The 72,089-nt window shown below is 39.7% G+C and overlaps 1 protein-coding gene across 2 annotated transcripts; it reads right to left on the reverse strand.

Moving 5' to 3' along the window:
• Window positions 1–26,749: 26,749 nt before the first annotated feature.
• Window positions 26,750–35,490, reverse strand: SPANXN3 (SPANX family member N3). Of its 2 annotated transcripts, none has more exons than NM_001009609.4 (2): window positions 35,329–35,490; window positions 26,750–27,177 (listed from the first exon to the last, which is right to left on the reverse strand). In NM_001009609.4, the coding sequence occupies exons 1-2, from the start codon at window positions 35,404–35,406 to the stop codon at window positions 26,830–26,832; spliced, it is 426 nt and encodes a 141-aa protein (NP_001009609.2). In that variant the 5' UTR covers window positions 35,407–35,490; the 3' UTR covers window positions 26,750–26,829. The 2 variants fall into 2 exon arrangements, with proteins under 2 accessions (NP_001009609.2, XP_016884753.1); XM_017029264.2 differs by lacking the exon at window positions 35,329–35,490 and adding an exon at window positions 34,630–34,909.
• Between the last annotated feature and the right edge of the window lie 36,599 nt (window positions 35,491–72,089).

The raw sequence follows: 72,089 nt of genomic DNA on the forward strand, positions 1-72,089 counted from the left end.
AGAAGAACGTATATCCTGTTGTTTTGGGGTGGAGAATTTTGTTGATGTCTGCCAGATCCATGTGATCCAGTGCTGAGTTGAGATCCTGAATATCTTAATTAATATTCTGTCTCAGTGATCTGTCTGATGTTGTTGGTGAGGAGTTTAACGCTCCCACTATTATTGTGTGGGAGTCTAAGTTTCTTTGAAGATCCCCAAGAACTTGATTTATAAATCTGGGTGCTCCTCTGTTGGGTACATGTATATTTAGAACAGGTTGGTCTTGTTGAATTGAACCCTTTACCATAATGTAATGCCTTTTTTGTCCTTTTTGATCTTTGCTCAGTTAAAGCCTGTTTTGTCTGGAACTAGGCTTGTGACCCTCGCTATTTTCTGTTTTCCATTTGCTTGGTAGATTTTTGTCCATCCCTTTAATTTGAGCCTATGTGTGTCATTGCATGTGAGATGGGTCTCTCGAAGAAAGCATGCCAATGTGTCTTGGTTCTTTATGCAGCTTGCCACTCTGTGTCTTTTAATTGTGACGTTTAGCTCATTTACATTTAAGGTTAGTATTAACATGTGTGGATTTGATTCTGTCATCTGTTAGCTGGTTATTTTGCAGGCTTGTTTATGTGGTTGCTTTTTATTGTCACTGGTCTGTGTACTTCAGCGTGTTTTTGCAGTGGCTAGTAATGGCCTTTCTTTCCATATTTAGTGCTTCCTTTAGGTGCTCTTGTAAGGTATGTCTGGTGGTAATGAATTTCTTTAGCATTTGCTGGTCTGAAAAAAATCCTACTTCTCCTTCACTTATTAAGCTTAGTTTGGCCAAATATGAAATTCTGGGTTGGAATTTTTTTAGGAATATTGAATATTGGTCCCCAGTCTCTTCTGGCTTGTAAGGTTTATGCTCAGAAGTTTGCTGTTAGTCTAATGGCTTCCCTTTGTAGGTGACCTGCCTTTCTCTCTAGCTGCCTTTAACATTTATTCTTTCAGTTCAGCCTTGGAAAATCTGACGATGATGTGTCTTGAGGATGACATTCTTGTGAAGTATCTTACTGGGGTTCTCTGCATTTCCCGAGTTTAAATGTTGGCCTCTCTATCTAGGTTGGGAATGTTCTCATGAATGACATCCTAAAATATCCTTTCCAAGTTGGTTCCATTCTCCCTATCTCTTTCAGGGACACTAATGAGTCACAGATTTGTTATCTTTACATAATCCCATATTTCTCAGAGGTTTTGCTCATTCCTTTTTATTTTTTTTCTCTATTCTTGTCTGAGTGTCTTATTTCAGAAAGCCAGTATTCATTGTCTGAGGTTCTTTCCTTCAGTTGGTCTACTCTGCTATTTATACTCGTGATTGCATTATGAAGCTTTTGTAGTGTGCTTTTGAGCACACTACAAAAACATTTGTTAAAATTTATTAAACTACATTGATACTATTACAATCACAAAAGTCCATAGTTTACATTAGGGTTCACTCTTAGTGTTGCACATTCTATGGACTTAGACATATGTATGAAATGTCTCCACAGTTATAAAATCATACAGAGGAGTTTCACTGCCCTAGACATTATCTATGCACTGCCTATTTATTTCTTCCTCCCTCTAACCCCTGGCAACTACTGATATTTATTACTGTTTACATAGTTTTTTCTTTTACAAAATGATATAGAATCAGAATTGTAAAATAAATATATCCTTTTCAGATTGGCTTCTTTCATTTAGCAATATACATTTAAGGTTCCTCCAGATCTTTAGACGGCTTGACAGTTCACTTCCTTTTAGCACTTAATAATAATTCATTGTTGGAGTGTGCCAGAGTTTATTTATCCATTAACCCACAGAAGGATATCTTGGTTGCTTGAAAGATTTTGGCAATTATAAATAAAACTGCTTGACAGAACAGACCATGTCTATTGTCAGTACTGAGTTGGAGGTCACTGCAGCACTCTCACCAGGGTGTATGGGAGATAATAAGGAAACCCTGGGAACTCATCATCATGTTGTTCCCCAAGTCCTAAAGTCCCTATGAAGTCTGGCATCTTCTTTTCACTTCTCAGAGTCTTCCTATGCTTATTTGTTGTGTTATATGTAAACTTTTTTAGTTATAGAATAGTAAGGCTATTCTATCTTTGTAGAATCAAAAGTAGTCCCTCAGAGTCTAATTTTATGCATATAAATAATATATTTTGCCTAAATTGGCTCAATCTTAAACTTATTTATTTAAATAAGAATTAGAAAATTCTTTAAAAAATTTTAGAAGAATATTTAAACAAAACATAAAGTCATAGTTGGTTTGCATGTTTGTTTGATTTTTTATTTGTAAAATAAGAAACTAGAACTGGTTGTCCTCTAATATCTTTCTATCTCTGGCAATCTAGGATCCTAAATACAGTCTAGAAATAGAATAAATGATGGTTCCAACCCACTTAGTATAAAACTTCAGTCTTCATCATTGTAATAAATCTTCAGAGATGTATCTTGACCTTTTAACTTCAGGATCTAATATTTTCTATTTGACAGATAATTCATTCAGCCTATACAAGAGGTTAATTTTGTTTCTCCATGCAAATCTCTGGACTCAGTACAAATAGAATGTTTGTGGTTGACTAATTGCAGTGTCAATATCATAATTATTAAAAGAATGTATGAAAATAGAAAACATATGTTCACATCAAAGCTTCAAGTTTGTGTGGTCTTTCAAACAGTAGGGATCATCTTGGTTAAGGCAGCATGAGCTCTGGTGTACACAGACCTCCAGCTATGTTCACATTAGAGTGAATCCCAACTTCCTCACTTCTTACCTGTGTGAATTGGAAAAGTCACTTAACCTCAGATACTTCATCTCTAAAATAAGAACACTTATCTATCTCATGAATTTGTTACAAGGATTGCACAAAAATAATGTCTGGAAAAAATAAGCCCTCAATAATAACAGCTAATGATAAAATCTTCATCATGAAAATACATATCATCAAAATCATCATCTCTATGCTTAATCTATATAGTAGAAAATGGTGACTGTTGTTAAAATTAAATAAGCTAAATGGGTATAAAATGCTTAGATTCATGCTTAGCATATATTTTACACTCAATAAATATTCAAACTTATTGCTTATATCTATAAATTTATTACAGTTTCTTACCAACTAATACTGGAATATCAAGTCAGTACAGTGAAGACTGAAAAAACCTTGATTTGTAACTGAACTGACTAGCTGTTTGCACATCAGGCAGTCATGCTCTCACTTTGTCAGCTATGTAAATACTTTAAATGGCCTAAATTACTCTAGCGAATTCAAGACATCTGCTTTAAAATGGAAAACACTTAAAACAATCATAAGGCCTGATTTTCCTAAGTTTCCTAATCATTTTTAAGTACCTAAGATGTGGAGGCCTTGATTTGAATTTGCCAATTTCTGTAAGCTTGCAGAGTTGAGTCTTAGTCATAGGCCTTTCCATCAACCACAACCTCAATGCGTTGTGGAAGATGTAAAATTTTCATCTAGTTTTATAATATAATAGTAAAGTCCCAAACTTTTCTGAGAATATCTAAATGAAGCCTCAAAATTACTCCAAGCCATGTCTTCTTGTGAAAGCAATACACAACCAACTGCATTTAAAACGTAATGATCATATTCAAAAATGATGTCAAAAGTACATTCAGACAGTGTAAAGTTATGGTACAATCTTTAAAAATATAATCTGCAGTTTTTGCAAGCACCATGAAATATCTTTTATTAAGTGAAATTTTACTGACCACATTGCTTTTCTGCCACTCTGCTCTGGGCACACACACCTTCTGAAAACCAAATTTATTTAGAATTGGCTTATGTATAACAGGAAATGATTATCTTTGCTCACTAATAGAGAAATAGTTAAGCAATTGATCCGTTCATGGAATTATGATAAAATAATTAAAAATATTATCTTGGAGACTTTAGCAGCATGAAAAAATAATTGTGTTGCAATGTTCGATGATAAAAACACTATGCAAAGATGTATCTGGGAAATGTTTTAACAATGTAAAATATGCACACATATTGTCAACAGCAGTAATGGACACGGAAAAAATGGAAACAACTGATGGGGTAATGGGAATGTAGATACACTTATTCCCATTGATTCTCATTAACAGTTGCTGGGACAATGAAATAATGAAGTGGAACCCAATCCTGCAAGGAATTTGAATTTATCAGCTTTTTATTTTTCTAATCACATTTCTGCGTCCTATCTCTAAAGCTTCATTGCCACTGCTGGGCTTTAGAGATGCTGAATAAGCTTGAAAGACCTGGCTCCTTTGTCCGTCCCCTAGCCAAACTCTCCACACGTTGTGGCTGCACGCTGACGCATGGTTTCGATTCCCTTCTACAGACCACTGGTTAACGTCTACACAGCTTCACTCACCAGGCATAAGATAACTTCATCCGTATTGGAGCATACTGGACCATTCCAGAACATTATTTCTTTGCCTCTTAGTATCTCTGCACACATCTCAGCCCTACTTTAATCCCCTGAAAAATGGAGTAATACAGTCTCCATGCTAAGGTATCCATTTCCCTCAGCTTTTTCTCTCCCCAAAGTCTGGTCTGCAAAAAACCTAACCTCTGCTCAGCCATTCATTCACAATCCCTTTGCCCTTCAAAAATTCCCAGGCCTCTGTTTCCTGTGACTCCCTTCACATCTCCTTGTAAGTTCTTATGCCTCTGGAATAAATTCTAAGACAAGTTTTGCCAACGATGTGATACAACTTGCATAGCAATTTCATTGCTTTAGCAGTGCCAACCAGATTATAAGCCTTGGTTATCCTAAAAAACTCAGTGTATCATTAGTACGCATGTCAGCTGCTCTGGAAGTTTGATAAGACGTACAATTACAAATTTTCATGTCATTATTATTTTGGAAAGACAATGTACTTGCTTACCTTGCTACTGAAAAAAAGCATGCACTTTATATAAAAGCCATCAGATATTTTTTCAATTAATTCAGTTTCCTTGAAACTATGTCAGAAGAGTAACAAAAATACCCAAAGAAGAGAAAAGCTATGATATAGTCATGTCTCATATAATTAAGATAAATTTCAAAATGATATGGCACTGCCATTTCACCCCATCAAAAGCTCCTCACAAAATAAAGAGAAACTTTGTGGCCATTATATAAGTTCAAAACCAAAGTATATTCCTTATTCCATCTATAGTATTTGTACTAGACCAATCTTGCATTACTATAAAGAAATACCTGAAACTGGGTAATTTTAAAAAGAAGTTTAATTGGCTCACATTTATACTTGGAGGAAGACAAAGTGGGATCAGGCATCTCATGCAGCAGAGCGGAAGCAAGAGGGGAATGGGAGTTACCACACACTTTCAAATGACCAGATCTCAAGAGAACTCATTCATTATTGCAAGAACAGCACCAAGCCATGAGGGAATCTGCCCTCATGACCCAAACACCTACCACCAGGACCCACTTCCACCACTAGGGATTACATGTCAACATGAGATTTGGGTGGGGACAAATATCCAAACCATATCAATATGGCGGTAAAAAAGTAAAAGCTCTGGATTCCACCCGGGTTCAAACAGCTTCACCAGGACAAGCTTCTTCCCTTTTCTCAACTTCACCTTTCTTACCTGTGAAATGGAAAGAGTGATATGACAGACTTCATAAGGTTGTAGTGAAGATTAAATGAGATAATATGAAGTGCTTAGAATGGTGCCTAGACTACAGTAGGTTCCCAATAAATGCTAGTATTAACACTTCACACCATTGCTGAAATACATCAAAGCAACTACAGTTATCAAGACTGATACTGCCACTTAATCCTAAATGGATTGAATTTATCTTTCAAGAGTCAACATACTGAAAATAAGACAGTTAATAATTAAAATGTAGAAAAAAAAAAGAAGTTAAACTTGTGGTAGAAAAAAGAATTGATGACACCAGGCATGTGAAATAAAATAGTTACAACAAATTAAACAGATGTTAGTTTTAGTTTTATAGGTAAGGAAGGTATAAATAATTTTGCATTGTTTTTTACAGTCTATACAGTCAGATTAAACAACACATATAGTCTTACCCTTCAGAAGCTAAATTTTACAGAAATAATGAAGAATGTATGATATTGAGTCATACTTTAAAAACATCTTCAATGTGGTACTTGCGATAAACACGTATATCCTGTTCAAATAGGCAAGTATTGTATCTAGGCCATCTGGATTGGAAAACCTATAATGCAGTAAATCCATTTTAGGCACTCTTTTTTCTGTTTATCTTTCTAACTACTGAGAAAGCATTAAGAGGAATATTCCAACTTTTTGTTTGGTCTTACTTTGGTTCAGTGATTTTGAAACTCATAATAAATATAAAGGGGAAGTAATTTTTTCATCAGCATGTAGAATATTCATTTATAGAGCAGCTGTAAAAAATGAAAGACATATGATTAAATAGTCATCAGAACTATCATAAGTATCTTACCTTCCTATTATCCCAGAAGCTGCACTCTGAAATTATATTTATCTGGAAATGAATATTTGACCAAATGTCTTCGTCTTTGAAAATTGAAAGAAAGAGCTTATAGGAAAAAGAAAGAGTGGCAGATTGTATTTTCCAAAGACAGCAACACCAATATACGTATTTCATACTGCATGCCCTTTTTACAGTGTGAATGATACTCCCCCTTTTCCTTGTATTTGAGTGGGAGCTTGTGACTGCCCCCCAAAATAGACTATGGCAGGAATGATGCTATAATTTCTAACACTAGGTATAATATGCATGAAGCTTCTACTTGGCTTTTTCTCTGGAAGCATGTACCCTTGGAACACAGCCAGAACATTGTAAGGAATCCTGGGCTACATGAAGAAATCAAATGTAAGAATTGTGGTAACAACCCTGCTAAGGTGTAAGCCTACATACAGCATCAATTGTCCAAACATATGAGCGAGCAAGCTTTCAGATGATTCCACTTTTGAGCTGTTTGAACCTTCCAGCTGAGGCCCCAAAAGTCATTCAGCAGAGACAAGCTGTACCCACTGTGCTCTGCCTGAATACCTGAAGCAGATAATGTTAACATCATAAACAACTGTTTTTCCACTACTCTGTTTTGCAGTAATTTGTTATACATACATAGTAAATAAAACAGAAATTTAAAGTAGCTTGTAGTGAAGAACTCTTCAATTCCTTGATTGTCCTCTTTTAGGTATAAGCTGCCTTTTGGGAGATGTTTTTTTAAATCAATAACACACAAGCTGGCTGTAGATTGGCTGAGGATACTGACAATTGGCCTTCTAGACTCACGGGAAGACGACTTTCCAGTGGGGCAAATCTGTGAAATTAACAGGCAAACAAAGCCCCACAAATATAAAATTAAGTTCAGATTCTCCTCCAAATAATGATCTGAAGGCCCATTACCATGATCATTCCCAAAGTGGTATTATACAGATTTTTTTCTATTAAGGACAAAATAGTTGAAAATAGGTTTGGGGAACACTGTTACTTCATAATATAAGAATGTTTGTCTTGTCCTCAACATAGTCTCTCTCCATAACCCCTCATACAATCCTGGGCCTATGATAGGCTTACTTTCTTTCCCTGCCTCCATAATGAGATTAAATCACCTTGTACTTATGTATAAATTTGGCCAGTAACCAAAACTGGTGCACCTCTGCTATGGCATGCCACCCAGATTCCCGTTTCAGGATCAATATACGTATTTTCTCTGACTGCTAGACTGCTAGCTACTGACAGCCCAGAACTGAGTCCCTCCATGTAAATTACCCTTCCCTTTCCAAGGTCACACCTCCTCCATGAGGGCAGCCCAAATATAGTGACTGTTTCATGTGTGAATGCAAGTTCATTGCCTCATTTGAAGATACCTCAAAGGTATCTTCCCAGCTCAAGGGCTTTCTATGATCTCAGCTGCAGGATCCACTTCTACTGCACGGCAGTTTAACATCACCCTCTGCCCAGCCCTGCTTCTCTGTCTTCCTTAAAAGTGTCATTCCAAAGTAGACCTCCTCCTCCACATAAATCTTTGTCTTAGGATATGTCTCCTGCAAGACCAGCCTTCAAGAAATCTTAGTAGAATATGTAGCGATGGTCAAAGGTCATAGCAAAACGAGTAAAGCCTTGATTGTGGAATTGCAGGAATTAACCAGCAAATGAAATAGTATTGAAGGTGAATATTGGGAAAGGTCATCTTAGCACAGACTCAGATTGTTTGTTTTTGTTTCTCTTGATTGGGACTTCTTGGAGTCCTGTACTGAGAAGGATTATGAGGCCAAGTCAGTGATTGGAAGAGGAAATATTCTACAATCAGCCAATTATTGTCTGTCTTGGATAAGAGATGGGGTGAGAAAGAACTAATGTCAGGCAATTACTAGTTTAATAGTAATTATTCAATAAGTGTTATTCTGAAAATGAATATTTTTGTTGTCTCATTTTTTTTAATTGAGGAAAAATTCACATGACATACAATGAACTACAAATTTTGTTAAAGTACACATTCAGTAGAATTAAGTATATTTCCGATGCTCATCCATGACTTCTATCTAGTTCCAAGACATTTCATCACCCCAAAAGGAAACTATAGAAATTAAGCAGCCACTCTGCATTCCCTTTTGCCCTTTTCCCCCAACTCCTGGAAACCACTAATCTGCTTTTGCTTTTATGAAATTAGCTTTTTTGGATTGTTATGTTTTCTTGGAGAATTGGCCACTTTATCACTATATCATAATACCCCTCTTTATTCCTGATAATTTCCCTTACTGTAAAGTCCACTTTGTTTGTAATTAATATAGCAGCTCCAGCTTTCTTTTGATAGTGTTAGCATGGCATATCTTTCTCTGCCCCTTTACTTTTAATTTGTATATATTTTTGTATTTAAAGTGGTTTTATAGTAGACAACACATAATTGGGTCTTGTTTTTAATCTGATAGTCTTTGTCTTTAATTGGTGTATTTAGACGATTGACATTTAAAGTGAGTGTTGACATAGTTGGAATAATACTTAAGAGTTATGTTACTTTTTTCTTCATTGCCCTTATTATTTGTTTCTCTTTTTGTTTTCTACTATTTTTTGCTTCCTGTGGTTTTCGTTGAGCATAGTTCTATTTTGTCTCGTCGCTTAGCCTATTAATTACAGTTGACTCATGAACAACACAGGTTTGAACTGCTTGGGTCCACTTATACACAGATATTTTTTTAATAAATATAGTAGGTTCTCCATATCAACAGCTACTGCATCTGCAATCAAATGTAGAATGAAAATACAGGACACAAAATCTCTGTATATAGACGACCAACATTTTGTATCTGCAGGTTCCACAGGGCTGACTACATGACTTGAGTATGTGTGAATTTTTGTATCCGTGGGGTTCTTGGAACAAATTCCTTCAATTATTGTTTGTCTGAGAAAGTCTATTTCTCCTTCACTTTTGAAGGATAATTTTACAGGATACAATATTGAGATTGGTGTTTATTCTCCCTCAGCACAAAATATTTCACTTCGCTCTTTTCTTGCTTTCATGGTCTCTGAGGAGAGGTCCCAAGTAATTCTTATTTTTTCTCTGCTACAGGGAGGCTGCTCCCCTTTCCCTCTGGTTTCTTTGAAGATTTTTTTTCATCATGTTGATATTCTGCACAATATGATAACCTTAAATGTAGAGTTTTGGGGAGCATTTATCCTCCTTGGTGTTTTGTGAGCTTCCTGGATCAGTGGTTTGGTTTCTGACATTAATTTGAGAAAAATTCTCAGTAATTATTTCTTCAAATATTCATTTTCTTCCCTTTTCTCTTTCTTTTCCTTCTGCTATTCCCATTATCCATATGCTACACATTTTGTAGCATCCCACAGTTATTGGATTTTCTGTTCTGGCTTTTGCTTACCTTTTTTTTTCTTTGTTTTTCAATTTTGAAAGCTTATATTGATATAACCTCAAGCTTACTGATTCATTCCTTAGCCAAGTGCAGTCTACTAATGAGCCCATTAAAAAGCATTCTTTATTTCCATTACATTGTTTTCAGTCTCTAACATTTATTTTTTATTCCTTCTTAGAATTTCTACTTCTGTGCTTTACATTACCCACTTGTTCTTGCAAGTTGTCTATTTTCAGTTAGAATTCTTAGTATTAATCATAGTTATTTTAAGTTGATGGTCTGATAAATCTAGCATTTTTGTCATATCTGATTCTGGTTCTGATTTTTGCTTTGTCTCTTCTTGCACTTTTTGCCTTTTAGTGTGTGTTGCGATTTTTCTTATAAGCTGGCCATGATGCAGAATACAACATCAACATACAAAAATCAGTAGCATTTTATATATACCAACAGTGAGCAATCTAAAAAAAAAAGAAAAAAGAAGAAAGCAATCCCATTAATAATAGCTACCATATATATAAAATGTCTTTTATATTTAACCAAAGAAGTGAGAAGATCTATACAAGCAATACTATAAAACACTAATAAAATTAAAGAGGACACCAAAAAATGGAAATATAATCCCTGTTCATGGATTGGAAAATGACTACTGTTAAAATGACATTACTACCAAAAGCGGTTTACAGATTCAATGTAATTCTTATCCAAATAACAATGACATTCTTCACAGAAAAAGAAAACAAAATCCTAAAATTTATATGAAGTCACAAAAATTACAGATTCAATGTAATTCTTATCCAAATAACAATGACATTCTTCACAGAAAAAGAAAACAAAATCCTAAAATTTATATGAAGTCACAAAAATCCCTGAATAGACAAAGTAATATTGACCAAAAAGAAAAAAAAGCAGGAGCCATCACACTGCCTGACTTCAAAATTTATTACAAAGGTATAGTAACCAAATCAGCATAGTACTGGCATTAAAAACAGATACACACACACATATAAAATTCTTCATGATTTGACACTTTCATCAATATTTAATTCCCTATAACTATTTCTGTCTTGAAGTCTATTTTGTCTAATGTTAGTATAAGAACCCAAAACTGTCTATTGGTTACTGTTTGCAAGAGATAGATTTTTCTACCCTTTGTATTTCAACTTATTTGTGTCTTCGAATCTAAGTTAAATCTTTTGTAAACAGCATATATTTGGATCGTTTTTAAAAATTCATTCTGCCAGTCTCGGCCTTTTAAATCAAGAGGTTAATCCATTTACATGTAATGCAATCACTGATAAGAAAGGTCTTACTTTTGCCATTTTGCTAATTGTTTTCTATGTCTTTTTATGATTAATTGATTTTGTCCTAGCGTAGCATGTTTATTCCTTTCTTTTTTATTCTTTGACATAATATTTTAGTTTTTCTTCTTTAGTGGTTACCATAAGGATTACAATTAACATTTTAATTTTATAATAAAGGTGAATTATACCAATGTACTTGCCATAGTATGCAAAAATTTCAGCTCCTATGCGGCTCCATCCCCCCTTATGTTCTTATGGTCATGAATTATATCTTTATATTGTGTGCTCATTAGCTTAGGTTTATAATTATTTTATGCATTTGTCTTTTAAATCATATAAAAAGGAAGATGAGATGAGTTACCAACTGACTACACAATACTGCTAACTTTTGTATTTACATACATAGTTAACCTTTATCATTGCCTGTTTTTTATTTATTCATATGGCTTTTACTTATGGTCTAGTGACTTTTCATTTCAGTCTGGAAGACTCTTTTTCACTTTTTTTTTTATAGGGTAGGCCTACAAGTAATGAACCCCCTTAGGTTTTGTTTATCTGGAAATATATTTATTTCTATTTCATTTTTGAATGATGATTTGGACCCATATGGAATTCTTCATTGACAAATTACTTTTTCTCTCAGCACTTTAAACATATCATCCTAATACCTTCTGAATCCTGTGGTTTCTGAAAAGAAATCAGATAGTAATCTTATTGAACATCTCTTGGACTTGACAAGTTGCTCTTTTTTTTGCTGTTTCAAAGATTCTCTCCTTGCTATTGGCTTTGGACAATTTGACTATAATTTGTCTCATTGTGGATATCTTTGAGTTCATCCTGCTTCAAGTTTATTAAGCTTCTTGGAATTAGAGATTCATGTCTTTCATCAAATTCAAGGATAGTCAAATATTTTTTTCTGTTTTTTTTCTTTCTCTTCTTCTGAAATTTTCATTATGCAATATGTTTGATAGAGTTCCATGGGTCTCTTAGGCTCTCTTTATGTTTTCATTATTTTCTTTTGCTTATTCTCAGTCTGAATATTCACAATTAATATAATTTCAAGTTCACTGACTTCTTTTTCTTCTGCCTGCTTATATCTGCTGTTAACCCCTCTAGTAAATTTTTATTTCAGTTTTTGTACTTTTTACCTCCAGAATTAATATTGAGTTGATTTTTGTAATTTGTATCTCTTTACTAATGTATATTTTGAGACACTTTTCTCCTAGTTTCTTGAAGTTTCTTATGTGTTTTAAATGTAACAATTGGAGCATATTTAAGACAGTTGATGTAAAATCTTTGTCTAAAAGTCAAATATCTGAACTTCCTCACAAGCAGTTTGTATTTTCCTTCTTTGTGAAAGAACCATGCTTTCTTATTAGTTTTCAATGTCTCATGATTTTTGTTGAAAACTAGACATTTTTAATATTATAACGTGTCAACTATGACAGTGATTCTTCTCCATCTATGGGGTTTATAGTACCTGTTTCAAATTATTATTGTTTGCTTGTCCACTAACTTTTCTAAACTCTTTTTATAAAGTGTGACCTTTTTAATGTGTGGCCACTCAACTCTGTGTTCTGTTAGCTTAGTGGTCAGCTTTGACAGTTTTGACATTGTTCCCTTAAGTGCCTGGAGCCAACAGAACATAAAAAGTAAAAAAAAAAAAAAAAAAAAAATTCTCAGTCTTTGCAAATTGGCTTTTTATTGTGCCATTCTTTCAGCAATTTCCCAAGGTGTTTACAACTCTACCTTAGAGTTCACTTCTGACTTGTGCAGAGACTGGAGCTAGCCAAAGGTAAATGCATAGGGTCTTCTCAGGCATTTTTGAGCATTTGTCTCACCTTTGGCATGAATGTAGCTTTCTCCTTTATTCAATAGATGTGGAAGCTTTAAAAGCCCTTTATTCTCACATGCATCTCCTTTCTCATCTCTTCCCTCCCAGAAGTTTGGTCTGTCTATGCTTATACCTAGTGTTGTCACTTTTCCTAGGCTTCAAGAATCAGTACGTTTTTAACTGCTTTTAGGAAAAGCAACTCAGTAAGCTGTCTCAGCCCTGGAAATGGTCAAAGTTAGACAAAATAAAAGAAAACCATCATGCAAGTCTTTACAGACACTTCCAGACAGCCTGCAACTGACAACCACATTGTTTGAGAACAAAATCTCTATTGCTTCCTCTGGCACCAGCAATCTGCCCCAGGAGTGAAGTGCACATTGCTGTTCTTACTACTACTGCAGACCTGTAGTGTGTGTGATGGTAGACAGCCAATTTAAAATACCATAGCACTTTCTCACTACAAAGCAGCAGCTTCTTTCTTCACCAAATTTCCCCCTGCTTGTTGGAATTTTTAACTGGATTCCATAGTTCAATACGATTGATTCTGATTTAAGTTTTTGCCAGTTATTGGTTGCTTTTTAGGGTGAGGGGATGAGAAATGGTGCTCATAATTTGCCTACTCGGCAATCTTTCCTGATGTCACTTCATCTTTATCTGGAGGTGCATAATGTCATGGCTATTTTTTCTTTCCTTTTTGATTTTCTGGATGAGTAGCTCTAGCTGGTATTAAACTCTTCATTATGTGAGAAAGATGACTAGGAAAAGGGAGCATCTACTCTCTAGGCGTGAATACATTTGGGGGTCTGTAAATCTGTAGTAGTCATACAGCCACTTTGCAGGTACACCTGATTCTTTCAGCTATAACTTCGTAACATGTCCTTTGCCCACGATAATTTTTTAATGAGAAACGAAACAATTCCCATTCTTTTTTGCACAATTAACATGCAAGAAGGAATTTTCTAGCCATTGCTTCCATTAGCAATTAAGAAATGGAGAAGAATTTTTTTTATTTCATTTAATCCTCAGAGGGAAAAACAATTAGAACTAGTAGCCTAATTTATACAGATAAGAAAATCAGCTCTCAGATATTTGCTCAAAGATGTGATCCCAAGTGTGCCAGACTCAATAGGTTTAGTTGGTAAATATGGTACTACGATATCCTATGTGAAACATATCTTTACTTAAATAGAGAATATTACTGAAAAGAAAGAAACTGAAGGGAGAAGAAAACGTTTAGATTTTTCAGCATCTTTTCTTGTGTAGGGTTTGAGATCCAAAGGCTAAATATCCTCTACGTCTATTTTGATCTTCCTTGTGTTTGCAGTTAAGTTTATGTAGAAGTAATACATTGGGGCCCTAAAATGTTATCACAGGTCATTAGGAACAGACAATGAAAATTTAATACCATTATTATTGATATAAATTTTAAAAAATACTTGATTTAATACTAGCTCTTCAAGTGTTGAGTGCTGACTGAATTAACCGTCTTGTTTTTCCTAAAAAACTTAAAAGAAAGCTTTCATTTTCCCAAACACCAATAAAAAAGCATTTGTTTTTCCAACTAAACACCAAATAACAAACAAAACACCAAAAAGTATACAGGAAATAAATAATATTCCTTAAATTTAAAAATATCTTTTTCAGAGAAATGATCAAAAGCAAATTAATCCCACATATGAGAGCATGCAGACTGGAAGACATACAACCCTTGTGATGACTAAAGCTTCCCCTGTGTTCTATGTCATAAGTTGGAGAGCATGCCACAAGTTGACCCAGGTGCACATTGTTAATTTACAGAACTAGTGCTATATTAGTTTATAGTCATGTCTATCTGTTTGTGGTAACTGTTCTCAACCCAGCTGCTACATTCTACAATAGAATTTTTCAAATGCATGTACATTCTTCTAAGCAATATCAGAAATGCATTAGTTAAAGTGTTGTTAGATGTCAGTGCAGTAAAAGGTAAATTGCTGCAACGCAGGCCCTAAAACTAAAGTATTTGTATTAGTCTGTTCTCACACTGCTATAAAGTAATACCCAAGACTGGGTAATTTATAAACAAAGGAGGTTTAATTGACTCACAGTTCCATATGGCTGGGGAGGGCTCAGACAACTTAACAATCATGGATGAAGGTGAAGGGGAATCAAGGACATTCTTCACATGGTAGCAGGAGAGAGATGAATCAGAAAAGGGGGAAGAGACCCTTATAAAATTACCAGATCTCATGAGAACTTACTCACTATCACCAGAATAGCATAAGGAACCACCCCCAAGATTCGATCACCTCCCACCAGGTCTCTCCCTTAACATGTGGGAATTACAATTTCGATTACAATTCAACACAAGATTTTGGTGATTATGCAGAGCCGGATCATATTATTCTGCCCTAGCCCCTCCCATATCTCATCCTGCTCACATTTCAAAACACAATTATCTCTTCCCAATACCCCCACAAAGTCTTCACTTATTTCAGCATTAATCCAAAAGTCCAAGTCTCTTCCACCTATAAACTTGTAAAATCAAAAGCAAGTTAGTTACTTCCAAGATATAATGAGGGTGCAGGCATTGGATAAATGCACCTGTTCAAAATGGGACAAATGGGTCAAAACAAAGGGGCTACAGCCCCATGCAAGTCCAAAATCCAGCGAGGCAGTCATTAAATCTTAAAGCTCTGAAATGATCTCCTTAGTCCATGTCTCATATCCTGGGCAAGCTGATGCAAGAGGTGGGCTCCCACAGTCTTGGGCAGCTCCATTCATGTGGCTTTGCAGGGTACAGCCCCCTCCCAGCAGCTTTCATAGGTTGGTATTGAGTGCCTGCAGCTTTTCCAGGCACAAGGTGCAAGCTGTTGATGGATCCACCATTCTGAAGTCTGGAAGATGGTGGCCTTCTTCTCACAGCTCCACCAGGAAGTGCCCCAGTGGGGAATCTGTGTGGGGGCTCCAACCCCACTTTTCTTTTCTGTACTTCCCTAGCAGAGGTTCTCCATGAGGGCTCCACCCCTGCAGCAGACTTCTGCCTGGACATCCAGGAGTTTCCATACATCTTCTGAAATCAAGGTAGACGTTCCCAAGCCTCAATTGTTGACTTCTGTGCACTGGAAGGACCAACACCACATGGAAGCTGCCAAGGCTTGGGACTTGCATCCTCTGAAGCAACAGCCTGAGCTGTATATTGGCCCCTTTTTGTCACAGCTAGAATGCAAGGCCCCAAGTCCTGAGAGTGCACCAAGCAGCAAGGCCCTGGGCCCGGCCCAGGAAACCATTTTTTTTTTTCTCCTAGGCTTCCAGCCCTTTGATGGGAGGGGCTACCATGAAAACCTCTGACATGCCGTGGAGATCTTTTCCCCATTTTCTTGGAGATTAAAGTTCAGCTCCTTGTTATTTATGCAAATTTTTGCAGCTGGCTTGAATTTCTCCCCAGAAAATGGGTTTTTCTTTTCTATTGCATCATCTGGCTGCTAATTTTCAAACTTTTATTCTCTGCTTCCCTTTTAAACTTAAGTTCCAATGTCACATTATCTGTCTCAAGTTCAAAGTTCCACAGGTCTGTAGGGCAGGGGCACAATGTTGCCAGTGTCTTTGCTAAAGCATAGCAAGACTGACCTTTGCTCCAGTTCCCAATAAGTTTTTCATCTGTATCTGAGACCACCTCAGCCTGGACTTCATTATCCATGTCACTATCAGTATTTTGGTCAACACAATTCAACAGGTGTCTAGGAAGTTCCAAACTTTTCCACATCTTCCTGTCTTCTGAGTCCTTCAAACTATTCCAACCTCTGCCTGTTCCAAAGTCACTTCCACATTTTTGGGTATCTTTATAGCAGTGCCTCACTCTCTGCAGTACCGATTTACTGTATTAGTTCATTCTCACACTGCTATAAAGAAACACCTGAAATTGGGTAATTTGTAAAGAAAGGATGTCTAATTGACTCACAATTCCACATGGCTGGGGAGTCTTAAGGAAACTTAACAATTACGGCAGAAGGTGAAGAGGAAGCAATGACATTCTTCACATGGTTGCAGGAGAGAGAAGAATGAGGAAAGAGGGAAGAGTCCCTTATAAAACTATCAGATCTTGTGAGAACTCACTCGCTATCACCAGAACAACATGGGGAAATGTCCCCCATGATCCAATTAACTCCCATGAGGTCCCTCTCCCAACATGTGGGTATTACAATTTGGATTACAATTCAAGATGAGATGTGGGTGGGAACACAGAACCAAACCATGTTAATATGCAGTCATGGTATCTTTGAATTTATGTAACAGAAAATGTGCATTTACTCTGAGCTTTCTGAGGAAAAGTCAAGAGATAATATTTATAGTGAGTGGATATGAATTCAACCTCTTTATTCAAGACTGCCTGGGTTTGAATCTCTATTTCCCTGCTTGCTATGTGGCCTCCATTCCTCATTCCCTAAGGATGCTGATAGCCAAACTACCAGAATCATAAGCTGCTTGTGAGGGTTAAATTACCTCATGCATATGAAGTGCTTGATATTTAGTGAATGCTAAATAAATGTTAGAGATAATTATTTGAAAATGTTAAATATTATTAGTATTATTAATAGTGTTATTCACATTTAGTAAAGCATTTCAATGCAAAGGAATATTCTTCCTTTATTGTGCATTATTTTATTTAATTTTTTTTGAGACAGGGTCTCACTCTGTTACCCAGTTGGAGTGCAGTGGCACAATCTTGGCTCACTGCAACCTCCGCCCTTTGGGCTCAATTTTCCTGCCTCAGCCTCCCAAGTAGCTGAGACCACAGGCACACACCACCATGCCTGGCTATTTTTTTTTTTTTTTTTTTTTGGATTTTTGGTAGAGATTGGGTTTTGCCATGTTGCCCAGGCTGCTCTTGAACTCCTGGCCTCACCAATATGACCACCCCAGTCCCCCAAAGTGTTGGAATTACAGGTGTGAGCCACTGCGCCCACCCAAATGTGCACTGATTTAAAGTTTACTAAAGTAAAATTATCTTTGGATATCTTTTAAAAATTAAGCTGTTGCTCAAGGAACTTAAAATAGAGCTACAATTTGACCCAGTAATCCCCTTACTGGATGTATACTCAAAGGAAAATACATCATTATATCAAAAGACACATGCACATGTGTGCTCACCACCAAACTATTCACAGTAGCAAATGCATGGAGTCAATCTAGGTGCCCATCAATAGCTGGATTGGATAAATAAAATGTGGTACATATACACCACGGAATTATATGCAGCCATAAAAAACAATGGAATATGTCCTTTGCAACAACATGGATGGAGTTGGAGGCCATAATCTTAAGTGAATTAATGTAGAAACAGAAAACCAAATACCAGATGTTCTCGTTTATTAACAGTAGCTAAATATTGAGCACAAATGGACATAAATGTAGAAGCAATAGACACTGTAAGCTGCAAGACGGGGGAGGGAGGGAAGAGAGCATGTGTGAAAAAACTACCTATTGGGTACTAGAATCACTTCTTGAGTGCAATATATTCATGAAACAAACCTGCATGTGTACCCCCGTATCTAAAATAAAACTCACGAAAAAAATTAAGGTTGTGTAAGATGAAAATAATAATGTAATTCAGATAATTATATCTACTGTCTATGCATAGAAGTTTTTATTTTTAGTAGATATCAGCCTCAACTTTTTTTAGAGTAGATATCAGCCTCAACATTCTATTAAAATTTCAGCTAGGGAGATTCATTCCATTATCTTGGATACTTTGGATATATTTGCACTTAGATTAATGTGATACATAGACCCAAACATTTAGTGATTAAATCTGAATTCATGGAATTAGATAATTGGACATCACCTTTAAAGGGTGTTTCTTTAACAAGCTCAAGGTTATATTTTTAGTTATAACCACAGCTGGGGCTAGAACATTTTATGAGTCACTATCAGTCTTTTTTTTCATGACCATGCTACACTTTACTTTCCACGCTTGTGCCATCATTCAGCAAATATTTACTAATTGCCTATTGTGTGACAGGCTCCGTGCTATTTCCAGATGATACCACAGCAAACAAGGTCAAGTCTGAACTTCCAGGAAATTAACAGTCAAGCTACCACACATCCTTGCCACTGTTCAAGCTTTTAAATAATATAACTCTTATTTTCCAAGTGATATCAAGCTTCAAAAACACAACAACTTTCTGCTTTACGCCAGGGAAATATAGTAGCAAGTATTCAACATTTTGATATAAAGAGTGACAGGCATGGTGAGATATTTGCACCCACAGGAAGAGCTGTAGGGGGCAAGGCCCTCTGAGGACTCACTAAAAATCACTGACAAAAGGCAGATTGATAGCAGAAGAGGTATACGGATTTATTTAATGGTTGTACATGTGAGCCTGCAGAATGAAGACCCAAAGATACAGGGGAAATTGTGCATTTTATGCCTAGTTTTAAGGAAGAAGTATGGACAGAGGTGCAGAAATAGGGTTGGACAAAAAGGCTATAAACTAATACTAATGAACTGAATGGGGAAACACAGAAAGGCCTGTATGTCTAGATTATTCTTGGCTTCTTTGAGCAGTATTCTTCCTTCTGGGTGTGGGGCAGGGACCCCTCTGAAATGGGGGCCTTCTGACCTACAGTCAAATAAGGTAGATCAGACAATTTCTTTATGGTCAGTTTTTACACAGAAAGGTGGAGTGAAAATTAGAGTAATATTTTTAGGTTTTATTGCTGCCTTTGGGGAAAATATGTTTTGGTTTCTATGACACACCTTAGGGAAGAAGGATCCTAGTTTCTATAGCTAGCCTTGGGGGAGAATGAGACTGAGAGACAGGAGGGTGGGAGAAGAGTAGAGAAAGACTTTTGCTCCTGAGTTCTTCATTTTGGGGTATTGTTTTCTGAGCTCCAAAAGAGCAAAATTACAGTTGATCATTTTGTAAACAGCATTTCCAGGACAAACACATCCACATCAACTGCCTAAGGGAGTTTATGCCACTTTCCCCTAAGTTCCCTACTGTGGTCCTACTAATCATAGGTATGACACTCAAAAAGTGTAAGTCTGGCCTGATTCCACATGACACCATATCAGAGAGTTGAAGAAAGACAGTGTGATCTCTCCTGAGGCTTTCGCTTCTCTGAGTTCAGTGTTCTTAATATATCGTCCATTTGTTTCACCAGATCCGTTCTCCACTCTTCTTCACTCTGCTTTGTGCTGCTAAAAATCTGACTCATATAAACCATGGACTGTATTAGTAAGTGTCACGCACGTCCATGTGAAGAGACCACCAAACAGGCTTTGTGTGAGCAATAAAGCTTTTTAATCACCTGGGTGCAGGTGGGCTGAGTCCGAAAAGAGAGTCAGCAAAGGGAGATAGGGGTGGGGCTGTTTTACAGGATTTGGGTAGGTAATGGAAAGTTACAGTCAAAGGGGGTCGTTCTCTGGCAGGCAGGGGCGGGGTCACAAGGTGCTCAGTGGGGGAGCTTCTGAGTCAGAAAAAGGAATTTCACAAGGTAATGTCATCAGTTAAGGCAGGAACGGGCCATTTTCACTTCTTTTGTGATTCTTCACTTGCTTCAGGCCATCTAGATGTATACCTGCAGGTCACAGGGGATATGATGGCTTAGCCTGGGCTCAGAGGCCTGAGATTCCTGTCTTCTTATATTAATAAGAAAAATAACATAAAATAGTGTTGAAGTGTTGGGGCAGTGAAAATTTTTGGGGGGTGGTATGGAGAGATAATGGGCGATGTTTCTCAGGGCTGCTTCGAGCGGGATTAGGGGCGGTATGGGAACCTAGAGTGAGAGAGATTAAGCTGAAGGAAGATTTTGTGGTAAGGGGCGATATTGTGGGGTTATTAGAAGGAGCATTTGTTGTATAGAATGATTGGTGATGGCCTGGATACGTTTTGGATGAGTTGAGAAACTAAATGGAAGACACAAGGTCCGAATAAGAGAAGGAGAAAAACAGGTATTAAAGGACTAAGAATTGGGAGGACCCAGGACATCCAATTAGAAAGTGTCCAAGGGGGTTCAGCATAATTACTTGCTTGGTTGGCAAATTTTTGGGCTCTATCCTTGAGTTTTTTTATGTTGTTATATACCAGGCCAGATTAATTTAGGTAAAAACAACACTCTTCATTTAAAAATATAGAGTTCTCTTTTTTTTTAGCAGTGAGTAAGTCTAGGCCTCAGCGATTGTGGAGGAAAGAGAAATGCAAAGCCAGCAATTGTTTGTTAAAGAAGGATTAGAAATGGCTAGGTGAGAGTGAGTGACATTGATAGTGTGGTGGAGATAGCTGGGGAAAGGTAGAGGGTGGCATAAGAACGGGAACGAGAATAAGAGTGAGTATAAAAGTAAAGAAAAGGACTTTATCAGGATGAAAATATTGGAGGGTGCCCTGCCAGCAAAGACTATTTATTTACTTTAAGAGGGAGTTAAGAGTGGCCATTTGGGGATAGCACCAGGAGATATTAGCTGTGATGGCTTGGAGAAACAGTGTAAACTGGCAGTGTAAACAAGAGCAGGGCATTTATGAGTAGTTGAGCATGGTGAATAGGAGTATGACTAGACAGAAGATAGCAGGGATGACAAGTTTTTGGGGTGCAGTCCAAGTTGGGCTGGTGTCTGGAATGAGACTGGGGCCTAATAAAAAGGAGCATTCATACAGGAGCTTAAATGGGCTGTACCCTGTAGCATTCCGAGGATAGGCCTGAATTCTGAGAAGGGCAAGTGGTAAAAGTACTGTCCAGTCCTTTTTAAGTTGGAGGCTGAGCTTACTGAGGTGTGTCTTTAAAAGACCATGAGTCTGTTCTACTTTTCCTGAAGATTGAGGACGGTAAGGGGTATGAAGGTTCCACTGAATACCAAGAGCCTAAGAAACTGCTTGGGTGATTTGACTAGTAAAGGCCGGTCTGTTATTGGACTGTATAGAGGTGGGAAGGCCAAACTGAGGAATTATGTCTGACAGAGGGGAAGAAATGACTGCAGTGGACTTCTCAGACCCTGTGGGAAAGGGCTTTACCCATCCAGTGAAAGTGTCTACCTAGACCAAGAGGTATTTTAGTTTCCTGACTTGAGGCATGTGAGTAAAATTAATTTGCCAGTCCTGGGCAGGGCCAAATCCCTGAGCTTGATGAGTAGGGAAGGGAGGGGGCCTGAATAATCCCTGAGGAGTAGTAGAATAGCAGATGGAACACTGAGAAGTGATTTATTTGAGGATAGATTTCCATGATGGAAAGGAAATGAGAGGTTCTAAGACACGGGCTAGCGGCTTGTAACCTACATGGAAGAGGTTATGAAATGACGACAGAATAGAATGGGCCTGTGAGGCTGGAAGGAGCTGTTTTCCTTGGTCCAAGAACCATTTGCCTTGTGTGGGAAGAGATTGATAGGTGGAAGTTTCAGTGGGGGAGTAGGTGGGAGTGACCGATGAGGAGAAAAACTGGCCGTGAGGGACAGAAGTTGGAATGCTAGCTGCTTTTTTAGTTACCTTATCAGCATAAGCATTGCCCTGAGTCCCACTGAAACAGACTGTTTCCCATCAGAACGATACCTGATACAGTTATTTTCGTCATTTGCCCCACAACACCATTTCGAGTCTCAACATCACTCAGATTTCTTCCTTCCTCAAGTGACTATTTAATTTGTCTGTCTTCCTCTTAAAGGTCCACAACTGGAACTACTTCTTCAAGTGTAGTCTGATCAACACAGGACAGAAAGAGAAAGTCACCTCTTGCTTTAGTTACATGTCCATGGAATTTACTCAAAGATACTAGTAGCTTCTGAGCTAGTATTTTCACATTCTTAGGTCACAATCTATTCGCTGTCAATTGAAAACCTCTAAGTAGATTTTTTGATACTACTGTTAAACCAAATGTCTCTCGTTCTATTCACAAGATGTTAGTTTTGGGATTCCAAGATCACAGAATGCCAATGCTATCTAGTAAATTTTTCTTGTCTGATTAAAATCATAGTTCAAGTGGTCCACAGTCTAGCCTGTTTAAACTCTTACTGCATTTAAATCTTGTTATTAGAAAAATCTTCTAATCTTTGTGTCATTTTCAGACTTAATACATATATTGTCAACATCTGTGTTCTAACCCATTGTCATGAATCTGTCAAAGAGAGGGCTGAGAATATATGGATGACAAATAAGTACATAAAAATATATTTAACATCATTAGCCATCAGGAAAAATCCAATTAAGACTACAATTAGATGTCAGTACACAACTTTCAGAAAGGCTAAGCTTTTTAAAAGTGACAAAACCAAATGCTGATGTAGATGCAAAGAAACTGGATCATGCATGCATTGCTGGTGGGAATGTAAATGATACAGCCACATTAGAAAGTTGGAATTTTCTTACACAACCAAATAGGGCAACTACCATACTACCCATAATCTGGGTAATTATTACAGAGAAATCCTGCAGGGGAATGATTATAACAGCTTTATTTGTAATAGCCAAAAACTAGAAACAGCCCAGATGTCCTTCACCTGGCAGAAAGATTAAGCAAACTGGTACATTTATACAATGTAATATCACACTCAGGAATATAAAAGAATAAACTATTGATATATGCAACAACATGAATGAACCCTCAAATACTTATGATGAGTGAAAAAAACAATAATTGATATGGTTTGGATGTTTGTCCCCTCCAAATTTTATTTTGAAATGTAATTCCCAATGTTGGAGGTGTCTGCTTTCCCTTCACCTGCCATAACTGTAAGCTTCCTGAGACCATAACCAGAAGCAGATGCTGGCACCAATTCCCGTACAGCCTACAGAATTGTGAGCCAATTAAACCTCTTTTCTTTATGCATTACTCAACTTCAGGTATTTCTTTATAGCAAGGCAAGAACAGACTAACACGCCAATTCCAAAAGGTTACATACTGAAAGATTCACGTAACACTCTGAAAATGACAAAATTATATAGGTGGGGAATAGTGGTGGCTAGGGGTTATGAACTTGAGAGGAAGGTTGGCAGTGGCTATTAAAGGACAACATGAGAGATCTTTTGTGTTGATGAAACTCTTCTGTACTCTAATTATGGTCGTTGTCCCTTGAATCTAGGCATATGATAAAACTGAATATAACTAAACACACACCCATGAGCACATGTAAAACTGGTGAACTCTGGATAGATTGAGTGTATTAATGTCAGTTTTCTGGTTGCGATGTTGCACTATGCATTTGCAAGGTCTTATCATGTGAGGAAACTGAGTAAAAGATACATTGGTATCTCTTCATATTACTTCTTACAATGGCATGCTAACAGATATATTAAAAGGCATTCAACATCATTAATCATAAGAGAAATGCCTATTAAAACCACTATATCACTTCATGCTTGTTAAGATGGCTATTTTCAAAAAGACAATAAGTAACAAATGTTGATGAGGGTGTGGAGAAAAAAAGAACCCCAGTACACTGTTGGTGGAAACGTAGATTGGTATAACCATAATGTAAAACAATATGGAGGTATCTAAAAGAATTAACAAGTAACTACCACATGGCCCAGCAATCCTTCTTCTGGGTAGACACCCAAATGAGATGAAATCACAGCCTCATATAGATATATGCACTCTCATGTTCATTGTAGCATTATTCCCAATAGCCAAGATATGGAAACAGCTTAAAATGTGCATCAATGGATAAATGGATTTTAAAATTTGGTGTGTGTGTGTGTGTGTGTGTGTGTGTGTGTGTGTGTAGTTATACATAGTTATACAGAACTAAATATTATTCAGCCTTACAGTAAAGAGGTCTTGGCATTTGCCACAACATGGATGAACCTGGAGGACATCACGATAAGTTAATTAATCCAGACAGAAAGAAAAAGATTCGATGATCTCATATGTGGACTATATAAATAAGGGGCTCAAGTAGACAGAGGTAGAGAATGAAACATTGGAGGTGGGAGAAGAAGTGGGGAGAAGTAGGTCAAAGGACACAAAATAGCAGATATGTAGGATGTAAAAGTATAGAGATCTAATGTACAGGGGGACTAAACCTGATGAAATTGTGTCATGAATTTTTGTTAAATAAGTAGATTTTAGCTGCTATTGTCACACACTTAAAAACTAAGAAGAGAGATATGCTAATCTGCTTCACCATAGTAACCATTTTACTTTATGTATCCTATAATATCATGTTGTAAACCTCAAATAGACACAATAAGTTTTTTTAAAAAATAAAAATAAAAAATGCATCACACTTCTATATACTAACATTGAACATGTGGAAATCAAAATTAAACACATGATACCATTTACAGTCACTCGAAAGAAAATGTAATACTAAGGTATAAATTAAACAAAACATGGACCAGAAGGTGGTTACAAATATTAAATATCAAAATATCTTTCTAAAATTTACAAAATACAAAAATGTACCTGATAAATCCATTTACAAGGGAAGAACAGATTTTATATACATAGATGCATCTTAAAAACAGGCCTGAGTGAAACATTAAATATTGACAATGCATACATAAATTGAAAACAAATGTCCACAAGCAATAAGAAATGTTTATTAACACTCATACAGAGAAAAGGATACACATCAAATGCATTACAATAATTGCCAATGTAGACAAGAGAAATAAAACTGGGTCGTGGAAATAAAGGAGAGTGAATGAATAAATAAACAGGAGAGGGTCTTGGAAATTAACACAAAGAATGTAACTCAGCCCTCTAAACTTGATGCCAAAACCACTCTATTGTATTCCCTTCAATAAAAACAGTATTTTTTTTCAAGGGAAGAATTCCTAGTCATTGACATTCTATAGAAATGCAGGTGTATGGAAGTGGCAATAAAAATACCAACTTTTGTTTGTATCATTGTATGCAAATTCTCTGTAGACTATGCTTTCATTGATTGCCTGCAGTAGACAATGGCCACTCCCAGTGCCCCACACTTGGTAGGCTACTGCTCCACCTAGAGTTTCTTAACAAGGAAATGCCCTAGTATTGGGACCATGGCCTCCAAGCACCATTATTTTAGTGTGTGTGACATGATGTCTTACTTTATGTAGGGTGAGGTTTTTGATCCGTTTGAGGGGCTTCAGTTGCTCACAGCATTGGATGAGTCATAACCCATGCCACTATGATGTATGTGGCCTGGAGGTGGTGATTTTGATGTCTTCATTTTGGAAAGAGTGTCACTGTCACCTAAATACAATCCAGGTCATTTTATTTTGTTTTATTTTATTTAATTTTTGTTATTTTGGAAACAGAGCCTTGCTCTATCCCCCAGGCTGGAGTGCAGTGGCGTGATCTCGGCTCACTGCAACTTCCACCTCCTGGGTTCAAGCGATTCTCCTGCCTTGGCCTTCAAGTAGCTGGGATTACAGGTGCCTGACACCATGCCTGGCTAATTTTTATATATTTTTTAGTAGAGACAGGGGTTCACCATGTTGGCCCATGCTGGTCTCAAACTCCTGACCTCAGGTGACTGCCAGTCTCAGCCTCCCAAAGTGCTGGGATTAGAGGCATGAGCCACCATGCCCAGCGAATACAGATCTTTTTGTACACCCTTCTACACAATCACATGCTCCAAGAAACACCATGTCCTTTTCTTCCTCTCCTGTAAGACAAAATTTTAAGAAGAAAATTTGTCTGAGGAATCAGTCCTCCGCCAGTCCTTATTTGCAATGTCTGGCTAACTGTCAACCTGTGGGTCCGTCTCCCAACCTACAGGACCTCATATCCCTCCCTTCTCAAATGCCTACCTCTTCCCTTCCCTTCCCCACCCCACACCAGACAACAGGCAGAGATAAACACAGTCATCAGCTCCTTAAACTTGATTTTATTGTAATCATCGCCATCAGTGGTGATGATTTGTCCAATTTGGTTTCTCCATGTGTGACTAATCCTCCCCACTGTCCTGTGAAGATCCTTCAGATAAGCCTAGGTCTTCATCCTCCTGTGAGGATCCTTCAGATGAGTCTAGATCTTTGTCCTCCTTTGAAGGTCCTTCACATGGGCCTAGGTCTTCATCCTCATTTGAAGATCCTTCAGATAAGTCTACGCCTTCGTCCTCCTCCTTTTGGATTGGATTGATGGAGTTCTCTTGGGACTGTTCATTCTCCAGTTGATTTGAATTTATTTTCTTACCCTTCCTGAGGTAATACACAAATATTATTGGATATTCTGATGTTTTTGTGTTCTTCAAACTCTGTTCGGGGGCTAAGACTCTGTTTGGTACCTCTTGCATCTGGTAAGAAAATAGGGAGAGGCCAGAAAGACATTATTTTGGGTGAATAGGATAGAGACTAGATAGCAAGGGGGGCTTTATGAGAAGGAATGCAGGTGGAGGAAGGGGTGTGTGCCAGAGAAGAACAAGGTGAAATCATAGGGTAGGTATCTATGCAGAAGAAGAAGAGGAGCATGGGTAGAGTCACCTGTTAGTCCAAACTGCATGATTTTGTAAGTTTTTGCTATGTTGCAGACCTTGGTCAAAGTGAAACATTCCATGGGGGTTCAGGCCATGAGCAACATCCTGCCTAACCACCTGACCACAAGGTGGACAAAGGCTCAACTAAAGAAACATCCCTATCATAAGTCCTGTTCCCCTTATTCTTTCATCTTCTCCAGCCCTGGGCTAACCTCCAGATATTGATTAAACTCTCCATCTTATTTTTCCTTCATTCCCCTTTCCAGGCAGCTGCAAAGGAACACCACAATGATATTCCACTGGAAAAAGGGCCAAACCACCTGATCATAAGAACATCTTATCAATATCCTCCTGGGCAGCAAGCCATACTGCCCAGCTCCCTCCCACCCATACCTGTAAGTACCCCAGGCTATAAGCGGCAGTGGGCTCTGGCATTAAGCTGGTCCCCCACTTCCACAGGTGTCTGCAATATTCCTGTGTTGTTGTTTGAGATGCACCCTCTCTGTCTGTCTTTCTTTCACCCTCATCTTCCCTTCAAAACCTAACACTTTGGTGCCAAAACCCAGGACGGTGATTGGGTTCTAATGGGTAAGTTTTCTCTTGCAACCTGGAAAGCAGAAAGCAGCAAGCAGCACAAACTAGACCGGGGCCTACTTCCAGATCCTGAGTGGACTGTCTGTTCCCAGTCCTGTTTCCCCTATTCTCTCATCTTCTCCAGCCCTGGACTAACCTCCAGATATTGATCAAACTCTCCATCTTATTTTTCCTTCCTTCCCCTTCCCAAGCAGCTGCAACCAGGATCACCCCCATTGCTGGACATCACATCCAACACTGGGCTTCAATTCGTGGGTGAGTCTCCCTATTCTTCCTTTCTGGATTCCTTTCTATTTCTGCTTGTTCTCCAAAAAAATTCCAGTGCTGGGTGAGAGGTCTCCCCAGTCACCAGGTGACTGCAGCCTCCCTTCTCAGGGGACAGCCTCAGAACACTTGCCATTCTGGCCGCTCCGTCCTCTGGGGAGCATGAATAGCTATGGGGCTGTCCCAACTCTCCAGGTCCCTTCTCCCAGGTGGAATCCAGTACTCACTTTCCTCTGGGGTATTCACTTCCCTCTGGAGAACTCACTCCCCTCTGGGGTATTCACTCCCTTCTGGGGTACTCACTTTCCCCAGAGTATTCACTCCCATCCAGAGTATTCACTCCCCTCTTCTAAAAAACAAAACATTCAACTTTCAAATTCAACATCATCTAAAAATCTTTCTCCAACACAATGGTAAATGATCTGAAGTGCTTTGCTTATCTCCGCTCATGCCTCACTCACTCTCCTGCCAATCTTGTTCACCTTTTCAAATCTTCCTCCTCAAGGAGAAACCCCCCAAAATGCCTCCTCCTCGGGACAAGCCTTCCTCCTCTGAATTTCAACCTGGCCAACAAACCCCTTCGTCTGGCTCCTGCCCTCTCCCATTCCCTCCACCTTCTCCTTCGGATCCGGCTCCTCCACCCCCTTACTGTCACCCTCCATCCCCCTTCCTTCTCCACCTCAAACCAGGTCTCACGCCCAACGCTCTTTTGCCGAAAACCAGACACATGCCCAAAGGCCTTCCAAAGTCTTTCCCTTGCAGGAGGTTGCAAGGACTGAAGGCATAATCTGAATTCAAGTTCCCTAGCTGACTTCTCCCATACTGAAAAGAGACTTTGCTCCTTTTCAATGGATCCTACCTCCTTCCTCAAGGAATGTCTGTACTTCCCTAAATCTTATGACCTTACCTGGCATGACATATATGTCATCCTCTCCTCTACCCTCACCCTGGAGGACAGGGAACACATATTTACGGGTGCCCAGGTCCATGAGAACACCCTCCACCAACAAGATGCTGCTCATAACCCAGTAGGGACCCTAGCTGTCCCCAGAACTGACCTCAATCGGAATTATCAGGCAACTTCTGTAGACAGGCAGAAACCAGGCCATATGATATCATGCCTTCTAGCTGGCATAAATAAAGTCGCCCCTGCTCTTTTCCTCTCCCGCCTTTTCAAAGGTCACAACTAAATATGCCACCTTAAGCCCTAATACCATTAAGGGCAAAATCTACCTCCATTTACACTTTATCTCCCAGTCAGCCCCAGACATTTGAAAAAAAACTTTAAAAAGTGGAGGATGGCCCTCAAACCTCCAAAGAGACTTAATCAAAGTGGCCTTTAAGGTCTATAAGATTAGAGAGGAAGAACTAAAAAACCCAAACCTAAAAAAGGGCCAGGCTAAATATCAAATGCTGATAGCTGCCACTCAACAGGGTTCCCAAGGCATACAGAATTCCTCAACTTGGCAACAGTCAACTCCAGGAGCCTGTTATAAGTGCATCCAACAGGGACACTGAGCAAAAGCCTGGCCTAATCCCGTGACACTCTGGAAGCCTTGCCCCATCTGTGATATCAAGCAACACTGGAAGTCAGACTGTGCTCAGTGAAACTCTTCATCTAGCTTCACCACCTGTACCTGAAGACAGGTGGGGCCTAGAGTCCACCACCCCTACTGCCATCACCACCTCGGAACCCAGGGTAATTCTGTCAGTCTCTAGTAAGTCCATGTCTTTCCTATTGGATACTCAATACGACAACTAGTTACTCGGTTTTACCAGAATATTCTAGACCCTTTTTCTGTTCTTCGATCTCTATTGTGAGAATCAATAAAATCCCCTCTAGGCACAGACTCGTCCTTTATTATGCAACCTATTCAACAGCCCCCTTCACCCACTGTTTCCTGGTTATCCCTCAGTCCCCTACCCCTATCTTGGGGTGGGACATATTAAGTAAATTCCAGGCCTCCATGCAATGCGGCTCCTACAATTCTACCCCTTTTATTTTACTCCGACACCCAAACGCTTCCCTCTCCCCCTACTCATCCTCATTATCCACCCTGTTACCTTCTGTTAATTCTAAAGCTTGGAATGTTTCTAAACCCACAATAGCCACACATCACATCCCAGTTAAAATAACCTTTCAAAACTCCTCCATTTTCTTTTTTCAGTCTCAATATCCCCTTAATCCAGCCGTGCTTAGGGGCCTCAAACCTATTATTTGTAAACTTTAACAAGCTCATATTCTCAAGCCTGTTAACTCTCCCCAGAACACCCCTATTCTGGCTTTCCAAAAGACAGACGGGACTTACCCCTTTGTCCAGGATCTCCAAGTTGTTGACCAGGCAGTGGTACCAATACATCTAGTGGTCCTCAACCAATATGCTCTACTCTCCCATATTCCTAAATCTACTACACACTCCTCTGTATTGGAACTGAAAGATGCCTATTTCACCATTCCCTTAAATCCGGCTTACAGAAGTCTTTTTGCTTTAACTTGGTCAAGTCCTAATACTCACATGTGCACCCAACTAGAGTGGACTGTACTCTTACAGGGGTTCCAGGATAGCCCCCACCTATTCAGACTTGCCCTCATCAAGGACCTAGGTGAACTTTCCCTTGCTGCTAGCACCCTCCTGCAACATGTCAAACTCCTTCTCTGTAGCCCCTTCCTTAACCTGTCCATCCAACACACCACTTAGGTTTTAAACTTCCTCCATAATAGAGGAAATCTCAGGTAGCCCAAACCAAAGTTTGGGCCTAGCCCACAATATTTCAGGTAGCCCAAACCAAAGTTACTTACCTTGGGTTTGTCCTAACCCCTAATTCTCGAGCCATCCCAACCCAATGAAAGGAGCTAATTTGGGACATGCCCTTTCCTCACACAAAAAAGTACCTTCTCTCCTTCTCGGGCCTTGTGGGTTACTTCTGGCTGTCAGTTCCCAATTTTGACTTGCTGGCCAAGCCACTAAACAGGGCCTCACATGGGCCCATCCTAAAACCCCTAAACCCAGCTTGCCCCATCAACTCCCACTTAAAAACTTAAAAATGCCCTTTTAATGGCCCTGGCACAGGGACTGCCCAACCTCACCAAGCCCGTTACTTTGTATGTACATTCTGACCAGGGCCTTGCCCTTGGACTACTCTGCCAAACATACGGCAACGCCACACAAGCCACTGCACTTCTCTCAAAACAACTGGACTCTGTTGTTTTGTGTGACCAAGGCTGGTCACTCTGACTAAAAATCTTGGCTGTGGCCACATCGCTGGCCTTAGAGGCACGGAAACTCCCTCTTTACCAACACATTACTATTGCATCTTCCCATTACCTACAGGACCTCATAAACCATCAATCCCTTCTATCCCTCCTACCATCCTGCTTATAACAGGTACATGCCTTATTCCTAGGTAGCCCTCTAATCCCCTTCCAGAGATATAAAACTCTCAACCCAGCCACCCTCCTCCCTGTAAACACTTCCGATTCTAGGCTCTCTCACTCCTGTCTGGACCTCTTAGACTCCCTCTCCTCCTCCTTCCAACACATTTCACATGCCCCTTTGCAGGGAACACATACACGGTTAGTTAATGGAAGCTCTTTTAGGGAGCCATGTCCAGCAGCTGGCTATTCCATCATTGCTGAAAATAAACTCCTAGAATCCAATGCTCTGCCACCCCATGCTACCTCTCAACAGCCTAAGCTAGTTGCCCTAACCAGGGCCCTCACCCTAGCAAAGGGAAAGAGGGTCAACATTTACACCCATTCCAAATATGCATACCATGTCCTACAGTCTCATGCCTTCATCTGGCAGGAACAGGGTTTCCTAACTACAAAAGGAACTCCCATAAGAAATGGCAAACTTATACATAAGCTGCTGGGGGTGGATAAACTACCACCAAAGGCCACCATTATCCATTGCAAGGGGTGCCGAAAGTCTAAAGATGCCATAACCGAGAGAAACCTTTCAACAAATTTGGCAGCCTGGCAGGCAGCCCTTAAAACCCCATCGTTATTGCTCATTTTTTCCTGTATATACCCAGAAGGAATGAACCCCACTTGCCCGGGCTGGTGCCATTCAGGAAAAAATTGTTTGATCTCAGTGATAAAGTGTCTTGTCCAAGTTTAAAAAACCTTCTGTACTTTCATATGTGCACAACCATTTCCATGCTGCTTACTGCCCCTACTCCAGCTTTTAGAAAATTATATACATTCTTCTGCCATGGCTGCCAATCTGAAATATATTACTAAGGCATGTTCCCTTTGCACTCAAACTTCCCCTCAGGAAGCTATCAAACCACCTCCTTTCCAACACACAAGGTCTGAGGACACTTACCAGGGCAGGACTAGCAAATCAACGTCACTCACATGTCCCCCAGAAAGTGATTCCTATACCTTCTGACAATAGTAGATACATTCTCTGGATGGATAAAAGCTTTTCCCACCACCACCGAAAAGGCACAGACCATTGCTTCTATTCTCTTCACCCATATTATCCACCGGTTTAAACTCCCCTCTTGCATCCAGTCAGACAACGGGCCAATTTGTTTCACAGTTTAACCAACAGCTGGTAAAGGCTGTAAACATTAAATTGGCTTTGCATATTCCTTACCACCCCGAATCTTCAGGGAAACTTTTTTAGAAAACAGCAACTGACCAATCTTCCCTAAAGGTTAAAATGGCCTGGACTTCACTTCTCCCATTGTTCCTCATGCATTTATGAGTCATTTCCCAAAAGCTCCTCAGCCTAAGCCCATTTAAACTCATGTACAAATGCCCTTTTATCCTCCAGAATCTCCCTGTATTTTCCCCCCATTCTATATGGAATACTTGGCCGGCGTTACACCTCACCCAACATCTAATAAGACAGTACACAAATGCTTACTTGACCCAGCCTAAAAGTCCATCCTCAAAATACTCCGCCCTGTCCCTACAACCAGGGGACTGGGTCTGAATCACAGACTCCTCCTCCTCCCCTTTCCAACCTAAGCGGAAATGTTCCCACCAGGTTATCCTAACTACTCCGACTGGGGCAAAGCTAACATCCTTTCCACACTGAATACACCATTCCAAACTAAAAAGAGCACCAGACCCACATCTAGAAATTTCCTCACCCCCATATTATTCTCCTTCCCCGACAGGACCAACCTCACTGTACTTAACAAGAATTCCAGAAGTTGCCAATCCAGAACACCTTAGTCCATAACACTCTCTGTCTCCAATTTCCAATCTTTTATCTCCTACTTTATTTCAGATCTTTCCTGGCTACCCTTCCCCATGTCCCTGAATAGTCCATGCCAATTCGTCATACTAATCCAGGAGGTATGACTGCAGGGCACCTTCCAAAATTTCACTCCTACTCAAATCTCCTCTTTCTTCTTTTGTCCTCTTTGTCTGTGGGATACTCTAAGTCCCCACCCCCAACCTCTGACAGTTGAGCCCCCTTCATCAGCCTCACACCTTTCCTCTTAAATCAGTCACACTCCCCTCTTCCTTCCAACTGTTAAACTTGTTTGTCCACACAAATCCAGCAATTCACAGCCCTTCCTGTCAACCTGGCCACATGAACTCGGTCCAAAATAAGCCTGCATCTCACCTACTTGACCAGTTCATTCCCAAACCTGTTTATAATCTTGATCAGCTAAACTCTTTTTCCCCCAATCCATCAAATCCACCCACACCATCACATACAGGGCTGTCACCCTCCCTCGCCTCATAGCCTCTTAACTGAATATGTTACAAACGGATTCCATAAAACACCTTTTAGAAACCCCTCCCCTCTTGGCTGGAGCCGCTCTTCATATTATCCAACTCAAGGGCGCTCGCTGGAAAACATGCACAAACAATTCCCTCAAGTGCAACCTATATCCTTCTGCCCTGTCAGGGCTACAATGGCTATTAGTTACAAAAACCCATTTCCCCCTCTCTTTCCAAAACCAAACAGCCTCCATCTCCTCCACCACCAACATTTCCTATCAGGCCGTCAGAGGGGCTACCCTTGCTGGCAGCTATTCAACTTGGAAAAATATAAAAGTTAAAACAAAGAATTTCTGCAGAATTCAACACCCACCTTCTCATGGCTTGCCACCATAACCTACAACTTTTGTCTGTCCACCCCCAGTGTCTTCTTCTTTTGTGCCACAAACTCTTATCTCTGCCTACTGGCCAAATGGTCAGGAACATACACCCTGGTGTTTCAGCCTAAACATTAACATTTTGCCTAACAAGCAGACCATCCAGGTTCCTTTAGTAGCTTCTGTCTCATCTTCCTCCACACACACTAAGCAGGCTCTACATCTCATTCTAGTGTTAGCAGAAGTAAACATCTCTGCTGCAGTCAGCACTGAGATAGCAGGGGGCCCCTTTCTTAGGACCCTTAATTTTCCTCCTCCTAATACTACAATTGGCCCATGTATATTTACCTTCATATCCCGCTTTATCTCCCGAAGGCTAAACTCCCCTGTCCAGGCGGCCACCCAGCAACACATTGATACCATCCTTCTCCTCTGCCAAGTCCAGTACCAGTGCCTCCAGGAAAACAACTCTGAAGTCCAACACCCACTGCTTCAAAACCCAAACCCTGATTACAGCTCCCCTATTCGGCAGGAAGCAGCCAGATAATCAACAATGCCCCTCTTCCTTTTATACTAAAGTAGAAGGCAAGAATGTGAGTCCAAACCACCATTTAGTAAGCACCCTGCTATTTTTCAGACCTTGGTCAAAGTGAAACATTCCACGGGGGTTCGGGCCATGAGAAAAATCTTGCCTAATCGTCGTAACACAAGACGGACAAAGGTCCAACTAAAGAAACTTTCCTATCATATCTTGCTGGGCAAAGTTTCAAGATACACCACAATGACATCCCACTGGAAAAAGGACCAAACAGCCTGATCATAAAAACATCTTATCAATATCCTGCCGGGCAGCAAGCCATACTGCCCAGGCCCCTCCCACCCCTACCTACAAGCACCCCAGCCTGTAAGCAGCGGTGGGCTCTGGCATTAAGCGGGTCCCCCACTTCCACAGGTGTCTGCAGTATTCCTGTGTTGCTGTTTGAGCCACCCCCTCTCTGTGTGTCTTTCTTTCACCCTCACCTTCCCTTCAAAACCTGACAATCTTACCTCATCATTTTTTTTGTTATTGGATTCACAGGGGCTCTTCGTCTTCTCCCCATTGGTGCTGGAAGTTGGCTGTTCCATGATTCTGGTTGGTTGTAGAATGTCTATAGTAGGCTCCTGTAGACTGCAGACTTCCACAGCTATGTTGAAGCTTCCCAGTGGGATGTCCCAGAGCTCTTGCCCTCCCTATATATACCCTCCTGGTGACAAGGCAAAGCCACACCCTTGAGCTTTGTTTGATCATACAGGCAGTGTCCCAGCCAATGGCGGTCCTAAGGTGGCTTTGACATCACAAAGCCCCACTGCTGACCACTCCTTGGGCTTGTGGGGGAGGGGTGACAGGGATGTAGAGGAAACCAAATGCGGTTGTTGTTTCAGCATCCCCTGAAGATGCATCCCAAACCGATCTGCCGCCGCTCCTCATTTCTCCATGTTTAATGTTCATGGTTCACATGGAAGTCAGAGGATGATTCCTTCAAGCCCTTCCCCACAGCCATTCCTATGAAGTGATTCATTCTTTTGTCTTCCAGCCCTCACCATGACTTAGTATTTTAGATGTCTCACCTCAAATCCCCCAAGCTAGTGTGGCTACATTTAATTATTAGTTATTAATTACTAGTTACATTTAATAATTAATAATTAATTATCCCATTTCCCTCCTACAGTTCCTTCATATGCACCTTGAAGACCATTTACTTTTAGGCTACTGCCAGGCAAATTTCAACCCATGTTATTTTACTCAATGTCCGTGTAGTTCTTTTAAATTTCCTATTTCCAATCTGCAATAATGGCCTTCAGTCTGTCAAAATTTTAGTGAATAAACATTCTTTACTGTGTATCCTAGTCTTGTTTCAAATGAGGGGTGTATTTTCATAGTAAATGTAGTCTCCCAACATGAATTCTGCCAGTATGTGGGTGGGGGAAGGAGTGGATATTCAAGTGCTGGAAGTTGTTCTCAGTGTTTACATGCAGGATGCTACAATCTAAGACCCACATGTGCACCAGTATGGGCATAGTTATACTTTGTACTGAAGATTGTGTCCAGTGCAAAAAGAAAAATGCATTCAGTTTGGAAGGGGAGAAGTAAAAGTGTCTTTTGTCAAAGACTACATGAAAGTATATGTAGAAAAGTCAATCTATAAAAAAGCTTCTACAATAATTGAGGTTAGCAAGATTGCAGAGTAAGAGATCAATACACAAATCAATTGTATGTTTATATATTAGAAGAGGCAGTGTTTCAGCTAATGGTAGTCCTAGGGTGGACTGGAAGTTAATTTCAACAAATGAAAGTTGAAACTAAGAACAGTGCAATTTAAAATATCACTAAAAATATTAAAGTCTTAGGGATAAATCTGACCAAAAATGTAAATGACTTGTACACTTAAAACTACAAAAAAATTGCAATGATAAGTTAATGACATCAAAAATCCAGATGTATACTTTGATTTTCGGTTGGAAGATTCAATATTGTAAAGTGGCAGTTATTCCAAATTCATCTGTAAGTTCAACTCAATTCTAATCAAAATTCTAAAAAGGATTTTTAATAGAAATTGACAAGATAATTATAATAGTCATATGGAAATGTAAAGTGCCTAGAACAGCCAAAAGAAAAGTGTTGAATCTTAAAAAGCTCTGGATTGCATCACTGTCAATGTTCTAGTTTTGATAGTGTAATGTGGTAGTGTACTGAAGATTTTACCATTGGGAGAGGCTGGTTGAAGGGTACATAAGGCCTCCATGTACATATCTTTGAAACTTCTTGTGAACTTATAATTGTTTCAAAATAAAAAGCTAAAAATGTTTTAAAAGAGAATAAGAGAGAGGGCCAAAGATAAAGAAGGCATGGCCCTAGATTCCTCCCATAGGTTGACACTTGTCCATTCTCTATAGGAAGTCACAAAACGCAATAACGGAAAAAAAAAATTTAAAAATAGAACAAAAGTGAAGTAGACCCTGGATTTTTGTTCCGGTGTTCGTCAAGCTCACATATCTTTACTTCATACACCATAAAATCAATAAAAGCCTAGCAAAATACGCTGCTGACCCTCCAGAAACAAATAATTTATAGCACTCCCATGACTGCCATCTAAACACTAACAAACCAAGCGAACCTTGTATACATTTTTTTTCCTTAGTGAATTCCAGATGTTGTCTACAGATTAACAACTCCATTTAGTAAATTCTTACAAACTAACATCTAAGTATTTATTTCTTTTGGACTTTTGCCTGCAATTAACAGTGAGAACATCAAACTGTCATGTCATAAAAAACAAAACAAAACAAAACAAGCAAGAACCAACAGCCATGCCGCATCAAATAGGGTAGGTCAAAAATTGATTAAAATTGCTGAAAATAACAGCTTTCAATTACCTTATTACCTTTTATGATTGTTTTCTAAATTTGTTTACAAAAAATATTTTGATGGGTATATCACTATCCAGTGAAAATTCATCAAAATGTTAGGAACACATTCAGTGGCATATTTCTATTGAAAGATTACAACTTACTTTATAAAATAACTCCTATTGAAAAACTTAGTGATTATGTTATATTTTCCACTAAAATGAATAATAAAGAATTAAAGGTCATCAGTGTACAATGAGTTCATTGTATTGATTTTTTTTAAAATTTCTGATGTGTTCAGTTTTTAAGAATATTCTTCTTTTTCATATCAGGTTGAGGAACTACTCAAAGTGACTCTCCCATATCATGCTGTAAGTCAGAGATGGACCCAGGGTCAGAACCAGGGACTCCTTTAAACCTTTTCACCTCTTGTTTTTGAGCCTTTGTACAAGTGATATTACAGACTGACATTAGTTTAGTTATAATAATAACCCTCAACTGCATTCTTAATGATTTTTGTTACAATTTTTATCTAAGGTAGGTTTAAACACCACACAAAGTACCAGACACAGGATAGGATCTGCTTGGGATGTGCAGCATTCCATGGCCACAAAGAGCAAGGTGTTAGAAGCCAACCGTATATTTCCCTCTGGAGCACAGACAGTTGAAAAGCAATCATTGAGAAAGAGTTGAGTATGAAAGAGAAATACATCCTACTACTGGCTTTACGTGTGACTGAATGAGTGGCTTTGAAAAATACCAGCACGATTACCTCCACTGCAACCACCACTACCTCTACACTAATATTAATACTACTACTAGCCATAGATTCTATACACCAAGAACCTATTATATGTCAGGCTCTGCTCTAAGCACATAGTATCTAGGTCAAACAGATGATACATCCAAAATGGGATATTTGACAAATATTTGTCTGCAAAGGGACCATCTATAAACAGGTAGATGCAGGGGGAACGTCAGAGATTGTGCTAGTAGCAGCTGCCATAACTCCGAACCCAAAGGAATGAGAGCAGGGAGGAAGTGGTTACTAGAATCTGGAAAAATCAATAATCATGAGAAAATTGCTGTCTTCAGAAGTACAGTGACCTCCACCAAGAGACTCATCCAGCTCAAGGTGACTCACAGGGATGGAGCCAGGGGAATAGGTCCACAGCCCTCACTCTCCTTCCTTTCTCCCTCCCACCTCCAACTCTCCTTGGGGCTTTTCATTAGCCAAACCCAGTGGACACCAGAGTCCAGGAGCCCATTGAGAGAATCCTTCCTAAATAGCCTCTCAGGACAGCACAGGTGAAGAATGGTGGTGAGTGGATCTGGAAAGGCAGAGGGAAGATGTTCAGCAGAGATGCAATACTCACAGCAGTCCCAGGAGGTAGATATCATCATGCGGGTCTGATTTACTGATAAGGAAATTGAGGCTCAGAGAAGCTCAATAACACAGTAATTGTGAAACAGTGTTCAAACCAAGTTCAAGCTGCCCTACATCTCATATTCTTTCTGGTACTCTGGGTAAACTGCGTACCTTCTGTAGGCTTCAGATCCCTCAGCTGTAGCATGAGTCAATTGGAACAACCAATGTCATTTTTTAAAAATATGCTATGAGGCCGGGCACAGTGGCTCACAGCTGTAATCCCAGCACTTTGGGAAGCTGAGGCGAGCAGATTGCCTGAGCTTAGGAGTTCGAGACCAGCCTGGGCAATATGGCAAAACCCCATCTCTACTAAAAATTCCAAAAATTAGACAAGCATGGTGGCACATCCCTAGAGTCCCAGCTACTCAGGAAACTGAAGAACGAGAATTGCTTGAACCCAGGAGGTGGGGGTTGCAGTGAGCTGAGATGGGGCCAATGCACTCCAGCCTGGGTGGCAGTGAGACCCTGTCTCAAAAAATAAATAAATAAAATAAGATAATAAATAAAAAATATGCTATGATTCTATAATCCTCACTTTTTAAAAATTTTATTATTATTATACTTTAAGTTTTAGGGTACATGTGCACAACGTGCAGGTTTGTTACATATGTATACATGTGCCATGTTGGTGTGCTGCACCCATTAACTCGTCATTTAGTATTAGGTATATCTCCTAATGCTATCCCTCCCGTCTCCCCCGACCCCACAACAGCCCCCGGTGTGTGATGTTCTCCTTCCTGTGTCCATGTGTTCTCATTGTTCAATTCCCACCTATGAGTGAGAACATGCGGTGTTTCGTTTTTTGTCCTTGTGATAGTTTGCTGAGAATGATGCTTTCCAGTTTCATCCATGTCCCTACAAAGGACATGAAGTCATCATTTTTTTATGGCTGCATAGTATTCCATGGTGTATATGTGCCACATTTTCTTAATCCAGTCTATCGTTGTTGGACATTTGGGTTGCTTCCAAGTCTTTGCTATTGTGAATAGTGCTGCAATAAACATACGTGTGCATGTGTCTTTATAGCAGCATGCTTTCTAATCCTTTGGGTATATACCCAGTAATGGGATGGCTGGGTCAAATGGTATTTCTAGTTCTAGATCCCTGAGGAATCACCACACTGACTTCCACAATGGTTGAACTAGTTTACAGTCCCACCAACAGTGTAAAAGTGTTCCTATTTCTCCACATCCTCTCCGGCACCTGTTGTTTCCTGACTTTTTAATGATTGCCATTCTAACTGGTGTGAGATGGTATCTCATTGTGGTTTTGATTTGCATTTCTCTGATGGCCAGTGATGATGAGCATTTTTTCATGTGTTTTTTGGCTGCATAAATGTCTTCTTTGGAGAAGTGTCTGTTCATATCCTTTGCCCACTTTTTGATGGAGTTGTTTGTTTTTTTCTTGTAAATTTGTTTGAGTTCTTTGTAGATTCTGGATATTAGCCCTTTGTCAGATGAGTAGGTTGCAAAAATTTTCTCCCATTCTGTAGGTTGCCTGTTCACTCTGATGGTAGTTTCTTTTGCTGTGCAGAAGCTCTTTAGTTTAATTAGATCCCATTTGTCAATTTTGGCTTTTGTTGCCAATGCTTTTGGTGTTTTAGACATGAAGTCCTTGCCCATGCCTATGTCCTGAATGGTATTGCCTAGGTTTTCTTAATGATTCCTTTAAACTTTAGGTTATATTATGAATCCAGCCAACCAGACTTACAACTCCACAGTGTAAAACTATGTGTGGTGGGGCTATCCTGCCTTGAACTATCGTGGTTCTTCCTTCTGATTCTATTACCACTGGGAGAATACTAGCCCCTAAGAATAAAGCTGTTGGTTTAATATGGAGGATTAGCCCAAAACTAGGATGCTTTAGACAGAAGTAAGCTATCAAAGACCATCAAGTCTCTCAACAACTCTTAAGTGAGCACATATTCTGTTTCAAGCACTAGACTAGTCATAGGGATATAAAGACCATGGTCCTCATCCTGCACTTTTTGAAGAAAATCGTTCTCCATGCCATCCCAAAAGTATATTCCATATATGGCATATTGAAAAGATATACTGAAGTAATGTCCAGCCTGAGAAAAAATAAAACATACTCCTTACAATCAAACATTCTGAGTCATCAGAAATTTTCTACAGTGCTCAACATTTTAACTTTTTTTCTTTTTAATTTTGTTTTATTTTTAATTCTTGTGAGTACATAGTAGGTGCATGTATTTATGGAGTACATGAGATGTTTTGGTACATGCATACAATAAAGAATAATCACATCATGAAGAATGGGGTATTCATCCCTTCAAGAATTTATTCTTCATGTTACAAACAATCCAATAATGTCCTTTTGGTTATTTTGAAATGTACAATTAAGTTACTATTGGCTGCAGTCACTCTGTTGTGCTATCAAATAGTAGGTCTTACTCATTCTTTCTATTTTTTATAACCATAACTTTTCCCACATTTCCCCCAACCCCTAAATACACATCCCATCCTCTGGTCAGAGGATGTTCAATTGTTTTGATATTTCGAATATGTCGAATAGTTCAATTGTTTTGATATTTAGATCCCCCAAATAAATGCCAACATGTGATGCTTGTCTTTCTGTGCCTGGCTTGTTTCACTAATCATAATGGTTTCCAGTCCCATCCACGTGGTTGCAAATGACGGGATCTCATTCTTTTCATGGCTGAATAGTACTCAACTGTGTATATGTACCCCATTTTTTCTTCATTTATCTATTGGTGGACATTTAGGTTGCTTCCAACTCTTAGCTATTGTGAACAATCCTGCAACAAACATGAGAATGCAGGTGTCTTTTCAATATAATGAATTCCTTACTTTTGGGTATATACCCAATAGTAGGTGTGTTGGATCACATGGTGGCTCTATTTAGGTTTTTGAGGAACCTTCGAACTATGGTTGTATTAGTTTATATTCCCACCAACAGTGTACAAGGGTTCTCTTTTCTCCGTATCCTCGCCAGCATTTGTAATTGCCTGTCTTTTGGATAAAAGTCATTTTAACTGGGGTGAGATGATATCTCATTCTAGTTATATTTGCATTTCCCTGATGATCAATGATGTTGAGCACCTTTTCATATGCCTGTTTGCCATTTGTATGTCTTCCTTTGAGAAAAGTCTATTCAAATCTTTTACCCATTTTTTGATCAGATTATTATATTTGTATCTCATAGTGTTGTTTGAGCTTTTTGTATATTCTGGTTATTAATCCCTTGTGCCACAGCTTGTTTGCAAATATTTTCTCCCATCCTGTGAGTTGTCTCTTCAATTTATTAACTGTTCACAGAAGCTCTTTAACTTGACATAATCTCATTTCTCCATGTTTGCCTAGGTTGCCTGCACTTGTAAGATATAAGATATTGCCCAAGGAATTTTTGTGCAGACCAAAGTCCTGGAAATTTTCCACAATGTTTTCTTGTAGCAATTTCACGTTTGTGGTCTTAGATTTAAGTTTTTATTCTATTTAGATTTGAATTATGTATATGGAGAGAAATAGGGGTCTAGTTTCATTCTTCTGTATATGGATATCCAGTTTCCCCAGCACCATTTATTGAAGACACTGTCTATGTCCCAATGTATGTTCTTGGTACTTTTGTTGAAAATTAGTTCACCCTAGATGTGTAAATATGTTCTCTATTTTGTTCCATTGGTCTATGAGTCTGTTTTGATACCAGTACTATGCTGTTTTGGTTACTACAGCTCTGTAGTATAGTTTGAAGCCAGTTAATGTGATTCCTTCAGTTTTGTTCTTTTTGCACAGGATAGTGTTAGCTATTCTGGATCTATTGTGGTTCCATATAAATTTTAGGATTGGTTTTTCTATTCCTGTGAAGAATCTCATTGGTACTTTGATAGAGATGGAATTGAATCTGTAGATTGCTTTGGGTAGTAGGGCCATGTTAAAATTATTAATCCTTTCAATCCATTAAAATGGAATATATTTCCATTTTTTGGCATCCTCTTTAATTTCTTTCATCAGTGTTTTAGTTTTCATTATACAGATTGTTCACTTCTTTGGTGAAGTTAATTCCTAGGTATTTCATTTTACGTGTGGCTAATGTAAATAAAATAATTTTTAAAATTTATTTTTCAGGTTGTTCACTGGTGGCATATATAAATGCTACAGATTTTTGTGTGTTGATTTCGTATCCTGCAACTTTAAATAATTTGTTTAGGAGTTCTGAGAGTTTTTTGGTAGAGTCTCTAGGTTTTTCCAAATAGAAGATTGTATCATCTGCAAACACAGATAATTTCACTTCTTCCATTCCAATTTAAATGCCCTTTCTTTCTCTTGCTTGATTATTCTAGCTAGAACTTCAAGCACTATATAACAATGGTGAAAGTGGGCATCCTTGTTGTGTTTCAGATCATAAAGACTTTCACTTTTTTTTCCATTCAGTATGATACTAGATGTGGGTCTGACACATATGGCTTTTATTATGTTGATATATGTTCATTCTATATGCAGTTTTTTTTCAGGGTTCTTAACATGAAATTATATTGAATTTTATCAAATGTCTTTTCAGCATCAATTGAAATGATCCTATGGTTTTTAGCTTTCATTCTGTTGATATGATGTATTACATTGACTGATTTGTGCATGTTGAGACCTTTTTGCATCCCAGTGATAAATTCTACTTGGTCATGATGAATTATCTTTCAAATGTATTGTTTAATATGATTTGCTAGTATTTCATTGAGGATTTTCATATTAATATCCATCAGAATTTTGGCCTGTAGTTTTTGTTTTTCCTTTTTTATGTGTCTTTGTCCGGTTTTGGTTATCAGGGTAAAACAGGCATTTTAGAATGATTTTGAAAGTATTTCCTTCTCCTCTATTTTTTGGAACAGTTTGAGTAAAATTGGTATTAGCTCATCTTTAAATGTTTGGTAGAATTCAACAGTGAAGCCATCAGGTCCTGGGCTTTCCTTTACTGAGAGACTGCTTATTACAGCTTTTATCTTGTTACATCCCTTTGGTTTATTCAGGTTTTGGATATCTTCATGCAAACTTGGTAGGTGGTATGGGTAAGAATTTATGCATTTCTTGGAGATTTTCCAATTTATTGACATATAGTTTCTCATGGTCGCCACTAACGATCCTCTGAATTTCTGCCGTATCTGTTGTAATGTCTCCTTTTAATCTCTGCTTTTATTTATTTGGATCTTCTCTGCTTTTTCTTACTTACTCTGGCTAAAGTTTCGTCATTTTGTGTAGCTTTTCAAAAAACCAACTTTTTGTTTTATTGATATTCTGTATTGATTTTCTTCATTTTAGTTTCATTTATTTCTGCTCTGATCTTTATTATTTATTTTCTTCTATGAATTTTGGGTTCAGTTTGATCTCATTTTTCTAGTTTTTTTAAGATGCACCATAAAATTATTTATTTGGAGTTGTTCCTCTTTTTTAATGTAGGCACTTATAGCTATAAACTTCCTACTTAATACTGCTTTTGCTGTATCCCATGGGTTTTAGTATGTTGTGTTTCCATTATCATTTAAGAAACTTCAATTTACCTCTTAATTTCTTCATTGACCCACTGGTAATTCAGGAGCATATTATTTAATTTCTATGTATATGTATAGTTTCCAGAATTATTTTTGTTATTAATTTCCATTTTCATTTTTTGGTGGTCAGAGAAGATGCTTGATATTATTTCAATTTGTTTACATGTTTTCAAACTTGGTATATGACCTAACGTATATTCTATCCTTGAGAATGATCCATGTGCTGAGTAAAAGAAGGTGTATTCTGCAGTCTTTGGAAAAAGCATTTTGTAAATGTTTATTAGATCCACTTGGTCTATAATGCAGATGAAGTCTGATGTTTCTTTTTTGATTTTATGTCTGGAAAATGTGTCCAATCCTGAAAGTGGGGTGTTGAAGTCTCCAGCTATTATTGTGTTGGGACCTCTCTCTCTCATTAGTTCTAATACTATTTCCTTTATATATCTTGGTGCTCCAGTGTTGGGTGCATATATATGTAAAATTGTTATATCCTCTTGCTGAACTGATTTCTTTATTATTATATAGTGACCTTTTTTTTCTTCTTATACTTTTTGTCTTGAAATCTATTTTGTCTGCTATGAGTATAGCTAATCCTGCTTCTTTTTTGGTTTCCATTGGCATGGAGTATCTTTTTCCATCCCTTTATTTTCAGTGTATGTGTTTCTTTATAGATGAAGTGTGTTTCTGGTAGGCAACAGATCAATGTGTCTTGTTTTTTCATACATTCAGCCACTCTATGTATTTTAATTGGAGAGTTTAGCTCATTTACATTCAATGTTATTATTGATAAGTAAAAACTTACTCCTGTCATTTTGTTATTTATTTTCTGATGGTTTTGTGATCTTCTCCTTCTTCTTTCTTTCCTTCCTGTCTTCCTTTAGTAAAGATGATTTTTCTGTGGGTATATGATTTAGTTTCTTGCCTTTAATTTTTTGTGTATCCGTTGTATGTTTTTTGGTTTGAGGTTACCATGAGGCTTGCAAATACTATCTTATAACCCATTATTTTAATCTGATAACTACTTAAGACTATTTGTATAAACAAAGAAGTAAGCAGAAAGAAAACTAATAAAAACTGCATCTTCATCTCACTGCTTTTTGACTTTTTGTTGTTTTTATTCATATCTTATTGTATTGACTATGTCTTGAAAAGTTGTAGTTATTATTTTTGGTTTAGTCTTTAGTCTTTCTACTTAGAATAACAGCAGTTTACACACTACAGTTACATTGTTATAATATTCTATTTTTTCTGTGTACTTACAATTACCATTGAGTTTTATGCTTTTAGATGATTGCATATTGGTAATTAACATCCTTTTATTTCTGACTGAAATACTCCTTTTAGCATTTCTTGTAGGACAGGGCTGGTGTTGATTAAATCCCTCAGCTCTTGTTTCTCTGGGACCATCTTTATTTCTCTTTCATGTTTGAAAGATATTTTTTCAGATATATTTTCTAAGGTAAAAGATTTTTATCTTTCAGCACTTTAAATATGTCATGCCTTTCTCCTGGCCTGTAAGGTTTCAACTGAAAAGTCTGCTGCCAGACATATTGGAGCTCTTATCTTGCTGCTTTAAGAACCTTTCTTTATCCTTGATTTTCAGGAGTTTGATTATTAAATGACTTGAGGTAGACTTCTTTGAGTTAAATCTGCTTGGTATTCTATAATATTCTTATACTTGGATATTGATACCTTTCTCTAGGTTTGGAAAGTTCTCTATTATTATCCATTTGAAGAAACTTTCTACCCATATGTTTTTCTCTACCTCCTCTTTAAGGCCAATAACTCTTAGATTTGTCCTTTTGAAGCTATTTTTTTTAGATCCTATATGCATGCTTCATTGCTTTCTACTATTTTTTAATTTTGTCTTTCCTGACTGTATATTTTTAAATAGCCTGTCTTCACGCTTACTAATTCTTTCTTCTCCTTGATTGATTCTGCTATTAAGAGAATTTGACAGATGCTGCAACCTGTCACTTGCATTTTTCAGCTCCAGAATTTCTGCTTGATTCAATTGTTTCAAACTCATTGTTAATCTCTCTGATAGAATTCTGAATTCTTCTGTGTTATACTGAATTTCTTTGAGTTTGATCAACACAGCTATTTTGAATTTTCTGTTTGAAAGGTCACATATCTGTTTCTCCAGAATTGGTCCATGTGGTTTATTTACTTCATTTGGTGAGGTTATGTTTTCCTGGATGGTGTTGATGCTAGTAGATATTCTTTGGCATCTGGTCATTGAAGATTTAGGTATCTATTGTAGTCTTCACTGTCTGAGCTTGTTTGTAGCCATTCTAATTGAGAATGTTTTCCAGATATTTACAAATACTTGGGTGTTTCATTTTAATCTGTATCTGCTTTTGTGGGCACCCAAGCCCAGTAATGCTGCAGTTCTTACATACTCGTGGAGGTCCCACCTTGACGGTCTTGGACATGATCCAGGAGAAGTCTCTGGGTTATCAGGCAGAGACTCTTGTTCTCTCCCCTTACTTTCTCCCAGACAAACTGTCTCTCTCTCTCTCTCTCTCTCTCTCTCTCTCTCTCTCTCTCTCTCTCTCTCTCTCCATGTTCTGAGCCATCTAAAGCTGGGGATGGAGTAACACAGGCACTCCTCTGGCCACCAACACTATGAACACTATGACTGTGCTGGGTCAGGCCTGAAGCAAGCATAGTTCTGGGTCTTGCCCAAGGCCTTCTGTAACCACTCCCTGGCTGCTGCCTTTATTTGCTCAAACCCCTGAGGCTCTATAATCAGCAGGTGGCAAAGCTATCCAGGCCTGTGTCTTTCCTTTCAGGGCAGTGAGTTCCCCCAGGTGGGTTCAGAGATGCCATCCTGGAGTCAGGAATTAGAGTTAAAGATCCTAGAAATCTACCTGGTGTTCTACTGTACTGCAGCTGAGCCGACACTCAAACCATAACTCAAACCACAAGAAGCCGTTCTTCCCACACTTCCCTCCTCCCTTTTCCAAAGGCAGGGGAGCCTCAACCTGTAGCCACCCCTATTGCAGGCCATGGAGAGTACTGCAACACTACCACTGATGCTCCCTTAAGTCCCAAGTGTTCTTAAGTCAGCTCATGGTGAATGCTGCCTGGACTGGGACTCACCCTTCAGGGCTGTGGGCACCTGTCTGGTCACGGGCAGGTCTAGAAATGCTGTCCAAGAGTTAAGTCCTGGAATTGGGGACCCCAAGAGCCCGCTTGTTACGCTATTCCCCTCTTACCATACTGGTACCTGAAGCCAGTATGTCTCAGTGGTTCACCCAAGGTCCTTGATGCAGTACCTGGGTATCGCTGCTGTCTATTCAGGAACCAAGGGCTATTCAGGTGGCCAGTGATGAATGCTGCCAGGGCTTGGTCATTTCTTTCAAGGCAGCAGGTTGCTTTCTGGCCCAGGGTGTGCCTAGAAATGTTATCCAGGAGCTAGTGCCTGGAGCAGGGGCTTCACAACCCTGACCGGTGCCCTGTCCTGCTGCGGTTGAGCTGGTATTCAAGATGCAAGAAAAAAAATGCTCCTCACCATTCCATCTCCTCTCCTCAAGTGGAAGGAAGTGCTCTTTTATGGAGCCGCTAGCTGGGGCAGTCTGGAGCTAGGGCAGGGGTGGCGCCAGCACTCCCTTGGCTGCCCCAGCTGGTATCTCGGTAGGTCATCTGCACCCCTCCACATCCCTGCCACAAAACACTGTCTCTGGGCTCAGTTCAATGCTAGAACTCACCTAAGCGTTGCAGTCCTTATGGCCCAGACTGCCTTTAAGGTTTTCTGAGAAACCCGGAACAGTTTAGCCTTTAGTGGCAAGGTTTGCAGAAACTCAAGTTCTGATTCCTGGGATGGGTAATTTCCCTCTGGCTAGAGGTGGTTTCAATGCTCCCTTCCCAGATGGGAGTCAGCTAAGTTTGGTCTGGTTTTCCTTTCTCCTGTAAGAGACTGCTCTGCTCACAACTGCTCTGCTCTTGCTCTTCCAGCTTCCGGAGATGCTCTTTACACCATACTGCCACTGCCTAGGGTAGGGAAGGGGTGGGGTCAGCGATTTGAGACTGTTTTTTCTAACTCTTCAGTGCCTTTTTCAGTGATACAACCAGGTACTAAGAGAGTTCCCCTAATTTTGTTTTTTTTTTTTTTTTTCTGAGACGGAGTCTCACTCTGTCGCCCAGGCTGGAGTGCAATGGCGGGATCTCGGCTCACTGCAAGCTCTGCCTCCCGGGTTCAAGCGATTCTCCTACCTCAGCCTCCCGAGTAGCTGGGACTACAGGCGCCCGCCACCACGCCCGGCTAATTTTTTTTTATTTTTAGTAGAGACGGGGTTTCACCGTGTTAGCCAGGATGGTCTCGATTTCCTGACCTCGTGATCCGCCCGCCTCAGCCTCCCAAAGTGCTGGGATTACAGGCGTGAACCACCGCGCCCGGCCGATTTTTGGTTCTTATAAAGGTGTTTTGTTCTGTGTGGATAGTTGTTAAATTTGTGTCCTTGCGAGGGGGCTGATCTGTGCAGCCTTCTATTCTGCTTTTCTTGCCCCACCTCTCTCACCTTAATTTTTTTTCCTCTGAAACGCCTAAGGCTAACCAGTGTGATCCCTTATTACTATCCTAATATGAACAGTGCTTTAATGTCACATGCTGGATGGAAATCTTAGTTTGCAATGAGAAATACCTTCAACTGCACATATTAAAGTGTAAGAAAAAAAGCATTGTTGTTTTTTGTTGTTGTTGTTTTTACCTTGTGGCCTTGATAAGTTGAAAGAATATTCTTTTATTCCAAAGATGGTATTTGGGGGATTTTGTTCTGGATATTAGTGCTAGGTATTTAGGTATTTGGATGGAGAAAAGAAAACTGGTTTTTGTCTATTGATATTTAGTATATTTTATTTTTTCATGTTATCAGTGACAATGTTACGACTTAGCAAACAACAGTTACAAATAACGAAAATTGTAATTGCTCCTGCATTTTTATTTAACTCCCTCATGTATCCTGAGAAGATCTTCCTGTTTTACCTAATTATCTCTCCAACATCCCCTGAACTCTCAAGAGGTAGACACTATGTGAAGGTCAATTCAAAGACAGAAACTAAAACCCCATCCACAGCTGACTCCATGCTGAATCCCTAAGATGCCTCGTCCTGCTAACCAATGTGTATCCACCAAGCAGTTTTCTTTTTCACTATAAATATTATGCTGTTTGACATTTAAAAAAATTTAATCAAAACCCATAGCCTTAATTAAATGATGAATTTCAGGAAATTATAATGCCCAGTGGGAGTGTAATAAAGCTAATAATAGACACACTGGTCTAAAAATGATCTCACCACATCACACCTAACCCTTCTCACCACCTTGCAGTTCACATTCCATGGGAAAAGCTCCTCATACTGAGAGTGTTTTACTTTCCTTTTCCCAAATCATGGCAATTTTGAATATTCACACTTTGCAGATATCAACATATTTCTAAAGCATATTTAGCTTGGTCAAAGACTGTTGAGGTCATTACCACAGTAACATAAATATTTAAGATGCATTGAAAATTTTGTTTTAGAATGGGCTTTTTAATCATTTCATTGTAAGCAACGTTTTCCTGCTGTTTACTTACTCCTACATCTGCTGTCTTCTTTTGTATTGTGCTTTGTATTTTACAGAACATTTATAATACCTGCTTTATAAAGCAGGTATTTCTAACCTGGGAAAATATAGGATGGAAAGGGAACGGAAATACCTTTGACATGTACATTCAGCAGAACAATGTGCTGCTGGGTACATTTGCAGGAACATATAAAGATCTTCGCTTCTAACAGCCATTCTGTCCCTACCATGGAGGACGCAATCCATCTCTCATCTGTGAGTCATCACATTCCCTCAGAAGCCCTTTCACTTAAATGGGAACCAAAAGCTAACATTTGCAAAATCTTGAAGGACATTACAGGGGTGAACGTGGTTACCGCATTCTCTGCTGGGGCCACTCTAGGAGGAGGAGAAAAATAGAGGCAGAGAGGTTTCCAGGTTTCAAAAAAATAGCCTAGAATTAGCAAAGTTTCCACCTTGTTAAGCTTGGCGAGGGAAATGAAACTTAGCCACTGGCAATAATAGAGTAAAATATGATTTTCACTAATAATGTTTTGTTTCAAAAAATGTTTGGAGTTAAATTCATTTTGTCATTACACAGGAATATGCTTACATTTGCCTAGATGAATCTTATCAGTATGAAAAAATATGGGTGCATTTCTGAATAACTAGGATTAGAAACAGCAATACCATCCCATGTGGTCACCAATTAGAGTCACGAACACACCTGTATCGTATTAATGGACATTCAGCTGCACTTTTAACCAGAATGCATTCTTCCAGGCCCTGCATTTAATTTCCATACCAGAGGAAGCATTTGGGAAAGGCAGAATTATTTGAGTGTGTTCCCAGTTGAAACCTATAAACATCTACTGAACTTCTTTCTGTGCCAGCCACTGAACTGTGAGGAATGGATTAGTTAGACCTAAAACCATAAAAACCTAGAGATGAGTCAGACACGGATTCCCTGTGGAAAATAAGGTGAAATATGGCATGACCAAGGGACTGCATTTTAAGGAAGGTATAGGATGTCCTTGAGGCTCAAAGAAGGATAGATCTCAGAAGGCAGATTGGATCTATGGAGGAAGTTGTATCTGGAAGGGGTTTTATGGATGGAGGAGCTCTTCTTTAGTGGTGAAGAAGGAAGCTGTTCAAGAAGGAACAGCACGGGGGAAGGGGATGTGGGGCAGGTTGACTCCTCTCTGCACCATCACAGCCCTGCCCATGTCACACGTACGTCACTCCTCTACCCTCATGTGCTCACTGCTCGGACTCTGTCTCAGCACTGTGACCTCCATGTGAGTAGAATCCAGCATGTGCTCATCTCCTTAGCCCCATTTCTAGCATAAAATAACATGTGGCAATTTGACAATCAAGAGAGTCATCAATATTTGTTCAACTGATGGATGTATAGGTGAAAGTGAGTGGCCCAAGGCCAGGCACACTTAGGAAGTGGAAGAGCTGGAAACCAGACCAAAGTTTGACTAACTCCAAATCCTGGGATTTAAAACACTATGTGATGAGAGCCCCTGAGGAGCAGAGCAAATACTAGGAGAGAGAAGTTATGAAGCATCATCTCTTCCCACCACGTGGAATAGAAATCATGAACATCACACCTGGTCATCACTCACTGTTTGCTTTATTGTGGGATTGGAGAAAGGGGCTGTCTTAATTACGAGGGAAGCAGGAGGCATCCTGAGACAGCCAAGTGTTCACATCCACCCGTATCTGTGCTGCACGGTTCAAATGGAGCAATTGCCTGGGTTAAGGCGCATAATACCTATAACAAAGGGGAAGTCAGGATGACGCATTGAAGTCCACAGAGGTAGGCTCGAGTCCCAGCAAGGCCACTTGCTACCTATGTGACTTGGGGCACATTCACTAACTCTCAGCCTGTTTCCTCAGGAAATAATGCCAGCGGTATGCTGTGAAGAGTCACCATGGTGAATAACAAGAGCCAGTGAAGAAGTGCCTGTGACCTACACGTCCTGTCCATGTCAGGTCCAGTTACTCAAACAGATGTGCCCGTCCTCCCCCAACCAAACTCAAGGCAGAGGAGTGGAAGGGAGCTCCTCAGGCAGGAGTTGCAATGGGGAGTGCACACTCGCCAATAGCTTGGTGTTTGTTAAGACTTAACATGGTGTAGGGTCTGTATATTGATTCAATCAGGGTTAGCATGTGCCTGAAACTGCCACTGGGAAAGTGAGGATTTGGTCATAAGACTGGATTTTGCATGTGAATGTTGTAGGTGAGGTAGGGTGTGGGTTCTCTGCAGTAAATACTTTTCCAATTTGTCAGGGCCCATGTCATTGCCGATGTTCAATATTTTTGCAATCCCCCTAGCTTATAGGACGTGCACCTGCACTCAGACAAGCATGGGGCTGAGTCCTGGAGCACCACACACTGGCACTGAGTTTCCAAAGAACCTTCTTGATTCATGAAGTAGGGGATGGCTGAAGGGAGATGACCATGAGCACCAAGGCCACAGAGCCCTCCAGAAGGACCACAGCCAGACTCTGTGCTCCACACCACAGCCCTTTTCTCCCAAGTTGTCCCAAGAGTGCTGTGACACTGTACAAACTGAGTTCTTCCTAGTCATCATGATAACAAATCGGGCTGACTTATGGAGGCTCCCTTTGCGCCAGGAGCTCTAAAGGCATGAATCTCCTTGAAATTCCCAACAGCTCCACGAAGTGAAGGAAGCACTGTGATCATTCCCATTTCACAGATGATAAAAGAGACTCACAAGGTAAAGAGATCAAAGTCTTTGAGTCCTTCCCACAGATCCCCCTGGGATTACCCATCATCCAGAGGGGTACCTGCTAGGGGTACCCAACTACCACTGGGCAAGTAGCCCCACCCTCCTACACATCCACAAACGTGTGAGTAAAAAAAGTGCAAAAGAAGCTCATTTCTGGGCAGGGAAGGTACCTGGTGAACTTGCTGGTCCCACGCTCCAGTTCTTCCATGAACATGCCAATTGTTCCTATGGCTGGGGGTAGGGAGCAACAGCCATCTGGGCTGATTGCTTCTCCAGGCCTTATTGCATCTAAACAAAGGATCAAAGTGAGGCTGAGGTTTTTATTTTTTTTCCCAAGATGGTGTACTAGAGGAATTGTTCGCATACCTCTCCCACTTGGAAAATATTGTGTAGAGATTCACACCACAAACTTTTTTTTTCAAGAAGCAATGCAGGAACTGAACAGGAAAGTTGAAGGAACCCACACAGCCTCCGAAGGAAGCAGCAGGCTGCAGCCTACACTGAGCCAGGCAAAGGGCTGTGAGTCCCCAAAAATATGAGGGGGAGAGACTGCTTCTCAGATTCACACCGTGACCAGAGAGCCTGAAAGACCAGGCCATCGGGAAAGCCTTAAGCCTACCCAGCACAGAAACTGACTGGGGGAGGGTTGTGGAACATAATAGTAGGAACAGCAGCAGGAAGACCCTTGTATGCACCTCCAGTCTCCAGTGCAAAGCAAGGAAAGCCACTCCTTATTGATCCTCACAGGGGACACTGTGGAGGTCAGCCAAATAGTTCAGGCAGTGGTCACAGGTGGAAAGAAGCCCCAAGCTGGGTTTGATGATGTCACCTTGGGTGGGGATGAACTCTCTTGACCAAGGCCAGCCTGTTCAAGTGAAACATGGGCCACAGCCACAAGCACAGGGGCTGGGAGCCTGGCTTTGTGAATGGACCCGGAGGGGCGTGGCCTGAAATATGCAGTTGCTATCTCCCTGGGGAAAGCCTATGACTTGGGGCAGTTGCAAATTCTAAGTGCAGGCTGCCTGGAACTTAGATCGCTGCTGCTAGTGGAACACAGTGGGAGTGAGATCTCCCTCACCAAATGTGTGGGATCCGTGTGGGGCTTACTGCAGTCTGCTACTCTCCACTCCCTGCTCAAACTCTTCTGTGCAGCAGAGACAGCAACACTCCCCTCTGGAGCACAAACCCAGTGGCCTGAGAACCACCCCCTTCCCCTGACACCCACAGGAACTGCTGCTTGCCCTGCATGTGGAAAGTCAGTTCACAAACCCGCCTGACCTAGACCACACCTGGCTTTGCCCTGCCACCTGCCCTGCTAGCTTAACACAAAGGAAAGAAACATTTGGGAACTGTATGGCCTCACCCATTGCCTGATAAACTGGAGTACCCCCTCTGGGCAGCACAAGGCAAGCAAAACTCTCACTGCTACTGCCACAGCTGGTGCTCTTTGGCAAGTGCCACCTCCTGGCTGGAGGCCAACCGACACAGTCCATTACAGCATCTCCTGGTAGAATAACACTGAGTCTAGGAAGGAGAAAATTTCTGTGTGGCCTAAGCTATCACCACTGCCTGCACCACTCTGGCTAATCAAGAGGTCCTGATTCTGTCCAAATGATCAGTTTATTACTATGATAAGTGGCATTCGAGAAAGCCAACACACTAAGGCTTTCTAAAATCAAGGAATCCCAGAGTATAGGTCACTCCCCTGCCACTAGCAGTAGAGCTGGTGCTGCTACCCACTTCCGGGAGGCATGAGAACAGGTCACATCACTGGATCCCTTGATCTCATTCCCTAGCACCAGCCTGGAGTATGGCAATTTCACTAGGCAGCTAGACCCAGTGGAGCAACAATACTCACAGTCATCTGGCTCCCAGGGACTTCGACTCCTCGGGGAAGAGGGAGTGCACCACATCAAGGGAACGGCCCATGAAACAAAAGAATATAGATGACAGGCCTTGAGTACCATATCCTTCTGCTGGTGGGCAGTTTCAGCAGAGGCACAGTCGCAGTGCTGGGCTCAGCAAGTAAAGTCTGCAGCTCTAATCTAACAGTCAGACAGCCTTAGTGCACGTGAAGGGTCTTGGAGAAGGAAACAACTTTCCCCCTTTGTTCACCACCATGAGCACAGTTGGGGCTTCTCCCATGGGAGCTTTGCATGGGTGCAACTATAGACAACCTTTCTGGAACACTTTAGGGTGAGAGCATCCCTGCAGGAGGACATCCTAAAGGTTCAGGATTTCAAGATAGAGTCACAATTCCTCTCAACTTGAAAAATCTACATTTCTACAGATGAAAAGAGGTACCTGTGTGGTCCGAATAGCTGGAGCACTGGAACAGGAGTATGTCTGAGAAGTGGATAGCTTCCCTGCTGACCTGCCAGGGGAGCCGAGGTGGCTCTAATCCTTCCCCCGATAAGACCTCAGTGTGATTCACTGAAAGCTTCTCCAGCCACCTTTGTCAAGACAGGGACACAGCCGGGCGCAGTGGCTCACGCCTGTAATCCCAGCACTTTGGGAGGCCGAGGCGGGTGGATCACGAGGTCAGGAGATCAAGACCATCCTGGCTAACATGGTGAAACCCCGTCTCTACTAAAAATACAAAAAATTAGCCGGGCGTGGTGGTGGGCACCTGTAGTCCCAGCTACTCGGGAGGCTGAGGCAGGAGAATGGCGTGAACCTGGGAGGCAGAGCTTGGAGTGAGCCGAGATCACGTGCCACTGCACTCCAGCCTGGGTGACAGAGCGAGACTCCGTCTCAAAAAAAAACCAAAAAGAAAACAAACAAACAAAAAAAAAAACAAAGACAGGGACATCTGTCCACCATTGAGTATTTCATTTACCCACTAGCTTTAGCCACAACCAATTCTTACTCAGGGAAACCTCCCCTACTGGCCTGAAAACTGAACTATCAAATCATTAACCCTTTTCCCTTTTGCCCCAAGAATACTCATTGGTGGTGCTTGTGGTTGAAGCATTTATTATGAGATAACTTTGCTATGAAATATCTCACTTTTATTATTATTTTCACATCACTCTAGTATATGAACTTTGGAAACTAAATACATCATTCTATTCATAGCATTCTGTTTTTAGAAATGGTATTTCCACTTAAAAATGTAGTAATTCTCAATTGCTGAAAATGTCAAATCCTAGAAAATATAGCTTTCCTTTGCATGATGTTAACATCAGCCATGAACAGTTGTTGGCCAGAGACTTACTTGATGAATCCGATTTTTCAGACATAGACAATCTGATGACTGAGATGATTCTGATGTTTGTTCTGTTTAGAAATAACTCCAAGAGTTTATATTTTATTTTTACACTGAAAATCAGTCAGATTTGCTTCAGCCTCAGAGAGCGTGTTTATGTAAAATGTGGTGGCAGCAATCTGCACTATTTTTTTCTAAACAGGAAAAGGCTTAAAGAAAATACTGGGGAAAAATAAATATGCAAAAAAGTGTACACCATGGGGAAATGAAATAAGCTTCAAGAGTCCTCTACCATTCCAACCTTATAGGAGACAGTAAATTTGCTCACACAATGAACACATTGCTACTACAACCAGCATACGATAAAACTATTATACAAAGACTCTATATAACCTAGGAACCTTACAGTCTCCACCCATGAAAGAACCAGTAACTGAATTAGGCTATGTTTCACTATAAGCATTAAAGTAGCATACTTAAGAGAAAAAAATTTAAAAACAAATAAACACAGTCAAATCAACATAAATTCAATAATAATTAGAAGAAACACTACCCAAATGAGAAAAAAAATCAGAAAAGTAATTCTGGTAATATGACAAAACAGGGTTCTACAATGCCTTCAAAAGATCACACCAGCTGTCCAGTAATGGATTCAAATTAAGATGAAATCTTTAAAATATCAGATAAAGAATTCAGAAGGCTCATTATTAAGCTATTCAAGGATATACCAAGGAAAGGTGAAAGCGATCATAGATGACTTTACAAACAGTTCAGCATATGAATAAATGATGTTCTAGAGAGATAGATATCATAAAGGAAAACTAATTAAAACTTTTGGAAGTGAAATACAAAGGGAATTACAAAATGTAGTGGGAAATTTTTACAACAGACTAGAAGAACTAGAAGAAAAACTTCAGAGTTCAAAGACAAGGCTTTTAAATTAACATAATCAGAGAAAAATAAAGAAAAAAGAATCAAAAGAACAAAGTGTCCAAGAAATATCGGATTATGTAAAAAGGCTAAACCTAAGAATAATTGGTGTTCCTGAGAGAGAAGAGAAAAAAAAAAAGTCTGGATATCTTATTTGAGGGAATAATTGAGGAAAACTTCACTGGCCTGGCTAAAGATTTAGATATTCAAATACAAGAAGCTAAAGGAACTCCTGGGAAATTCATTACAAATAGATCTTCACAAGGCACACAGTCATCAGGCTATCTAATTTCAACATGAAGGAAATAATTCAAAGAGCAATAAGACAAAAGTACAAAGTAACCTGTAAAGGAAAACCTATCAGACTAACAGCAGACTTCTTGGCAGAAACTTTAAAAGCCAGAAGAAATGGAGGTCCAATTTTCAGCCTTCTTAAACAGAATAATTGTCAGCTAAAAGTTTTGTATCCAGTAAAGCTGTTTCATAAATGAAAGAGAAATAAAATCATTTTCATACAAACAAATGCTTAGGGAATTTGTCACTCCCAAATCAGCACTACAAATAATGCTAAAAGAAGTTCTAAATATTGAAGCAAAAGTTCAATATATGCCAAAATACAAATGCTTGAAAGCTTAAAACTCACAGGGCCTATTAAACAATAATATAATGAAAAAAAAAACTATCTTGTTAACAGTTAACATGATGAAGAGAGCATTACCTCATATCTCAATATTAGTGTTGAATATAAATGACCTAAATGCTCCACTTAAAATGTACACAATGGCAGAATGGATGAAAAATCACAAACCAAATATATGCTGTCTATAAGAAACTCACCTAAAACACAAGGATTCATATAAACTCAAGGTAAAGGGGTGGAAAAAGATATTCTATGTACATGAAAACCAAAAGCAAGCAGAACTATTCTTATATCAGAGAAAACAGATTTCAAAGCAATAACAGTTAAAAAAGACAAAGAAGGTAATTATAAAATGATTAAATAATCAATCCAACATGAAGATACCACAATTCTAAACTTATATGCACCAAACACTGTAATAGCCGGATTCATAAAACAACTACTACTACACCTATTCAATGAGATAGACAGCAACACAATAATAGCGGGAGAATTCAATACACAGCTTACAGCACTAGACAGATTATCAAGACAGGAAGTCAACAAAAAAATGGACTTAAATGACATAGTAGAAAAAATGGACTTAACAGATATTTACAGAAATTCTACCCAAGCATTGTAGAATATACATTCTTCTCATCAGCACATGGAACATTCTCCAAAGACGGACCATATGATAGGCCCCAAAACAAATCTCAATCAAGAAAAAAGTGAAATTATATCAGCTATCTACTCAGACCACCATGGAGTAAAACTAGAAACCAACACCAAAAGGAATCCTCAAAACTATACAAATACATGGAAATTAAATAATTTTTTCTTGAATGATTTATGGGTTAATGAAGAAATTAAGATTGAGGTCAGGTGCGGTGGCTGACACCTATAATCCCAGCACTTTGGGAGGCCGAGGTGGGTGGACCACCTGAGGTCAGAAGTTTAAGACTAGCCTGGCCAACATGGTGAAACCCCGTCTCTACTAAAAACACAAGAATTACCTGGGCATGGTCGCAGGTGCCCATAATCCCAGCTACTTGGGAAGCTAAGGCAGGAGAATTGCTTGAACCTGGGAGGTGGAAGTTGCAGTGAGCTGAGATCGTGCCATTGCACTCCAGCCTGAGTGACGAGTGAAACTCCATCTCAAAAAACAACAAAAAAATGAAATCAAGATGGAAATTAATTATTGAATGATAATGATACGAGTTATCAAAACCTCTGTGATGAAGCAAAAACTGTGCTAACAGGAAATTTTATAGTACTAAATGCCTACGTCAAAAAGTCTGAAAGAGGCTGGGTACCGTGGCTCATTCCTTTAATCCCAACATTTTGGGAGGCCAAGGCTGGTGGATCACTTAAGGCCAGGAGTTTGAGACAAACCTGGCCAACATGGTGAAACCCCGTCTCTACAAAAAATACAAAAATTTGCCAGTGTGGTGGTATGCGCCTGTTGTCCCAGCTACTCCAGCAGCTGAGGCAGGAGAATCGCTTGAACCCAGGAGGTGGAGGTTGCAGTGAGCGGAGATCACACCACTGTGCTCCAGCCTCGGCAACAGAATGAGACTCTGTCTCAAAGAAAAAAAAAAAGTCTGAAAGAGCACAACTTGACAGTCTAATTATATACCTGAAGAAACTAGAGAAACAAGAACAAACTAAACCCAAAGATAGCAGAAGAAAAGAAATAACAAAAATTAGAGGAGAATTAAATTCAAACAAAAATACAAAAGAACAATGAAACAAACAGCTGGTTCTTAGAAAAGATAAACAAAACTGATACACCATTAGCTAGATTAACCAAGAAAAGAACAGAGAAGCTTCAAATAAGTTCAATTAGAAATGAAGCTGAAGATATTACAACACCACAGAAATACAAAAGATCATTTGAGACTACTATGAACACCTTTATGTGCACAAACTAGAAAACTTAGAGGAAATGGATTAATTTCAGGAAACATAAAAGCCTCCTAGATTAAATCAGGAAGAAATAGAAACCCTGAACAGACAAATGACATGCAGCAATATTGAATCAGTAATTTTAAAATTGCCAACAAACAAAAAATAGCCTACAACCAGATGGATTCACAGCTGATTCTACCAGACATTCAAAGGAGAATTGGTACCAATCCCACGGGAAAAAAAAATGAGAAAGAGGGAATCCTCCCTAAAAAATTCAGTGAAGCCAGTATCACCCTGTTACCAAATCCAGTAAAGGACATTACAACACCACCAAAAAAACTACAGCCCAATAACTCTGATGAACATAGATTCAAAAAACCTGAGCAGAAAACTAGCTAACTGAATCTAATAGCACATCAGAAAGATAACACAACATGATCAAGTGCATTTTATCCCAGGGATTCAGAGATAGTATAACATATGCAAATCAATAAATGTGATATATTAAATAAACAGCATTAAAAGCAAAAGGCATATGATCATCTCAATAGATGCAGAGAAAGCATTTGAAAAAATCCAGCATCCTGTTATGACAGACACTCTCAAAAAACTAAGCATAGAAGGGACTAACCTCAAAATAATGAAAGCCATATATGACAATCCCACGGCCAACATCATAATGAATGGGGAAGAGTTGAAAGCATTCCCCCTAAGAACTGAAACAAGACAAGTATGCCCATTTTCCTACTCCTATTCAACATAGTTCTGGAGGTCCTAGCCAGAGTAATCAGGCAAGAGAAAAGAATAACGGGCATACAAATTGGAAAAAAGATGAAGTCAAATTATCACTGTTTGTAGATGATATGATTGTATCATATCATCTACAGATAATATGGCACAATTTAGAAAATTTTAAATATGTCTAGAAAATTTTAAAGATGCCTCCAAAAAATTGTTATGTTTGATAAAAAAAGTCAGTACATTTCAGATTACAAAATTAGTGTACACAAATCAGTAGCACTGCTATGCTCAAACAATTACCATGCTGAGAATCAAATCAAACACTTAATTCCTTTAATAAGAGCTGGAAATAAATGAAATACCTAGAAATATACTTAGCCAAGGAGGTGAAAGATTCCTACAAGAGAACTAAAAGACACTGCAGAAAGAAATCATATATGACACAAGCAAATAGAAACCCATCCTATGCTCATGGATTGAAAAAATCAATATTGCAAAAATAATCATACTACCCAAAGCAATCTACAGATTCAATGCAATTCCCATCAAAATACCAACATCATTTTTCACCAAATTAGAAAAACAAATTCTAAAATTCACATGGAACCAAAAAAGAGCCTGATTAGTCAGAGCAATCCTAAGCAAAAAGAGCAAATCTGGAGACATCACATTACCAGACTTCAAATTATACTACAAGGCTAGAGTTACCCATATTGCATGGTACTGATATAAAAGTAGGCACATAGACCTAGTTTTGAAACAGAATAAGAAACAGAAATAAAGCCAAATACATACAGCCAACTGATCTCTGACAATGCATTCAAAAATATAAGTTGGGGAATGGAAAACCTATTTAATAAATGGTGCTGGGAAAGCTGGCAAGCCGCATGTAGAAGGATGAAACTGGATCCGTACCTCTCACCTTATATAAAAATCAACTCAAAATGTTTCAAAACCTTAAATATAAGATTTGAGACCATAAAAATTCTAGAATATATCATGGAAAAAACTATTCTAGACATCAGTGTAGAAGAGAATTTATGACTAAGACCCAAAAAGCAAATGGAATAAAAACAAAAATAAATAAATGGAACCTAATTAAACTAAAAAGGTTTGTACAGCAAAAGAAATAATAATCAGAGTAAATAGCCAACCCACAGAATAGAAGAAAATATTTGCAAACTATGCATCTGACATAGGACTAGTATCCATGTAATCTATAAGGAACTCAAACAAATCAGCAAGAAATAAACAATTCCATCAAAAAGTGGAAAAATGACAGGAATGGACATTTCCCAGAAGAAGAAATATAAATACCAGTCATGATGGCTCATGCCTGTAATCTTAGCACTTTGGGAGGTCCAGGCAGGCAGATGGCTTGAGCCCAGGAGTTTGATACCTGCCTGGGCAACACAGTGAAAACCTATCTTTACAAAAAATATGAAAGTTATTCAGGTATGGTAGTTGCTTCAAAGGGGATATAAAATATAATTAGTTCTGTAGCTGTGAATGTTATAATTAAAATATCTGTACCTGTAGTCCCAACTACTTGGAAGGCTGACAGTGGAGGATCACTTGAGCCTAGGAATTAGAGGCTGCAGTAAACCCCCGAGATTATGACACTGCACGCCAGCCTAGGTGGCAGAGCAAGACTTTATGTCAAAAAATACATATATAGAAATGGCCAACAAACATATCAAAAAATGTTCAACCTCACTAATTGTATTAGTCCATTCTTGCACTGCTATAAAGAAATACCTGAGACTAGGAAATGTATACAGAAAAGAGGCTTACTTGGCTCCTGGTTTCACAGGCCTTACAAACGGTGTGGCTGGGGAGGCCTCAGGAAACTTGCAGTCATGGCGGAAGGTGAAGGGGAAGCAGGCACATCTTACATGGCCAAAGCAGGAGCAAGACAGAGAGAGGGGAAGTGCTACACACTTTTAAACAACCATATCTCACAGTAACTCACTCAGTATCACAAGAAAAGTACCAAAAAGGAAATCTGCCCCCATGATCCAATCCACTCCCACCAGGCCCCTCCTTCAACACCAGGAATTACAATTTGACATAAAATTTGGATGGAGACAAAGCCAAAACGTATCATTTCACCTCCTGCCCCTCCCAAATCGCATGTCTTTCTCACATTTCAAAACAATCATGCTATCCCAACAGTCACCCAAAGTTTTAACTCATTCCAGCATTAACTCAAATGTCCAAGTCCAAAATCTCATCTGAGATAAGACAAGGCAAGTCCCTTCTGCCTATGAGCCTGTAAAATTAAGGGCAAGATAATTACTTCCAAGATACAATGAGGGTACAGGCATTGGGTAAATACACCTGCTTCAAAAGGGATAAATCAGCCAAAACAAAGGGGCTACAGGCCCCATGAAAGTTTGAAACCCAGCAAGGCAGTCATTAAATCTTAAAGCTCCAAAATAATTCCTTTGACTCCATGTCTCACATCCAGGCCACACTGACTCAAGGGGTAGGCTCCCAAGGCCTTGGAAAGCTCCACCCCTATGGCTCTGCAGGGTACAGGTCCAATGACTGCTTTCATGGATTGGTGTTGAGTTCCTGTGGCTTTTCTGAGTGCACAGTGCAAGCTGTCAGTGGATCTACCATTCTGTGGGCCAGAGGACAGTGGTCGTCTTCTCAAAGCTCCACTAGGCAGTGCCCCTGTGGGGACTCTGTGTGGGGGATCCAATCCCACCTGACCCCTTTCCACTGCTGTGCTGGAATCTAGGCAGAGGCTCCTAAGCCTCAACTTTTGCCTTCTGCACTGTCACAGGCCCAACACCATGCAGAAGCCACCAAGGCTTGGGGCTTGCACTATCTAAAGCAATAGCGTGAACTGTACCATAGTCCCTTTTAGTCAAGGCTGGAGCTGGTGCAGCTGGGATGCAGGGCACCATGTTCCAAGGCTGCACAAGGCAGCAGTGCCCTGGGCCTGGCCCACAAAATCATTCTTCTCTCTTAGGCCTCCAGGCCTGTGATGGGAGGAGCTGCTGGGAAAGTCTCTGAAAGGCATTTGAGGCATTTTCCCCACGATCTTGGCTATCAACATTTGGCTGATCTTTACACATGCAAATTTCTGCAGGCAGCTTGAATTCCTCCCCAGAAAATGGATGTTTCTTTTCTTTCACATGGCCAGGCTGCAAATTTTCCAAACTTCCAGACTCTCTTCCCTTTTAAATATAAGTTTCAATTTCAGACCGTCACTCTGAGAATGAATATGAGCATACGCTGTTAGAAGCAGCCTGGCCAATTCTTGAACACTTGCTGCTTAGAATTTTTTTCTACCAAATACCCTAAATCATTACTCTCAAGCTCAAAGTTCCAAAGATTCCTAGGGCAGGGGCACAATGCCTCCAAACTCTTTGCTAATGCATAACAAAAGTGGCCCCTGCTCCAGTTCCCAATAAGTTTCTCATCTTCATCTGAGACCACCTCAGCCTACACTTTATTGTTAATATCGCTATCAGCATTTTGGTCACAACAATTTAACAAGTCTCTGGGAAGTTCCAGACATTCCCTCATCTTCCTGCCTTTTTCTAAGCCCTCTACACTCTTCCAACCTACGCCTGTTATTCAATTCCAAAGTCACATTTTCAGGTACCTTTATAGCAGTACCCTACTCCTGGTACCAATTTTCTATATTAGTCTGTTCTTGCACTGCTGTAAAGAAATATCTGAGACTGGGTAATTTGTATAGAAAAAAAGTTTAATTGGCTTCCAGTTCCACAGGCTGTGAAAGAAGCATAGCTGGGGGTGGTGGGGGAGGGGTCAGGAAACTTTCAATCATGGCAGAAGGCAAAAGAGAAGCAGGTTGATCTTACACGGCCAGAGCAGGAGTAAGTGCTACAGAGGGTGAAAGTGTTACAAACGTTTAAACAACCAGATCTCATGGTAACTCACTCACTATCACAAGAACTGCACCAAATGGGAAATCCACCAGCATGATCAAATCACCTCCCACCAGGCCCCACCTTTAACATTGGGGATTAAAATTTGACATGAGATTTGGGCAGGGACACAGACCAAACCATATCACTAATCAGCAAGGAAATGCAAAGTAAAACCACAACGAGGTACTGCCTTACTTCTCCAAGAATGGGCAGTATTTAAAAGTCAAAAAACAAGAGATGGTGGTGTGGATACAAGGTATAGGAAACGCTTATACGCTGCTGGTGGGAATGTAAATTTGTGCAACGTCTATGGAATCCAGTATGGAGATTCCTTAAAGAACTAAAAATACATCTAACGTTCAACACAGCATTCAACACAGGCCCACTACTGGATATCTACCCAAAGGAAAAGAAGTCATTATATAAAAAAGACACCTGCACTTGTATGTTTATAGCAGCACAATTCTCAATTGCAAAGGTGTGGAATCAACCTAATTTCCCATTGACTAATGTGTGAATAAAGAAAATGTGGTATATGTACACCATGGAATACTACTCAGCCATAAAAAATGAAATAATATCTTTTGCAGCAACTTGGATATAGCTGTAGGCCATTATTCTAAGTGAAGTAACTCAGGAGTGGAAAACCAAGAACTGTATATTCTCACTTATAAATGGGAGCTAAGCTATAAGTATGCAAAGGCATACAGATTGATATTATGGACTTTAGAGACTCAGAAGGGGGAAGGTCAGAGGAGGGAAAGGGATAAAATTAACTACATTAAGTACATTGTACACTACTCGGGTGATTGGTATACTAAAATCTCAGAATTCACCACTATATAATTCATCCATGTAATGAGAAACCACTTGTACCCCAAAAGCTATTGAAAAAATTCCTTTCTTTCTTTCTTGCTTGCTTGCTTCTTTTTTTTTTTTTTTTTTTTTGACAGAGTCTTACTGTGTCACCAGGCTGGAGTGCAGTGGCGCGATCTCAGCTCACTGCAACCTCTGCCTCCTGGGTTCAAGCGATTCTCCTGTCTCAACTTCCTGAGTAGCTGTGACTGCAGGAGTGCACCACCATGCTCAGCTAATTTTTGTATTTATAGTAGAGACAGGGTTTCACCATATTGGCCAGGATGTTCTCGATCTCTTGACCTCGTGATCTGCCCGCCTTGGCCTCCCAAAGTGCTGGGATTACAGGTGTGAGCCACTATGCCTGACTGAAAAAAAAATATTTCTTTACAGTAAGGCTGAGGGTCAAAACACACTAGGTAAAGACAGTAGGAAATCAGAGTCTTGGGACAATGATGCTAAAGAATCAGGAAATCAGGACACCCTGTTACACTGGGTTGGTGAAAGTTATGACCCTTGTCTTTTGCCAAAGTGATTAACAGAAAAACCAAGTACACACATGGGCTCTGTGTGCTTGTATTTTGGGCTTTTAAGGAAGCGGGAGGGGAAAGGCTACATCCAATTCAGAGGCCAGTCTTGGCAGGAAGAGGCGCCTGGAAGAGGGAGTGGACATGGGCAGCTCTGCAGGAGAGGAGAGTCCTTATGATCTGCAGAAAGAAAAGAGGAGGGAACAGGATGCCCATTTAGGCTGAGAGGCAGCCCTGGGGCTGAGCAGTTAACGGGGCTACCTGCAGCTTCCAGGTAAATGCTGATTCAAGAGTTGGTGTTTCCCCTTGTAGTCACAAAAGTAGGGAATAGTGAAAGGAACAACAGGGTCAGTGCCTAATCCATTCATGTAGTGTCCCATTTGGAGCACTTTCAAGTGAGGAGTATCACGCAGGGTTCTTACACTTGGCTACGAGCCACCAAGCTATAGATAGGTTCTGCAGTGAAATAAGCAACTAAAAGATGAATAAAGCACTTCTGGTAACAAATACTTTTATGATCTTATTATTGCAACAAATGTTTGAACAAATGACTTTTATACAGCCTCCTGAATGTAAATATTATGTTATTTTAATAGCACACAAAACTGCTATTTTTATTTTAATAAAATATTTAACTTTCAAAGGGGCTGACATAAAAAGCACATTAAGTGTACCCTCAGCTAAGTTGTTGTCTTACACAATTCCAGGTGCTATAATAAAATACCTTACAGTGGAAATAAGAAACAGAAATGTATTTCAATTATTTATAAATAACAGAAATTTATTTCTCACATTTCTGGAGGCAGGGAAGTCCAAGATCAAAGGATCAGCAGATTTTGTGTTTGTTGAGGGCTCTTTGCTGGAAAGATGACATCTTGTCACTGAGTTCCCACATGGTGAAAGAGGGTGAGGGGCTGCCTGGTTCCCTAGAGCCCTTTTATTAGGGTACTTATTCTATTTAGGAGGGCAGTCATCATGGCTTAATCATTTCCTAAAGGCCACACCTCTTAAAACATTTGCATTGGGGATTAAGTATTCACTTGAATTTTGGAGAGACAGAAATTTTCAGACTATAGTAGAAGTTGATTATTTATTCCAACTTCCTACTTTCTTAGCAGAACCTAGGAGCCCCAGAACTTTGCAGCATGGGAGCCATGGAGTTTATTTACTCCAGAGGTGATGTATCTGAGATCTGGCCCCCAGATGGGTTTTCTTGGGATTTTCTTTTGCCTGCATGACGATCTTTTAAAACATGAGGCACATCTTTTTTAAAATGGGATTTCATATGGAAAGCTAAATTTCTGGCTTTTTCAGAAAAATCAGATGACACGTCAACACTGAGCTTTCAGGTCAAAATTCAGCTGCAGCCACATGATTGTGATCACTTTAGGTGGCCTTGAGTCTGAGTTACCCCCAGTCCTACCACTTCCTTCCATCCCTCAGAGAGGCAGAACACTAATTGCCATTCATCAATGTGCTTCTATGTCTACTTGTTCTTATACACGTCATATTGCACTAATTTAGGTTGCCTGTCTGATCTGTATAGGCCTTGGTATTCTAACTGCTGTTTTCATCCAGTTTCTTCCTTTTCCAGATAAGAACATGGCAGCTGAGATGGAGATGAAAAAAAATCACTCACCATTACACAGCTGCTTTCTGGTAGGTGGGATTTGAACTCGGGTGCCCAACTTCTAGTTTAGCTCCCTTGCAGCATCATTCAGTCTTCCTTTCTTTCTGGGAAATGTTTTCTAAACATTTCATCCTGCTTATTTTCTTCCAAAATAATCAGGAAGAAATTCAAGTATAACAAACACAGAGTAACTACAGAGGGCCAGGTGCTTCAGGGATGGAGCAGACTGAATCCTGCTGGAAGGAGCCCCCTAAGGCACTGTGAGATGTTGGGGAGGGAACACTAGTCCTCCATGAGGAGCTGGGAGGGAACACTAGTCCTCCATGAGGAGCCAGGAGGTAGAGGGAGATGCTGCTGAGATGGAGGGAAAAAGGCATTTGTTCAGTGGAAAGTAAGCAGGGGCACATGGAATAGAGGGAGGCAGAAAGAGTTATTTTTGATAAATGAAGTTAATCAACTCATTTGAAAGTACCTCTCTGCATAAAGAAATTTAGGAAGTCAATTTTCCCTGACAGATCTATATGCTCAAAAAAAAAAAAAAAAACCCAAGCAATTTATACACTGTGATGTTAGTGTATATTCAATTCCTCATGGCTTACTACCAGCAGTTCCAACAAAACTTCTCCTCCTAAATCCTTCTTTAGTTCAGATTCCTATCCCCCTGTCTGAAGAGAGAACTGTCCAACCAATGAGAATCAGCTCCATCCTTTAAGTAGCCCTCTGGTCAAATAGGGGCAGCTCACTTCTAAGTGGTCAGTAGGACCCCAACACCAGCTGCTATTACTAGCCAAGTTAAATATCACACAGGACAACAGAGAGTCCGGAAATGGATACACATATATGGACAATGGATTTTTGACAAAGGTGCAAAGGCAAATCAATGAAGAAAGGCTAACTTTTTTCAAGAAATTTGGTTGGAATGATTGGATATTCATAAGTGGAAAAAACCTGTCTTAACCTAAACCTTGTACGTTTTATAAAATTAATTAAAAATTGTACCTGGACTAATATGTATAGCATAAAACTATAAAGGTTTTTAGGAGAAACCATAGGAGGAAATGTTTGTAACCTAAGACTTGGTGAAGAGTTCTTAGATATGACACCAAAGTATGACCTGTAAAGAAAGAATGGGTAAACAAAACTGATGTGGTTTGACTCTGTGTCCCCACCCAAATCTCATGTTGAATTGTAATTCCTAGTGTTAGAGGAGGAGCCTGATAGGAGGTGTTTGGATCATGGGGATGGTTTGTGATGGTTTAGCACCATGTCCCCAGTATTGTCTTATGATACAGTTCTCATGATATTTGATTGTTTGAAAAGTGTGTAACACCTCCACTTTTCTCTCTCTCTCTCCTGCTCCACCATGGTAGGATGTGCTTGCTTCCCTTTCACCTTCCACCATGATTGTAAGTTTCCTAAGGTCACCCCAGCCATGCTTTCTGCACAGCCTTCAGAACAGTGAGTCAATTTAACCTCTTTTCTTTATAAAGTACCCAGTCTCAGCTATGTCTTTATAGCAGTGTGACAACAAACTAATACAGATAATTGGTACCAGAGAAGTGAGGCATTGCTATAAAAATACTGAAAATGTGAAAGCAGCTTTGGTACTGGGCGATGGACAGAGGCTGAAAGACTTTCGAGGGCTCAGAAGAAGACAGGAAGATGAGGAAAAGTTTGGAATTTCCTAGAGACTTGTTGAATGATTGTGACTAAAATACTGATAGTGATATGCACAATAAAGGTCAGGCTGAGGTAGTCTCAGATGGAGATGGGAAACTTATTGGAAACTGGAGTAAAGGTCACTCTTGCTATGCTTTGGCAAAGTGACTGGTGGCATTGCGCCTCTGCTCTACGGATTTGTGGAACTTTGAATTTGAGAGAGATGATCTGTGGTGTTTACCAAAAAAAAATTTCTAAGCAGCAAAATGTTCAAGAAATGGCCTGGCTGCCTCTAACAGCTTATGCTCATATGCACTTCCAAAAAGATGGTCTGAAATTGGAACATATATTTAAAAGGAAAGCAGAGTATAAAAGCTTGAAAAATTTGCAGCCTGACCATGCAAGAGAAAAGAAAAACTCACTTTTGAGGAGAAATTCAAGCCAACTCCAGAGATTTGCATAAGTAAAGAGGAGCAGAGTGTTAATAGTGAAGACAATTGGGCAAATGCCTCCAGGGCATTTCAGAGACCTTCACAGCAGCCCCTCCCATTACAGGCCCAGAGGCCTAGGAGGGAAGAATGGTTTCGTGGGCCAGGCCCAGGGCCCTGTTGCCCTGCCTAACCTCAGGACACTACTCATTGTGTCCTAGCTGCTCCAGCTCCAGCCATGGCTAAAAGGGCCCCACATGTGTCTCAGGCTGCTGCTCCAGAAAGTAAAAGCTGCAAGCCTTGGTGGCTTCCATATGGTGTTAAGCCTGTATATGTACAGAGGGCAAGAGTTGAGGCTCAGGAGGCCCTGCCTAGATTTCAAAAGATGTACGGAAATGCCTGGACATTCAGGCAGAAATAAGCTGCAGGGATGGATCCCTCATGCAGAACCTCTACTAGGGCAATGTGAAGGGGAAATGTGGGGGTGGAGCCCCACTGAGTCACTGCCTAGTGGAGCTGTGAGAAAAGGGCCAATGTCCTCCAGCCTCCAGAATATTAGATCCACTGATAGCATGCACTGTGAACCTGGAAAAGCCACAGGCACACAATGCCAGCCTGTGAAAGCAGTCATGGGGGCTGTACCCTGCAAAGTCACAGGGGTGAAGCTGCCCAAAGCCTTGGGAGCCCACCTTTTGCATCAGTGTTCCCTAGATGTGAGACATGAAGTCAAAGGAGATTATTTCCAAGGTTTAAGATTTAATGACTGCCCTGCTGGGTTTTGGATTTGCATGGGGCCTGTAGCAGCTTTGCTTGACAAATTTATTCCTTTTGGAATGGGAGCATTTACCCAATGCCTTTACCTCTATTGTATCTTTAATGTAACTAACTTGTTTTTTATTTCACAGGCTCATAGGTGGAAGGGATTTCCCTTCTCTCAGATGAGACTTTGAACTTGGACTTTAGAGTTAATGCTGTAATGAGTTAAGACTTTGGGGGACTATTGATATGGGATGATTGTATTTTACAATGTGAGAAAGACATGAGATTTGGGAGGGTCCAGGGAGAAAATGAAATGGTTTGATTCTGCATCCCCATCCAAATCTCATGTCAAATTGTAATTTCTAGTGTTGGAGGAGGGGCCTGGTTGGAGGTGAGTGGATCATGGGGGTTGTATCTAATGGTTTAGCATCATTCCCCTAGTGCTGTCTCATAGTAGAGTTCTCACAAGATCTGGTTGTTTGAAAAGTGTGTAGCACTTCCCGTTTGCTCTCTCTCTCTCTTTCTCTCTCCTGCTCCACCATGGTAAGAAGTGCTTGCTTCCCCTTCACCTTCCACCATGATTATAAGTTTCCTAAGGCCTCTCCAGCCATGCTTCCTGTATAGACTGCAAAACAGTGAGTCAATTCAGCCTCTTTTCTTCATAAATTACCCAGTCTCAGGTATGTCTCTATAGCAGAGTGAGAACAAACTAATACAATAACTTTATCAAAAAGAAGAAAAAAGAAATGTTTTCTCTGAGAAATCTACCATTTAAAAGCTGAATGACAAGCAATGAGCTGAAAGAAAATATTTGCCAATCTGACAGAAAAATTTTATGTGACATATACATATAAAGACTTTTTAGAAATCAATTAAAACATTCAAATAGCAAATATGTGAACAGACACGAACAAAGAAGATATGTGGATGGCAAATGAACATATAAAAGTAAGTCATTAAGAAAATGCAAATGAAATCCTCGAAGTGATACCCCAACACTTCTGTTATGATGAACAAAGAACAAAAATAACAACAACCAGAGAACACCAGGTGCTGGCAAGGAGGCAGAACAGCTGGGTTCCTCATGCATTGCTCATGGGGATGCAAAATGGTACACCCTCTTGATAACAGTTTTGCAGTTTCTAGAAGTTAAGTTATATTCACTCTATAGACCAGCAATCCTATCCCTATTATATTTACCCTAGGAATTTACCTAAGTGAATTATATTCACAAAATAACTGTTCATGAGTGTTTAGTAGCATCTTTATTCAAAATCACCATAAACTGTAAACAACATAAATGCCCTCAATTGGAGAATTGATAACCACAATGTGATACATCTATATAATGGAATAATACTCAGCATTAAATATTTTAAAAAATACTAATACAAGCAACTTGAATGATTATCAGAGAAAGATGATGAGTGAAAAAAGACAGTCTCAAAAAAAACCATCTACTGTAGGATTCCATTTATATAACATTTTAAAAGCAAAAACTATAGGAAGGAGAACACATCTGTGGCTGCCACGGGTTCTGCGTGTGCGGAGAGTTTAACAGTAAAGAGTTTCTCAAGACTCTTTACCCCCTTACAATGTGAGGGGGTGATGGAACTGTTGTGTATCCAGATTGTGTTGTAGTTACATAAATCTAAACATGTGTTATAATTCATAAAACTGTCCATGCACAAATGTTAATTGTACAGTATGTTAATTGTAGATAATCACACAGGTAAGACTCAAGTTGAGGATATCTCGGTATGTGAAAGAATGTGATGCTTCTTAAGGAAAGTCTACACAATATCTCACAGTCGAAGCTCCATGAGGGAAGGGACCATACCTTAAAGCCATGTACCACTAGTGATGACTGTCATCCCTGGAGCAAAGTTGGTGCTTACTACACATTTGTAGACTGAATGAATAAGTACTGAAGTCTGCTGTGGCCACTTTTATTCCTTCCCTGCCTATTCTGAAGCTTTTTAGGTAA

Source organism: Homo sapiens, chromosome X (genome assembly GCF_000001405.40).
Source record: "Homo sapiens chromosome X, GRCh38.p14 Primary Assembly".
NCBI lineage: Eukaryota > Metazoa > Chordata > Mammalia > Primates > Hominidae > Homo > Homo sapiens.

Excerpts from the sequence above, each read along its gene's own strand:
- SPANXN3 (NM_001009609.4), bottom strand. The coding sequence starts at position 35,406 with ATGGAACAGCCAACTTCCAGCACCAATGGGGAGAAGACGAAGAGCCCC. Across the intron at positions 27,178-35,328 it reads ATAACAAAAAAAATGATGAG|ATGCAAGAGGTACCAAACAG; the intron begins GTAAGATTGTCA and ends TTTTCTTACCAG.